The sequence below is a fragment of the Miscanthus floridulus genome, chromosome 1 (genome assembly GCF_019320115.1).
Source record: "Miscanthus floridulus cultivar M001 chromosome 1, ASM1932011v1, whole genome shotgun sequence".
NCBI lineage: Eukaryota > Viridiplantae > Streptophyta > Magnoliopsida > Poales > Poaceae > Miscanthus > Miscanthus floridulus.
In genome coordinates this window covers 134,263,955-134,336,043 of record NC_089580.1, presented here as the reverse complement: position 1 = coordinate 134,336,043, position 72,089 = coordinate 134,263,955, and the positions used below count along the sequence as shown (strand labels likewise).

At 46.8% G+C, this 72,089-nt stretch overlaps 1 protein-coding gene and 1 pseudogene across 13 annotated transcripts; both read left to right on the top strand.

Annotated features, from left to right (window-relative positions):
• The first annotated feature begins 31,702 nt into the window (after positions 1-31,702).
• LOC136463669 (uncharacterized) lies at positions 31,703-32,407 on the top strand (annotated as a pseudogene).
• Positions 32,408-40,195: 7,788 nt separating this feature from the next.
• LOC136541804 (uncharacterized) lies at positions 40,196-64,266 on the top strand. Of its 13 annotated transcripts, none has more exons than XM_066533931.1 (20): positions 40,197-40,395; positions 40,670-40,711; positions 41,693-41,755; positions 43,761-43,823; positions 44,824-44,917; positions 44,995-45,103; positions 45,187-45,225; positions 46,120-46,203; positions 46,320-46,381; positions 46,894-46,996; positions 47,461-47,610; positions 48,379-48,447; positions 48,534-48,590; positions 48,969-49,229; positions 52,568-52,642; positions 53,038-53,139; positions 53,584-53,654; positions 54,059-54,262; positions 54,927-55,020; positions 63,690-64,266. In XM_066533931.1, exons 1-20 carry the CDS (start codon positions 40,296-40,298, stop codon positions 63,978-63,980), a joined length of 2,133 nt encoding a protein of 710 aa, XP_066390028.1. In that variant the 5' UTR covers positions 40,197-40,295; the 3' UTR covers positions 63,981-64,266. The 13 variants fall into 13 exon arrangements, with proteins under 13 accessions (XP_066390042.1, XP_066390028.1, XP_066390012.1 ...); XM_066533915.1 differs by having other exon boundaries at positions 40,634-40,711; XM_066533909.1 differs by having other exon boundaries at positions 40,631-40,711.
• Positions 64,267-72,089: the final 7,823 nt, after the last annotated feature.

Below are 72,089 nucleotides of genomic sequence, written 5' to 3'. Positions count from 1 at the left end.
CCCTGTCCACGACCTCGCCGTGCCCGAAGCCTTCTGTGCCACGACCGGCAACGGCCGCACGACCACGCCACCACCGCACCAGAGGCCGGGACGCCAGAGCACACCGCGACGCCGCCACGGGGAGCCACCTCGCCAACAGCCGAAGCCACCACGAGAATGCCTTCTGCCACGCACTGACCACGGCCTCGTCAAACACCATGCCAGTGCACTGCCTGCACCAAGCCCTTCCGGCACCACGCCTTCTGCTGCCGTCGAGCCCTCTGGTGAGGACCTCAGCCTCAAAGCCTCACTTTTTGTGCGCTACCTGGCTGCCTGCCTGTGCGGCCTTCAAGCCGCGTCCACGGTCATGGGAGCACGCACCGTGGACACCACGCGCACGCAGACACCGGTCCCAAGAAGACCATGGTGCGGCCTTTCATGGCCGCCCGTCATCGTGACGACGCACCTGCACGAACCATCACACGATGCCCTGGCACTAACGACGTCCTGGCCATGCACAGGCCCAAGCTTCCACCTTTCAGCCATATTGACGCCGCCACTGCTGATCATGAACTATCGCACGTGCCTCAGCCCGACACCTGCACACACACATGCACGACGCAGCATGGCGCGCCGCGTGCCCGTGTTGCTCGCGCCAGCCATCGCCTTGCCGACCACCCAAGCCCTAGTCGTCCGTCGTCTAGCCGAATGGCCACGCCGTGGTTACCGACAGACTCGTTCGGTATCGCACCGAACACATAGCGGTCGCCCCTCTGCCCTTGCCTTCAGGGGACATAGAAGCCCAAGGTGCTGGCTTTCGAAGCCGCTTGTTGTCCTTCACCTTACACAGGCACGCCGCCACGGTCGCTTGCGTCGGCACGATCACGGACACCTGCACACGCCACCGCACGGCCCTGTGTAGCCGAGGAACCACATTGAGCTCTCAGCCTAGCACGCCGTCCTGCACCTTCTGTGACCTTTGCCCAGCTTTGCTCCTCACCGATGCCTTGGGCGGCTGCAACCTGCCCTCTCTGTTCTGGTTACCCAAGCCAAGCTGTAGCCTTGCCACTGGCCTTGGCATTCGCAGCTCCTAGCTGCCGTCTCGATGCCACTGCACCACACTGAGCACGCGTTGTCTCCATGCCCCGCCGTAGCTCGATCCTCGCGGCACGCACGCACGCACAGCATGATGGCCATCTTGGCCTTGCTGCCGCCGCCCGAGCACACTTTGTGCATCCAAAGCTGAAGCCTTGGATGGTACACGGGCCACCACAAGCACGCCGACGTGCTCAGGCACAAGCATCGAACAGCGCACGCTGCCGACAGCCACCCTGTGTCATGGACTGGCACATGGAGGCCCTGTCCTTGCCCTTCCTGTCTCTAGACCAAGAGGCCGGCCTTGGCCCAGATTGGCTGCGCAGATGGAGCCTGCGACCATGCCCAATCCGCCCTTCAGGCCTTTCCTTTCAGGCCCGAGTCCCATCCGATGGTGAACAAGCTCACGCAGCCCCTTCAGCAGCCTTTGCCTCGGCCTTTAGGCCCTATTAGATCCACCGCCCGCCTAGCCCATCAGAGCACTCGAGGCCCAGCCAAATCCCTAGGCGTTCCCCTTTTATCTATTTTCAGAAAACCTGTCCAACTTCCAAAATTCATATCAAATTCATCTTAGCTCCTAAAATTATGAAACCAGTTCCATAATTTTTCTAAAATCAAGCCCTACGTCATGGACCCATCCTTGAGTATTTCTGACCCCTCCAAATGGTAAGCCATCACAATGCTTGCGTTCACTCACGTTCGCGCAGCTCATAGACTAACTTTGTATTACCACCATTGTCGAGACCACCTGGCCTCGCTTGTCGAGACCACCATTGCCGAGACCACCTGGCCTCGCTGGCCGAGACCACCGTTGCCAAGACCACCATTGCCGAGACCACCGTTGTCAAGACCACCGTGCCGAGACCACTGTTGCTGAGACCACCGTTGCCAAGACCACCGTTGCCGAGACCACCAAGACCTCGTCTACCGCGAGCCGTACCCTCTGGACCATGAACCCTAGTCATATGTCTTACCAAGACCATGGAAAGCCCCATCTCGCATCTATCCGTATATGCATATCTACCTTATTGGGCCCTATTCTTACAACATATCTGTCCATGACTGTCTTACAGGATCTATCCATCACCCAGCTATGGAAGGTGCTACTCCACAGTCGTGACGAGTTGTTGCGTCTTTCGGTCGTGTTTGGTTCTTATCGCTGGTTGTTGGTGTTGTTGCCTATGTGCCGAGCCCTCGAGCCGGCTGAGGGATCATACCTCGTTCGGACGTTACGGTCGTGGGATCCGTCTCGCCATGACCGTGATGCCGAGTGTAACTCGACCCCTCGCTTTTTAGTTGACTTCATAATACCACGAGTGTTAGCTCCTGTCTTTGGCCCTAGAACGTGGTCGTGATGGATTCAATATCGATGGCGATATCGATGCGGATATTACCCGCACATTTTGAGCCCTTCGTGACCAAATTAAGTGGGAGATAACCTGGGAGCAAACAATCGTGGAACGATGGATACCCACTCATTGGCATAGCTTGTGGCCACGAGTTCACCTCGCCATGACCATGGAGCTACGCCTCTCTTTCGCTTTTGTTTGCTTCTTCGTGCACAAGCCCTTGTATGCTTGTACCCTGCTCGACCATCGCGTTTCTTTGATTCTCGCGGTGACCACCGCACCGCTATGAATCAGAGAGATGACTTAGTGCCAGTGCACCCAGGTCGGGTACCCTATGAGTGGCTTATGCACTTGGTGTTCTTGAGTGTCACTCCTTCCGATGCCCCGTCTTTGTCGTGGCGTGTGTGTTAGAAGAAGTGGACCTTGCCCTTGGTTGTTCTTGCTCTTATTGCCCCGATAGCCCGCTCTATTCGATCCTGTCTTGCCCGTGACGATTGGATCAAAGACCGGACTATTCCCTTTTGTTAGCAAAGCAATGGTCTATGTCGTACCTCGGACCCGTGCGTGTTGACCCGATCGACCGTCTAAAACCATCTTTCCCGAAGATGTGTCTGAGAACATGACATGGATATGCCTAGCTAACCCCCTCATCTTTTGCCGTGTTGAGCGACTCTCCTCTCGGCTCCCGATGTTATTGTGTCGTGTGGATCGAGGGGAACCATTGATGTCTAATCTCTTTGCGCCACCGCTTCCTACCATAGCGGGCGAGCCGAAGTACGTTGGAGCCAAGTCACAATAGTGTTATTCGTTCTTGTCTGCTTCTTGTATCCAATGGTGACCTGCGGGATAAGGCTATAAGAGCTGAACCCCGTCGTTCTTCTTTCTTGGGGCCCGACTTCCAATCCTTGTCAAGTCAATGACACCGGATCAAAAGATCGTGAGCCGTGGTGTTTGCTCTGGATAAGCTCTGGCTTAAACCGTTTATCGTAAAGCCATACCGGCTTGGCCATGACTTAAGCTTGTGCTTAGCAAACCACCACTTGTGATTCTTTGGCCTGGGGAAATCGGACAACCGCCGAGAGGGCTAAGCCGTGTATCTCTTATTGCCTCGTTGGTGTTATTGGATTTTCCTATGTCTTGTCGTCTTTTCGAGTGTTGAGTGCTCTCTTGCCTTGCGTGTCACTTCGTGAAGTAGCTGACGATCGGACCAAGAGAACGTGGACGACGACAAGGACTGCGGAATGGAGTCAATGCAGGAGGAGGTGACCCCGCTAATGGAACACCAACGAATGGAGAATTGTACCACTACTACCTCTACATCGCAGGTGTCATGCAGCACCCTCTTTTAGAGAATCCTATTAGACATTGCATAATATCTAGAACTGCTAGTGCTTTATAATTATTCCTTTGATAGTACTTTGATGCATGCTACTACCTGAGCCATTATTACCCTGATGCAACCCGATCTACTACGTCACCCTACTTTGCGCATTCGCTCACTTATACATGCTGACTTGCCTGCTTGCTTGCATATTACACCACAATACATATTATTAACTCCACTTCGCATTATATCGGGGATGTGATGCTGGTGGTGAACCCCCTGGGAATGGTTTGGCTATGGGTGCCGGACTTGGTGGTGTGTGAGCATGCTGCGTGTGTCTTGGGTGCGTGGAGAGTGAGGGTTGTGTCGACCGAGCTGGAATAACGACGAGCCTGGGGCGAGTCTTGCCATGTGGTGCTACCTGGGCACTTGGATATGGAATACCTGTGGCGGGTAAATGGTAATTGGAGGTGGCCTTGGGTGTAAACCTCAGAGAGGTGGAGCCTAGGGTAGAGGTGCTGTGGTGGCACGTAAAATGGAAACCCTGATGAAGACATTCTGGTTTGGTCATCCCTAAGGACTTACTAGTACTCAGACTCACCGGGAATCCTTTACATCCCACTCGCCCTATATGGTGCGGGACGGTCGGACTACTTGGTAGAGCGATGCCACTACTGCTAGGCGAACGTGTGCAAGGAGGTACGGGGCGCGCGGTTTCCCCCACACCCTTCCGAGACTTCAGGAGGCCTTGTAGACCCGGCTCTTGACATCTAGAGGGCCCCAGCTCTATCTATGACTCACAGTATCAGCCATCTGAAAGGTCCTAATATGGCTAGAGGGGGGTGAATAGCCTATTTAAAAATCTACAAATCAACTAGAGCAATTTGATTAGTATGACAAATAGCGTAAGCAAACTTGCTCTAGCTCTACAAGGGTTGCAAGCCACCTATTCAACAATTCTAGTTGTAATGATAACTTAGGCACACAAACTTGCTATGTAATTACTCACTAAGAGCTCTCAACCTTGCTACTCTAAAGAGCTCAACTAGATGAATATAAATAATAAAGTAAGCTCTCAATTCTAATTACACTAAAGAGCTTGTGTCAACTAGTTTGCAAGAATGTAAATAAGTGAGTAACATGATTATACCAACATGTAGGGGATGAACCAATCACAAGATGAATATATAGCCAATTACCGGGAGAATGCCAAAGACAAGAGACAATCGATTTTCTCCCGAGGTTCACGTGTTTGCCAACACACTACGTCCCCATTGTGTCGACCAACACTTGGTGGTTCGGCGGCTAAGAGGTGTTTCACAAACCTCGTCTACACGATTGGACACCACAAGAACCGACCCACAAGTGAGGTAACTCAATGACACGAGCAATTTACTAGAGTTGCCTTTCGGCGCTCCGCCGGGGAAGGTACAACTCCCCTCACAATCATCGGAGATGGCCACGAACAATCACCAACTCGTGCCGATCCTCCACCGCTGCTCCAACCATCTAGGTGGTGGCAACCACCAAGAGAAACAAGCGAAATCCACAGCGCAACACGAATACCAAGTGCCTCTAGATGCAATCACTCAAGCAATATACTTGGATTCTCTCCCAATCTCACAAAGATGATGAATCAATGATGGAGATGAGTGGGAGGACTTTGGCTAAGCTCACAAGGTTGCTATGTTAATGAAAATGTGCAAGAGTACTCCCTTGAGCCGGCCATGGGGCTATAAATAGAGCCCCAATCAAATAGAGCCGTTATACCCCTTCACTGGGCAAAACGCGCTCTGACCGGACGCTCCGATCATACTGACCGAACGCTAGCCCTCAGCGTCTGGTCGCCCGATGGACGCCGTGCGTCACCAGCTTCAAATGTTGTTCATCAGATTTCAACGGCTACGAAGCTGACCGGACGCTCCGGTAAAACTGACCGGACACTGAAGCCCCAGCGTCCGGTCGTTTCCAATAAGCTCCTCGAGGCATATTTTTTTGACCAGACGCGTCCGGTCTACCTTGATCGGACACAGACCAGCGTCCGGTGCAATACCCTAGCCACTGTGCCGTCTAACAGCTCGACCAGACGTAGCCTTTCAGCGTCTGGTCGCTGAGTGACCCAGCGTTCGGTCAGTAGACCGACGCCAGCATCATTTTGACCAACTCTATTTCAACTCTAACTTCTTCACCCTTGCTCAAATGTGCCAACCACCAAGAATTTTGCATCCGGCGCAATAGAAAATAGGCATTTCATTTTCTCGAAAGCGCCGACACCACCAAGTGTATCACCTTGTGCACAAGTGTTAGCATGTTTTCACAAACATTTTCAAGGGTGTTAGCACTCCACTAGATCCTAAATGCATATGCAATGAGTTAGAGCATCTAGTGGCACTTTGATAACCGCATTCTGATACGAGTTTCACTCCTCTTAATAGTACAGCTATCTATCCTAAATGTGATCACACTCACTAAGTGTCTTGATCACTAAAACAAAATGGCTCCTACATTTTATACCTTTGCCTTGAGCCTTTTGTTTTTCTCTTTCTTCTTTTCCAAGTTTAAGCATTTGACCATCACCATTGTCATGATCTTTGCCATTGCTTCATTACTTGGAGTAGTGCTACCTATCTCATAATCATCTTTATAAACTAGGTTAGCACTTAGGGTTTCATCAATTAACCAAAACCAAACTAGAGCTTTCACATAGCCCATTGTAGATTCCAGCCGAGAAGATTAAGGAATTGTGACAGCAACCATGTTACTTGCTAAATTGTGCCTATATCTACTCCAAAACTGGAGGCATTCATCTATTCATTCAAATACTACATATAGTGAGGTTAGCCATGTTATACGCTGCTTACTAAAAGGGGGTTACACCTTCTCTCGCAGGCGTTGGTCAATACGGGATCCTACCAAGCCAGATAAATTATGGCCGATAGGCGCTTTGGATGCTGTCATAGTCGAGGCAATGGCCCGCTTGCTTTGCTACCCGATACCTGTCTGCTCAAAACCGAAATGAATAGCCAACTGGGATGTTCTAGGGCTAAGAGGTAGGGTGGCATCGTTCTAGGCTAGCAAGCGACCGGAATCTGCCTAGACGGGGCACCGTCAAGGATGGCTATCTTGTGGGTATGTGAAACCTCTGCAGAGTGTTTGGTTGATCGATCGATACATATGCCGACTTGTCGGCTATGGACCTTTCCTGGGTTTCGCTTAAACTAGATAGGAGATGAGTCCTTCTTTTCTCCCTCCAGGGTTGGGGTATTTTCCGGTCGTGAGCCTTGGGGGCTGCGGGTTGTTGAGACAAGGCCAAGAGGGAGTTGGCCTGTCGACCTGAGTGTGTGAGATGAGATGTGGTGTGGTGGTATGGAGATGGTTTGGGATGGATGGTTGGTGGATGGATATGGATGGTGTGGTGGTGAATGTGTTAAAAATTGGATATTATTATTATATTACTAATGTTATTTACTTCTCATGCGCTAAGGATGCAAACCACAGCTAAATATTAGGATCGCCAGATCCCTTGTTTATCTTTTCCACTAAAGCTCATCGGTGCTGACCATGGCCTGCACACATCTGGCGGTGTGCAGATTTCCTGCTTCTCAGAGATGCTGACTTTAGAAGGATTAGAAGGTCTCGTGCCTACGCTCAAGTTTGGTTCGGAGATAGAATCTACGCTGCACTACGCCAACTCTGATGATGCCCGTGAAGGAGGAGTCTTCACTCGATAGTCTTCCGCTAGATTAACTCTGTAATAGGTGTGTTTCCCAGAGATGTAATATCTTGTATTCTTGTAATCTTACGATGTATGACTGTGACATCGACTGAAATATGATAATATGATGGAATCAGTTCTTGGTTTCATCATATTATAATTCATTCTGTGGAATTTTCCCTTCGCGGAAAAATTGAGGATGTTTCACATATCATGGCAACATGCATGTGCATGTCACATTAATGTCTAGATCACATCCCGACATATCCATATGACATGGCAAGCACTGCCACAAAGTTATGTAATATTGTTTAGAGCCCCGCCCCCTCCCCAGTTAGTGCTCAACTATGAAATCAACTAGCTGCAACAACCCAAAGTTATGTGTGTTAACAACCTTGGTTGTATTGGCAAAGTTCTACCTTGCCACTACGACTTTGAACCACCATGTGGCAAGCTAAAAACGATTGAACTCTAACAAGTTTATGTTCTCTGTTGTTTGGCCTACAAATCACAACAACGAATATACATGTTAACAAATCTAGACACCGCTGTTATTTCACACTAAAGCTCTTCCATGGTGGTTGTCGTGGAGGTCCTGGAGCAGCCCGCGCCCGCGAACCATAGTTATTAGGAGACATCGAACCGGTGAGGACATTGATTCGTTGGTTCATTGGTACAATCGTTAAAACCCACCAGTTGATCACTAGTTCGATAGTTTTTGACCGGATGAATTAAACCGCCCACAAATCAGTACTACAAACTGAGCTATCACCTCCCCATTATCACCATCGCCTATTACATAACCAGCGATGGAATTGTTTCACCGACGGTTAGAGGGATGGCAGGGCCTAGAGTGGAATCCAACCGCCGGAGAAAACATCTATCACCAAGGAGGAAGTTGCGAATGCTGACTGTGGAAAGAAGTAGACATACATGAAGGAAGAGGGGTAGGTGAGGAAAGAGAAATAAAAAAGAGCTAACAATTAGCTCAGGATCCAAACGATATGGATTAACAACTAGTTGGTTATTTTTTAGCCATAACTAACTATTAGTTTTAGTCCCTCCAAACAGGCTCTTAGTTCTCACTAGCTAAAAAATATCTAAAATTAGTTCTAGCACATTAAAACAGGAGTAGGTGGGCTGTTTTTTAGCTAAGTTTTTAACCAGTTGTTAGCCAACTATAACTAATTTAGGGTAATATTTAGTTTCAATTAGTAACTAGCCACGCGTATCAAACAGACCCTAGGTCACTAAAATTTGGCTAGTCAGCTATGTACGCTGAGACCTAAGACGTTTACCTTTATTTCATGACATTTATGTTCGATCGATGTGTGTGTGTTTTTTTTCTCTATTTGTCATTACTTTTTGTATATTGGTGGATTCGCACTCCAGGATATGCTCGTACAGTCGTACGCCCTCCCAATACTAATAAGACCGATAATCTCCAGGATAATCGCCCATCCAAAAAAAAATGTGTCAAGACGTGAAAACAAGAGCTGGCGCGCCTGCCGGTTCTCTAACCAAATAAGATACGAAACATTTCACTTTCTCCCTTATCCAAGCTGCAAATTACTTTTATGCATTCTATAAAGCTGGAGTACTAACCACGCAATAGAGACAGAATTAGAAAACAAAGCCCCTGTAAATAAGTACATCAGCGGACTCAAACTTAGCTGAAAAATACTGTTATCGCTGATTTGATGTGAAAGAAAAATATTGTCTAACTGGTTTGATAAACAGTAAATTAAGAGGCCGATAAGACCAGAGAACGCAGCCTAATGGACTCGACTTTTGACAGTGGCCGGGAACTAACTTCAAGAAAAAAAATAGTACTACTAGTAGTAAGAAAAGTTCCGATTTTTGCGCAACTTGTACGATTACTGCCAAAAGCGGGGAGCATGAACCTAGAAGAATGTGGTTTGGATTGGATATGGCATATGCTCTGTCGATTGTCGTAATCCTCAGCTCAGTATAGTTATTCCCAAGCTAAACTCGGTCAACTTAACCCTGAAATCTATCGCTATGAATTATATCTAGATCTACGTTGTTTCGTATCCAGATGTATAACAAAATCTATATCTAAAAAAATCAAAACAATTTATAATTTAATATAGAGGAAGTAACATTTATATCTGCCCCGCCTAAACATATTCATCAATAAATGGAGGATTTATAAACCCATATTTTAAAATTGTTTACTGGCCAATCCTTTTCAAGGATCTATAGTTGTTTTCATATTGATAGTCTCAATGAACAGTTTCCACGTCATCCAGGTCCGGTAAAGCCTACGATCGCCGCAGCTGCTGATTCAGCATTGGTTGTTATCTGTGACAAAAACGTCGCCAGCAGGGAGATGAATCAAAAGATTACCACATTGACGACAAAGATAGACACTAATTATTTTTAATAGAATCTGTGTTTGGTGCTTAAAGAAATGATTTGTTACACTATTGTCTTGTAGGGAGAAATGAGAAAAGTAACTGTTTACAAGCTACCAATTTGCTCAATAATGATTTAGTACACGGCGGCGCTATGGAAAGAAAAAAGTTAGACAAAACTGATGTAATCTTATTATTTTTTATTTGTTTTTTTAAAAACTATTATCTCAACATATCATTTATATTGATGGTTCTATATAATATGGTAATTATGTTCATCTTTTTTTTATCTGTCTTGTATCAACAAGCAACACAATGATATGTAGAAATTATATTCATGTTTTATCATAGACACATAAAAGCTTTTAACAATATGCAGACAGTTAAACAGGTCTGTTTAGTCATCTGGATATGAGGTAAAACACTTAGAGGCAGCTAGCTTGTACGTGCCCTAAGGCCTTGCTCAGTTGTACAGGAGTGTGTGTATATATAGGGGTTGGATGGAATGACAGGAAATACTCCCTCCATCCACAAAAAGTGTAATTCTCAATTTTCGAGGAGTCAAATAATTTAAACTTTAACTACATTTATAGAAAAAATACTAACATTCATGATATAAAATAAGTACAATTAGCTTAATTATAGAATATATTTTCATAATAAATTTATTTGAAGACATAAATGCTAATATTATTTACTATAAACTTGGTCAAACTTAACTAAACTAGTTTAATTGGCGCGGATCCCATAATTACATTGTTTCATGGACAGAGGGAGTACACTTCTATTGTCTGCCAATCGGGGGGTGTTTGGTTCGTAGAAGAAAGTGGTCATCATCGTCTTACTCTTTAGTTTTTTTGTTTGATTTATGAAATAGAATTAGTTGATGCATCGTCATCCTATTCCTCACAAGCTGATTAATATTATTACGAGGAATAGGGTTATTTTACTAAATTTATGGAATGAACTCAGGTTGAAATCACCCCATCTAAAATGGAGTGATGCATCGTGACTTCATTTCTCAAATTCAGTAGAATGATCTCAATAATCCTCATACTAGCGCTAATTATAGCATGTGAGGAGTGAGGTGGTGATAGACCATCTCATTCTATTCCATAAATCGAACAAAAATATAGAGAGTGAGACGACGATGGACCATTTTATTTCGCAAACCAAACACATCCTCTATGTCTCGGTGCACGGCAGTACTAATTCACATCATAACACGTGAAATTATTCTTGCAGCACTGGCTCTAATTTCACGGGGGGATTTGAGACCGGGTCGGTGTTGATATTCAGCTTGTTCGCTTGTTAATTTCAGTCAGGACTTATCAACCAGCTAATAGTATTTTTCTCTCATAATAAATTAACACTAGTTGAACTTATCAATCTAGAAATCAACCAACGAATAGGCTAATTGATAGTAGACGCCATCGATCCGTACTACTACTAGGTGGCATTGATGGGTTTGATGGATAATGCGGCGGGACGACGCTACGGTACCTGCCGGCCGCATAAGGTGGCGGTGAGCGGCGATGGGGAGGTGTGGGTGCGGCAGGTGTCCACGCCGTTGGCATGGCAGGGGATCGGACCGCGCGGCCGGCCGGGTGGAATGAAGGAGAGGATTCATGGAGAAAGACGGCGTACGCTGTTGTGTCCGTGCGTCGAACCTGGACTGGCTGCCGCGGCGCTGCGACCGTTCAGGATGGCGGATATGGCCATGGCTGCTGCACGGACCTGGACTGGATGTGGTATGATGACACTGAAGCAGATCGAAGCGATCAGGTTGAGATTTTCCGCAAGCAAGCTTGTCACTGGCCAGCCGTCGTGCATAGAGCATCATCTGCATGCCTTGCACGTCATTGGGCTATCGTCTTTGCGCTGTCCGCCAAGCGTGCCCCCGCTATACACCCGAGTGGACACGTACGACGGACACGCGTGCAGACTGACTGCTACTACACTACAACACAGCAGGCAGTAGTAGAGCAGTAGGGTGGAGCTTACCGATCATCTTGATCCTTTGCACAGGCAGTCAGGCACTGTTGTCGGACAAAGGATTTTTCTCCGGTTCTAGCCGTGGTTCGGTTGGTGAGCTCTTCCCGGAGTGGAGGCCATCGGTCACGGTTTGAGGCTGCTCGAGCGCGTGATTTTTTCACCGGGAACAATAGTTCCCTATATAAATTTAGATATGCCACAGTAGTCAGGATGATGTGCCCTTCATGTACGAAGCTTGAAAGACTTCGGATACCTCTCAGCCACGTGCAAGCCTCTTCGTCAAGAAGTAGGTCTAACTTGCGTACTAGGGTATATATATGAGTTTGTGTACATGTGGTGGTATAAGTTAGTGCGTAAGTTAAGATACTATCTTTTATACTTAAAGAGTTGAGACATGCAAAAAAAAAAAATTCTCTGCAGGAAATGCGTCCAGCACTCCAGCACGTCCGACCGAGACACCGAAACGAGACCATACCAACCATCCAGTCAACTCCCATATCAACTGCTACAGTGCACCCGTGATTCGACTTTAGGCTACTCCCTCCGTCGGGGGCGAAGTCAGTAATTGAAGATAAAAGGGGCATCTCCAATTGAGAGGGCTAGATGTTCACAAATGTCTATTGGTATTCGGTAAGTAAGAAGTTCAAGCATTTTGGCTAAAATTTTAAAGGGAAAATGGTGTTCTTGCCCCTTACACAGATGTGCAATTGTGATTTTGTCCTCGTTTTTCTAACTTTGTGATTTTGCCCTTAACTGTTCATAAGTCAACGCGATTTTGCCCCTGGTCAACGCGATTTTGCCCCTGTTTTTTCCGTTGACCAGGGGCGAAATCGCGTTGACTTGTGAACAGTTAAGGGCAAAATCACAAAATTAGAAAAACGAGGGCAAAATCATAATTGCACATCAAAGTAGGGGCAAGAACACAAGAGCCCCAATTTTAAATACTATAACATTTCTTAACTATTTTGGCACAGAGGGCTAAGTTTATACTCCCTCCTGGATGTATCAAAAAAAAAAGTTAAATGCAATTTATAATTTAGAACGGAGGAAGTAGTAAATAGTATTAACATCTATGTCTCTAATTAAATTTACTATAAAAATATATTAGTGTCGTATGTGTTTATTATTTGTTTTATACTAGTGTATGTATGTATGTATGTATGGATTTAGAAGTGCTGGCTTGGTACTCTCATGAGCGAACCACCACAAAAAAAAAAAAAAAAAAGATATAACGTATGTAAATTTGGTCGCAAACCAGATTTGGCATGAAGATGACTTCAAAATGGAAAGGTGATAACTATAAAGATCTTAGATCTTATTGAGAGCCACAATTTTTCATAAAAAGTTTCTCATTCTGACTTTTTTTTAAGCTTGTCTCGTTCTGACTTAGTATAAAACAGTAGGAATTTTCAGAGTACATCTATAAATTTATTGATAAAATCTAAATCACTGTTTACGTAAACAGTATCCGTGTGAGTGGGCTGGCCAGCACCAGCCCAGCCTGCCAGCGAGCCGAACAGGCGGATAGTACAGACGCTAAAAAACCCCTCCGCTTACTACCTATCTTATCTGTTCTGAACACGGAAAAGCTCGCAGTCACACAAGGTGTCAATGTAGTGACATTGATCAACGCACCACAAAGGATTCTGATTGAAATCCTTGTCTAAATCAGCAACACGATAAGATGATACTCCAGCATTCTGTTGACAATTCTTTATCTCACCTTTTAATCGTGGCTGTTACTTCAGATTTTCAGAAGATAACCTACCTGATCTCGACGAGTCAGTCTAGTATTGCCACTGAATCATGCCTGATTGCTTAGAACGAACGGTTTCATTTCACCCACAACCGCAGGTGTCTTTTGAGGGGTCACATTCGTGGCTCGTCTTGACCCTAATCTTGTGTCGTTTCAGTGTCCATTCAGAAAACCACCTTTCTGTTTTTCATCTCTGTCGGTGCGAAAAATGATCAACAAGTAAATATTTTTAGTTTTACCGTGCGTTGTGATCGGATATGGCATAGCACTCAATGACACATGATTTATATTGCTTCAGGCAATGTGCCGTACGTCTAGTTTCAGTCGGTCGGTGACTTTATTCCTAAGCCCAGGTGCTCGAAGTTTGCTGTGGGTTATAAACGAGTAGGAATAAGAAGGTGGGTGTTAAAGGCCCGGTCGAACTCTGAACCGAAGGGCCGAGAGTGACGGGGGCTCTAACGTGCGCTATGTATTGGAGCGTATGCTCTGTGTAGCTTTAGAGTTCTAGAGCTATTGAGCTATTCGAGTTCTCAGGTCCTCGAGTGTTCGAATCGTCCAGCTTCTCTTTTTTGAGGAGAGCCAGAGAACCAGAGTCAGAATAATCAGATCTCTTTTTAGGAGAGAGTCCATCCCCTTTTATAGTCGAAGGGGATATGCTCTTACAAGTCAGAGAAAGAGAGATAATGTATACGTGTGCTACCTAGTCTTGTTGCCCATGCTGTCAGGTACGAGACGGTCGTCGGCGTCCACAATACTGTTTATGTCCAAGAGCATTTGGCAGGCTCTACCGTGTTCATCTGATATGGCAAATGTCGGCGTCTACAATACTGTTTGGGTTCTGACACGCCTGGAAGGTTGCATAGTGCCTATCTGGCATGGCCTGGTGGCACCGTCCTGCAGGTGTGCAGGGTATTGCAGGGTACGGTCCTCGGTATTACGGTTTGACTTGAGCGTCTTACCTTATCTGCTCCGCCTGATCCCTGTGCCCTCACCGAGCGGACGTCTCCGGTCGGTCGTTCCCAGTCGGACCCGACCGTGTCAGTCGGAGAAGAGCTGCAAACAAAGGTCTGGCATATCCCCGGTCGGAAAAAGAGGTCGGAGTTGGACTATGTCCCCACCTTGGCCAGACCTTCCGATCGGGGACCGGATCGTTCTCTCGGCCTGTCATTAGGTATCTGGGCCGGGCCGGAAGGCGCGCGTTGTCGCTACGCCGTCTGCTGAACCAAGTTTTCGCTGAGAAGCGGGTTCATTGGGGACCCCGGGTTTATGAACCCGACAATCTCCAACCCCGAAAGCGTGGAATGCTCCAATATACTTATCAGTTGCAGATTGAATTACATGGTCTACTGGGCAGCTTGCAGATTAAATTACATGCTCCAATATACCGTTAAAGTGACTAATAATAAGTTAAGGTACTCGTACTGTCGAGAAGAGAAACACACTTTGGTCTTGTTTGCTGTTTGGTTCGGCTTGTGTCAATAGTGCGGTGCAGTACAGCATCCGCTGTGGGAGAACTGTGGTACTAAAAATCAGGACCCTAGTTCAAATCCCATGGTGCGTGGCTCGAGGCGGTGAAAAAATCGCAGCGGTCGGGTTTGGTGTGATTGTAGTGTTGTACCACCAAGAATTCGCTTTTAGGCGGTTCTAAACATGCCCTTTGATCACTTGATAGCTTTCTACAGTTTGGATGACTGCTAGTTGTATAGCCATGGAAAACTAGACTTTCATGAAACACGTACAACATACAACACATAGCACATAGAGGTAATTAATGTGTTCACAATAAAGATCAACTTAACACAAATGACTAGTACAAGATACATGTTGTTTTCATCTAGGTTATACCTGACAACTAGCTAAATGGTGCCCTAAAGCTCCGTACAATCAACCGCGCAAGTAGATCAACTAGTAGGATAGAGAATAATCCTTGTACAGTTGTGCCTAAATGGATCTGATCAGCTAGCAGCAATGCTTTGCGACCTCGCACATAGTTCTGGATCGGCCATGTTAATGTGCTTCGGGCTCCCTCATAGCCTTACGTTTTGGACGTCGATAATCAAATCTATCAACAGTTGTCTCCCATGTGTCCATACTTCTTACATTTTATTTATATATATTCGTATTTCCTATAGTTCAGGCGCCAGAACAGTTTTGTCCTTGTCTTTCTATAAAAAAAATTATATTTTATCTATTGTGATTTGTTCTAATAGATTTGAACCGATAGATAGAAATCTAATGAATGATTGTTAGCTGTCGCCTAAACAGATGCTATATTTCAGACACCTCAAATATAGCATATCCCATATATATTTACATAGCATCCTCGGCAAACTAAGCCAAGCTGCCATAGGGTCGCCCGGTACTACGCGGCGGCATAATACGCTGCACGGGTTCCTGACGCGTATCGTTTAGCTTCTTTGGTCCTGACTCGACGTGATCTGGTGCGTGGTTGCTAGGGTACAAAACAAAGATTTGACGTGTCCACGGTGGGTTGGCACCACGTGGCGCTAGGGCTTGGTCCTCGTGTTAATTTATTCCATGAATGAACTATGTGTTTGAGTTGCTTCTTATGGTTCCCGTGCACCAAATCTACATCTATATATCTATATCTATATCTATATCTATATCTATATCTATATCTATATCTATATTTATACCTAATAATAAAGAGACAAAAAATTTTGTCATCCTAAATTTTCGTCCAACTCGGATTCTGGTTTCTATACTCTCTATAAGTCACGCACGTGCCCTCCCAATCCCATGTTAGTTGCGGTTCCGTCCCCACGTTGAAAACTCCACCGCAAACTCCTTGCCTAACCGTACAAATCTCCAACTTAAATAAAAAACAAATTCTAAGGGTCGAACAATGGAACAAAAATGATATGATAAATTCTCAACTTTATAGCTCCATCCAATCCCAAACAGGAGCATTGAGGCGAGGAAAGAGGCATCGTCGCCAGTGCTAGCGTCCGAGGTCGCCGAGAAGGAGGCGGTGGTAAAGGAGCTTGGTGATGCAGGTTGGCGACCTTGGCCAAAGCAGACTCGAGAGCGAGCAGCAGCGTGTGGAGGGCCGCGTCGGCAGTGGCGAAGGGCAGGCGGAGCAGTGATGAGAATTGCGGCGAATTAGGGTTCAGCGACGTGGAGAGGAGGTCGAGTGTCGCCTTTGCTGCGCATATATGTCGGCGCGCCCACGTACGTTCCTATCTGGGCACCCCGAGAAGGAAGGAGAAGGAGAAACAAGAGACGATGGAGAGATCGACGGCAGCGGTTGACAGCTACATGTTGCCGAGGCGACCGCCGAAGAGCTGCTTGGCAGAGTTGATGTCATACAGGCAGCGGGAGTTGGGCATCCCGCATGTGCGCGTCCGTCCTTCCAGCGACGTTGTCGGGCCGTGATGATTGCAGCGCCGCATCCACGATGACGAAGCGGATGGAGATGCGGAGCGACGGCATCCTCCACAGCCAGCGCTTGATGCTATTGGTGCTGCGCTCAACGTCCTCCGCGTCCCTGAGCAGCCTTCCAGCATACGTGGATGACATGGCAACCAGCCATCCCTGAGCCGCCTCCCACCGTGCGCGGACAGCACGACCACCATGTCGCTGGCGACCTCCTCTGCCTCCCTCATGGCCAGCGACGGAGAGCGCCTCCTGACCTCATCACGGCGCCTCGCCCCGAATCACATAGAACCAGACAGAGAGCGCATCGCAGCCTCGTCGGCGTCGCCACTGCACATACCAACTTTTAGGGAAGTGGAGAGAGGAGAATTCGGATGGAGAGATACAGATGAGAGAGAGGTCGTAGGGCCGCAGGGGATGGATGGATGCACGCAGAGTTGAGGAGAAGATAAAGTTCGTCACGTATTTTTGTATTTGGATATATAATTAATATTAAAGTATTGTGTGTTGCTTTTATCAAACCAGGATTCCAGTCATGCATATGCATGCGGGCATGTGACCAACATGCATGGCAATTAATCAGCCAATGCATGATCCACACAAGGACACTATCTAATGTAAACATTAACTTATATTATATTGTCCATGTTATGGTCATAAAATAATTAATTGTAGCTTAAAAATTTATAGAAAAAGATAATAAACAAACATAAATAAATACGTAGAATTTTCACCATCATGTTTTCACGAACATTTGATGGTTTTTTTCTCCCGTTGCAAAGCCTTGGCATATTTGCTAGTCAAAATAATTTGAACGAATTCAAATTCCATTTTCAACCATATAAATGAAACCTAGGAAGGAAATAGAAAGGGAATTGGATTGGAAAGGATAAAAGACCAAAAGGCTGAATTCCCCGTGTGGGGCCTCTCTCTCTCTCTCCAGCGTGCATGCCGGCCGCGTAGCGGCCTGTTACCACGCGGAAGCGCACGCCCCTTCCACACCGCGGATCGCCGAGTCCCACAGGCCACAGGCCCACAGCCGACCTCACTGGCCCTCTCCTTCCCTTTTTCCCATTTTCCCTTTCTTTCCCACGCGGGCACACGACTCGCCGGCAAAATTTCCGCCCATTGCCGACCAATAATCCTCGCAATCAGCCGTACGTACCTACCTCCTCGGCTCCTCCCTAACGCCCTTTGTGATGTCCGCTGCGTGGCCAAAAACCTCCGTAACCTGGCCAGCCAGGCGCACCTGTGCGCGTACAAAAGCTTGCCGATGACGCCGGCGTTGTCCCGCGCCTCCGTCGTCGTCAGGGCTCATGCATGGGCTGCAACGTCGGGGGCACGACCGCCAAAGCTAGCACCGGCAGCATGTGGCGCACCCGCTGCCCTAGCAGTTGCCACATATCACAGCCTTCCACACGTGCCTCCCAGACCTCGTCCAACGCATCCGTCGCCATCTAGAGTCCTAACGGCATATATATGCCGAGAGCCCGAGACCTCCTCCCATGAAAATGAAATGCGTTCGCTGCCACGCACTGCGACCGAGTGGCACAACACCCTCTCCGTCTTCCCCGCTCTGCTCTGGAGTCTGGACGACGAGAAGCCGGCGTACGTACGTCCTCCTTCCGCGTCGTCGGCGCCACGCGCGACGACATCAGCATTATTGCAGCTCAGCATAGCACGTCCTCGCTTCGTCACTCCATATGCATCAGCACTCACCTCGGCATCTTCTCTCGTTCTCTCTCACACTCCCACACACGCCCCAGTCCCCACGGTGAGTGCCACGACCATCACGCTCACGGCTCACCCCGATCGAGCCCACCCGTACGTGTCTTCTTCCTCCAGGCTGCCCTCGCCCGTGTCCGTGCGCCAGTCCGGTGGTGCCACAGCACTGCCACGCCACGCCACACATGGCCATGACTGCGCCTCCATGGTGCCCCCACCCGACGAATACGCACACGGGGGGCTTCGCCAAGCGGAAGTCGCCTCGCTCGCTACAACGTGACGATAAAGGCGACGCCTCCTCCACCAGGGCACGCCACGTCTTCATGTTTCTTCCTGCTTCATTCATGTGTCCGCCCGGCACGCCACTAAAACAATTTCTCTCGGTGGTTGCCATTTTTCGGCGGTTCGTAATCTATAGGCGTCACTAAAAATAAAACTGTGGATCCAGATCATGAACCGTCAGTGTAAATTCATTTTTACTTGTCGTTTTTGTAAGTTTACCGCAAGTAAAAATACATGATTTTTACTGGCGTGGCGGTAGGCTTAAGAAAGCAGCCAGTAAAAATATATTTATAGTAGCGGTTTTTATAACCTAGGGTCACTACAAATAATTTGAAATAGACGCCGAATATAATAAATTAAGTACTACAATTTAAATTTTTCAAACGACCCGGATAGAGAAATGACCAAAATAAAAGTTGTAGATCTCATAAAGTTATAGAACTTTGTTGTTTACAACTTTTCCATTTGAAATCATTTGATGTTTCAAAACACTGTTTGAAATTCAATTTTTAAATAGTTGAAGAACTCTGATCTCTCTTTTTAATCTCTGGCTAAAACTTATAACTAGTCTTTCTCCTTCATATTAACTTTAAATTACTTGATTTTTTTCTAAAATAAAATTTTGTAAAATCATACTCTATCCATTTATTGTGTTCTTACATCTACTATTTCGGTCATCTTTTCTTTTTAACATTTCAAATTTGAGTTTCAAGAATGACAACTTCAAACAATATTTTCAAACATCAAATGATTTCTGGTGAAGAAGTCATTAACATAAAAGTTGTAGAACTCATCAAGATCTATCACTTTTATTTTGGTCATTTCTTTCATCCGACAAAGTGGTAGTAAACATTATTCACAAATGACATATCTCTGGTATAGTTTCGTAAACTATGCGAGAGATTTATGAATTTGTGAACAATGTATACTATTACATTATCAGATGAAGAAATAATCAAAATAAAAGTTGTAGACCTTAATGAGTTCTATAACTTTGATGTTGATGACTTTTGCGGCTCAAATCATTTGCGGTTAAAAAATCTTGTTTGAAGTTATCATTTTTTGAAATTCAAAATTTGAATTGTCCAAACCAAGTCACATGAAAAGATGACCAAAACAAAAGTTGTAGATCTCGATGAGTTCTAGAACTTTTTAGTTGATAACTTTTTTATTTGAAATCATTTTGTCAAGGAAAACTACGTTTAAATTTCTCAAATTTGAAATTTGAATTTTTTAAACGATCTCAGATGGAGAAAAAAACGAAAGTTGTAGAATTCGAAAAGTTATGCAATTTTGTAGTTGACAACTTTTTCATTTAAAATCATCTTATCAAGGAAAACTATGTTTGAATTTCTCAAATTTAAAATTTGAATTTTTCAAACGTCCTCGGATAGAGAAACAATCAAAATAAAAGTTGTAGATCTTGAAAAGTTATGCAACTTTGTAGTTGATAACTTTTTAATTTGAAATCATCTAGTTGAGGATAATTACGTCTAAATTTCTCACATTTGAAATTCAAATTTTGTAAACGATCTCAGAAAAACAAACAACAAAAAATAAAAGTTGTAGATCTCGAAAAGTTATACAACTTTGTAGTTGATAACTTTTTGCTTTGAATTCATTTAGGGTCTCAAACAATCAATTTAAATTTTGTTGAGCATAATATGAGGAGAAAAAATCCATTATAAATACAAGTGAGTGTGAGCTACAGTGGTTAGGGAATTATCGCGCAAGGGCGAGGTCGCTGGTTCGAATCTCGCCGGTCGCGAAGCGCGTGAAAAATGCTACGACTTGCGACTTCGATGGGGTGAGGGACGGCTGACCGGTGGCGGCCTCTCCGGATTAAAAAAATATAGTTTTTGAGCCCAATTTGTAATTTTTGAAAATCATTTTTAGTGACGGTAGCCTTAAGAAAATAGCCTGTAAAAATGTATTTATAGTGGTGATTTCTTAAGAAAACAACTAGTGTAAATTATTTGTAGTGGCAGTTCTCTAGAAGACGTCCGTGAAGTTCATGATTTTCACTGGCCTTTGGCACTGGCGGTGGATAAAAACGCCAATAAAAATAGGTTTAGAACCGCCAGTACTAATGTTCTGCATACTAGTGATTTTTATATAATGTCTATAAAATTCTTGTGTTCTAGAGGGCTCTACAAGGTAGAGATATCTAAATGTACAGTGAAATTATATATTAGTATTAAGCGATTTTTACTAGCCTTTGACACTCATGGTGGATAAAAACACCAGTAAAAATAGGTTTAGAACCACAAGTACTAATGTTATGTGTACTAGTGATTTTTATATAATGTCTATAAAATTCTTGTGTTTCAAATGGCTCTAAAAGGTAAAATATCTATATGTACAGTGAAATTATATATCTCCTACAACTAAAAAGAACAAAGTGTAGATATTTTTTGGTTCGACATTTGTTTTGTTTCGTCCGCCTGCCCACGCCTGCGATCCCACGACATCTCCCGCATGCTGCTTGATTGAATATTGCCTGCCATGTGATAGAGGAATCACGGTAAAATATGAAGTGGAAAATTATTGTGCTATCCATATACACATTGCATATTTGCATGCACCAACATACATGACAACGAGAAAAAGGAAAGAGAATTAGCATAGAAGAAAAGAGAATTAAAACAAAAGGAATCTCTTTGCATTTATGAGAACCTTGTTAAATCTGTCTACATTTAATTACTTCTCTTTGTATTTGCAAAAGGGACAGTTTTTTCCTCCTTTCATTTGGTTTCACGCTCACGTGTTCCATCGTCCTAGCATGTTGTTTCTTGCTGAAATTGTCCTTGGGTCTGTTCATTTTGAATCCTTTCCTCATATCCCTGTTCCCCAATCCATGGTCCACCACGACAGTAGACACCAGACATCATTTCGTGTGTGAACCATAGTTGATGTCATCTGTCTTTCATGGCTCAGCCTCTCAATCCTAATAGAAGGTCCCTATCTCTCTCTGATTGGAGATCCGGCCTGCCAGAGGATCTCCTCGAGTCCATCGGGCAGCGTCTCGCGTCAGGCCACGACGCGACATCCTTCCGATCTGCTTGCTCCCCATGGCGCACCGCCGTCCCGTTCGCGACCTTCAGGCCGCTCCTGCTGCTCCCATTCGACCTCGACTCGGACCGTGTCGGCTTCTACTGTGTCCCAGAGAAGGTCTTGTCCAAAACGCTGCTCGACGCCGCAGCAAGGTGGCGTGTGGCTCCTCGTGTGGGTGGCTGGCGCTCATGGACAAGGCGGCGTCCGTGACGCTGCTGAATCCATTCGCCGGTGCCGGTGCCCGTGCCCCCCGCGTTGAGCTCCCGCTAGCAGGCGAACACGTCGCGGCGGTGTCCTCATCGAAACGCGTGACTAGGGTCCACGGCCGATGGGTCCTCCATCCCACCAACGGCTACGGAGATGCGGATGCCACAGACAGAGTCATCAAGCTAGAAGACATGAGGGACGTGTTCTTCCGTGAGATCATGCTCTCGACGCCGCCGGCCGTGAGTGCGTGGCCATGGCCATGCTTGGGTGCTCCATGGAGGTCGTGTTCTGCCGGGTTGGAGTCGACAGCGCATGGACGCTGCTCGACACTGCCAAGACAAGTTATTGGCGATCGACTGCACTGGAGAAATCTCCGTCTGCAGCAGCAACGCCGCCGGCGCTACTCCAACCGCGACACTGCTGCCATCGCTGTCGCCACCTGTGGGGCTCTGCCACCGCAGCTACCTAGAATCAAACGGTGAGCTGCATATTGTGGGTGCCATTGTGAGCATGTTCCACGAGACACAGAGCTTCACCTACAGCAGCGCGATATACAAGTGCAACCTCCACGACCATACGCCGGAGTGGTTTAGGGTGAGAAACATCGATGATCAGACATTGTTCGTGTCTAAATATTTCAATGAAAACTTCAGTGGAAAAAGTGTATCCAAGTATAAGGAGAATAAAATCTACATGTCTGAGCCATTGTATGGGGATCTATACAACTTGGTCCATCGATTGGAGATCGTTGATATTGCTACCGGCGCATCTGAAGTAAAGCCTGTCCAGGAAAAGATGCAGGGTTCTGAGGCTCTAGGTTGGATTCGACCCAATCTCTGGAAGAATTATTGCAAGACATCAATCATCTCATAGCTTCGGACAATATCGCAAAGCTACTAAAACTGTAACCGTGCCCTCACCTCAAACATTGTCCAGATAAATGGATTACAATGAAAAAAATGGATATCGGAGATTTCTTCCTGCCAATATAAAACATTATCTTAGCAGCATCACGGAAAGGTCTATAAAGTAGAGTTTGTGAGCATGCGACGCCGCGCACTCCGTGACTGCGTTAAATTCATAAACTTTGCTTTTTGATTAAATTTCACTTTAACGTTGGTATTTAATTTTTATAGTATTGTTATCTTATCGTGCGATCCGTGTATTTTTAGTATAAATTATTAGTTATCACGTAGTAACACACGAACACACTACCTAGTTAGTATTAACTTCTAAAAGAGTAACGCATTTTTTTAACTCTAAGAGAGTAACGCATTGCCTAATCATAGGCCGTGATCTTCTGCTTGTAAAAATGGCAATTGGTACACGCATGGCATCGTGCCTGCCATCATCATACCTACATCTACATATAGTGGTGGATTGGTGATCGCAGGACCGCAGTGCAATGCAACTTTGGGCCTGATTGAGGACCGCGCGGTGCGGTATGCGTACGTACCGCGGCCCTCCCACCGTGGTGCCGAGAATGCTGGTCTAGTTCATTTTTGCGGTGCCCATGCCGTAGGGATTTTTTTATTTTAATATTTTTTAAACTATTTCTAAATTGGACACCGTTTATTTTTTATTTTCAAATCTAACATTTTTGACCGCGTCTATTACCCTGGCGCGACCAAACCACCCTGTCGCGCCATGCATGGCGGCACGGCGGAGGTGATGACATGGCGGTCAGCCGGCCCTATGACCGGCTCTGCCACGTAAGTGATCAGCGGGCCTGGTCGCTGCCATGGGGGAGGCCCAGCCGCGCCGCCATGCATGGCGTATCGGCTTCATTTACTACCTCTGTCCCTAAAAGAATACAATTATGGGTTGCGTGCCAATTAAAGTGTTTCACGTTTGACCAAGTTTCTACTAAATAGTATTCACATTTATGGCTCCAAATCAATTTATTATGAAAATACATTTCGTAATTGATCTAATGGTATTAATTTGATATTATAAATATTTATGCTCTTTAATCTATAATTGGTCAAACTTGATATACTGAAACATGGCACTATTCCAGAATTGTATTTTTTTAGGGACGAAGGGAGTAACTTGGGAGCCGATGGGCCATTTTTTTTATTGCCTTAACCTTCAAATATAAGTTGTAGCATCTGAACTTACAAACAAACTCCACACCCACTCACTCCACACGTACGCACTCATACCACAAGTAAGCTAGATCTACAACTTATATCTAAGTCTACAAGATACACGACTGAGAGATATGACAGTTATAGGCATCCGAAAACTATCTAAAGGGAGTTAAATCCCGGAGAGCACCAGTCTTTGAACGCTGGTGGGCAGGCAGGAGGCTGCACACCGCAAGCCGTTGCCATCCGAGCTCAAGCTCGGTCTCGGGAGCCCATGGGCCATGGGGACAGGACATACATGCAACGCCATCTGGCCTTCCTCTATCTCGTGGTGCCTCGCGCGGCGCCACTTGGCTGCGTGCGTGCTTGGGTCCTGTCTGCATGGCTGCATGCGCCTCTGGTCTGCATGCACGCGCTGACGCAAGCAGTGGCCACGCACTCGTCACCGTGTCTGTTCCTTTGCTATTGCATGCGCGCACGCACAAGGAGACATGGCCGGCTACGTACCTCAACGATGAGTCATGCATGCATGGCTCAACTTGTTTTGTTTTCCAGCGATGCCTTGCACACGAAACTCGACACCTATAGCAAATAACTATAACAGTACTTGCTTGCTACCCGTAATGCATGCATGCATGCAAACTAGCTGGCGGTCAAAGTGGTCAAGAAACCTTGCGAGACTTGCCATGCATGAATCGGCCCAACCATAAACACAACGTCACCACACCAAAAAAAAGGCGGAAAAAAATTCGGTGAGAACCATCCCTATCAGACGTGGTGAGGACTGTGCAGCTGACATGTGGTCCGTGAGACATCTAATTTACCATGCTTGTGTTTAAAATGATACTATGGCCCATTTATTAGCTGTACAGTCCTCAGCACGTCGTGGCCAGGATGGTTCTCACCGAATTTTTTTCTACACCATGACAAACTAAAGTAGAAACCGCAGCGGAGGAAAAGGGAGTCACCGTAAGAGGACACACGCCACACAGCTGTTTTCGGCGCTATTACGTGTAAAACAACCCCTAGAGACTAGAGTAGATATATACCATGTCAATCCTGATATACGGTAGTACTTAATCTAATGATCGATGAAAATCCTTTTAATTAGGAAGCTGACAATGAACCACACCAACCATCATGTACAACATATCATCAGTTGTCACCAAAACACCAGAAATGTCACGTCGTCATTCCAAAACGCCAAAGGTCTCAGAAATGTCGCATCGGCGCATCAGTCGCCCAAGCCATGGTTCCTTCCTCCGTGCAAGTAATGCTTGCCGCCTCCGCCGGCCGCTGTTGCTCGATCGAGAAGCATCTCAGGCACCCATCGTCCATCGGACGCATTCGGCGGAGCTGTCACTCCTCTGGTAGCGAGAGGGAGAGCCAGTGCAGGCGTTGCATCGACCATTCACGCGCGGCGCGGCGGCCAGCAACGTGTCGGCGCCGTCGGCTCCACGTAGCCGCCGCACGACCGCCCACGCAGCTAGCCGTCCGATGATTGGCCGGCCGGCGTCTTGTTGCCTCTACTTAACCCCGGGGCCGGCTGAGCACCTGGCATTAGCAAGGAGTCCACCGCCAGTGAGGTCGTCATGGAACGACGGCTCCGTGCAATCGCGCCCAAGCCCTTGCTGCCGCCACCGCCGATGATGATGCCCATGGGCGCCACGGCGAGCAGCGTGCTGTGGCGAGCGCACAAGCGCGGCCGTGAAGACCATCTCCTTTTCTCGCCTCCGGTGTCGAAGAGGGAGAGGGAGGCGACGTCTGTTGGCCCACAGGATCACCGGCTTAGGTGAGTGAACCACTCACCAGTCTTACCGAGCACCCGCTAGTGTTGCCGAGCACCCACTAGCCGTGCCGCCCACCAAAAAGCGTTGTCCGTCCCCACGCACTATGGCTAGAGCTTGAAGAAGAAAGGAGAATAGAGCATACACACATACTACAAGACACCAGCGTTGGCCGAAACCCTGTATGGGAGATGACAAATCTAAACTCTCTTTACTGAGTTGCCATGGTAGTCGATCTATTTATACAACTCTATCCATATAATCCCAGTACAGTTGTCCTGCTGCAACAGTGACTAGATAACATACAGGGCTGACTCTGTGACGGCTTCTGCATGTGGCTACAGTGTTGTAGGTGAGCCGTGCGGCGCCTGCACCTAGGAGGCCTTTTCGGCACCGCCTTCCCTTGCTTTGTTCATACAAGGAAAGCAGTAGTTTATTCTAACAATTCTTCCCCTAAATTTACTGCTATCCCTTGTACCCCCTCCATGCCGATCATCTCCTTCAGCTCCGTGAGTCGAAGACGTCCGAGCGGCTTGATGAGGACGTCCGAGCGGCTTGATAAGGACGTCCGCGAGTTGCCGACCAGTTTCAACAAACTCGATGATGATCTGCCCTCCATCGACACAGTCCCTGAGGAAGTGGAACTTTACATCGATGTGTTTGTTCCGGTCGTGCAGAACCGGATTCTTCACGAGGGCGATGGTGGGCTGGTTGTCCACCATTAGTGCTGATGGGTGAGCTTTCATGCCGGTCAGCTCACCCAGCAGCCGGCGCAGCCACACAACTTGGCACGCTGCTGTGGCCGCCGCTACGTACTCTACCTCGCACGTAGATAGCGCCACCACCTTCTGTTTCAGCGACAACCATGAAATTGGAGCCGACCCGAGGAAGACGAGCATGTCAGAGGTGCTCCGTCGTCTGTCGATGTCCCCCGCCATGTTTACATCGCTGAACACAGTGAGCTGCCTACTCCCGCTGGTCTTTGGGAAGATGATCTCATGATCCACCGTCCCCTTGACGTACCATAGTAGCCGCTTCATCGTAGCCCAGTGATCCTCTCTGGGATCCTCCATGAAGTGACTGATGTAGCCCACGGCGAACGCAATGTCCAGCCTCGTGTGGACTAGGTAGCGCAGACCGTCGACGATACTCTGGTAGAGTGTTGCATCCACCTTCGTCGCGGTGCTAGCCTTCGTTAGCTTCAGCCGCTCCTCCATTGCAGTCACGCATGGCTTGCACTCAGCCATGCCACTCTGCTCCAACAGCTTGGAGACATACGCGCTCTGACTGAGCGTGAGTTTCTCTTTCCCCTATGTCACCTCGATGCCGAGGTAGTAGGACAGTGCGCCGAGATCGCTCATTCGAAAATGAGCCGCCATCTCGTGCTTGAAGCTGTTGATATCCTCCGTGCGCGCGCCAGTGGCGATCAAGTCATCCACATACACACCGACGATGAGCTCCTCCTTCCCCCGTCGCCGCGTGTAGAGCGCGTGCTCTATTGCGCACCTCTGAAACCCAAACTCGTCTAGTGTGGCGTCAAGCTTGGCGTTCCATGCTCATGGGGCCTGTCGCAGCCTGTAGAGCGCCTTGCGCAGTCAGAGCACCCTGTGCTCCTCTCCCTTGATGACGAAACCTGGAGGTTGCCTGACGAAGATCATCTCTGCCAGTTTAACGTTGAGCAAGGCTGATTTAACGTCCAAGTGATGGACACGCCAGTCCTTTGCTGCTGCCAAGGCTAGTAGCAAACGGACCGACTCTATGCGCGCTACTGGTGCAAAGACCTCCTCAAAGTCTATGCCCTCGCGCTGAACAAAGCCTCATGTGACGAGGCGCGCCTTGTGCTTGACAATGGCGTCGAGCTCGTCCCGTTTGACCTTGTACACCCACTTTAGGCTGATCGGACGGCATCCTAGAGGTGGATCGATGAGCTGCCAAGTCTTGTTTTCCTCGATCGCCTTCATCTTCTCCAGCATCGTTCGTTGCCAGTTTCCATTACGCTCAGCTAGCGCGAACATGGGTGGTTCCTCTGCACTGACAAGTAGCAGCTCTGCGTCATTGAGCAGCCGACCAGCCAGTCTTGAGGGTTCTATGTCGCTGACAATGTCGTCCAGCCTATGGAACCACACCTCCTCACCTTCATGGAAGGCATCCACGAACTCAGTGATGTCACTTGGAGGTGATGCGAACTCGATCGGCGTCGATGGGTTCCGCTGAAGTGCTCGACATAGCACCTTGATTGCTTGGCACCCTGGTTGCAGTGCTCGGCACTACTTCTGGACTTCTTGTCATAACTCCTGCAGTGCTCGGCACGATTGTAGGAGTGCTCAGCCTCAGTCTTGGAGTGATCGGCACCATTACAAGACCTCTTGGCTCCACCATGGGAGTGCTCGGCACCCGTCCTGGAGTGGTCACCACCACTGCAGAACCTTCCGGCACCACTCCTGGCATGCTCGGCATCCCTCCAGGAGTGCTTGACACTCTTCTCGGAGTGCTTGGCTCTATCACTGGAGTGCTTGGCACCCCTTCTGGAGTGCTCGGCACCTCTTCCCCAGTGTCTCCACCACCGTGGATGACTAGGTGCTCGACGACGAAGGTGCTGGTGAAGCCACCAGCTTCCCCCGTGCTCAGGCTGCTTTAGTCCCAAGCTGCCTTCTCGTCGAACATGATGTCACGCGAGACAAGCACCTTGTCTCCGCGTGGGTCGTAGAGCCGGTATGCCTTGGTACCCTCCACGTAGCCTAGGAACACCATCGGTGTGCTCCTGTCCTCTAGCTTAGTAAGGTTTAGCTTCGTCTTCCTGACATGGCCGATGCAGCCGAATGTCCGGAGGAAGGACATGCTCGGCCTGCACCCATACCAAGCTTCGAACGACGTCTTGCCCGTCAGGGCCTTGGTCAGAGAGTGGTTGAGGATGAACACTGCTGTGGTCACTGCCTCACCCCAGAACCTTGCTAGTATGCCTTTGGCCTTCATCATGGATCGGGCCATGCCAACCACCGTCTGGTTCCGTCGCTCCACCACGCCATTCTGTTGTGGCGAGTACGACGCGGTGTGGTGTCGCACCACACCCTGATCCACATAGTACGTAGCGAACTCCATCGAAGTGAATTCATCACCACTATCAGTCCTCAGCACATGGAGCTTCTTGCCACTCTCGGCCTCCGCACGCATCTTGAACTTCTTGATCGCCGCCACCGCTTTGTCCTTGCTCGTCAGGAGTTATAGCCGCATGTAGCGACTGCAATTATCCATGAACAGGAGGAAGTACCACCGACCACCATTTGTAGCAGGCATGATCGGACCACAGAGGTCACCGTGGAGAGCTCGAGAGCGTCCTTCGCATGATACTTGGCCGCCTTTGGGAATGGTAGCCTACTCTACTTCCTAGCCAGGCAGCTGTCACATAGCTCGCCTTCGTGCTTGATGTGGGGTAGCCCTCGGACCATCTTTTCTAGCCGACCAAGCGCGTCGAAGCTGAGATGTCTAAACCGGGCATGCCACATCCATGGTTCCTCAGAGTGCCTTGCCACCAGGCACATCGGCTGCTCTACCTTCAGGTCGAGCAGGTACAACTAGTTCAGGGACCTTTTCACCTTGGCAAGAAGTCGCTGCTCTCGGTCCTTGATTCTAAGGACTCCGTCCTTGATCAGTACCTCGCTACCACGCTCATCCAGCTGACCAATACTTATGATGCTGGAACGCAGCTGCGGGATGTAATATACATCCATTAGCGCGTGATGCTCCCTGTTCTGGCACCTGAAGATGATGGTGCCATGCCCTTGGATTGCCACCCTTAAGCCATCACCAAACTTTATCGTACCGGTAACATCGTCGTCGAGCTCAGAGAAGGATGCTTTGGAGCCCATCATGTGGTTGTTGACACTAGAGTCCAGATACCACCGTTGCTCCTGGTCGATGCCCACACATCCGAGGTGGACTTGGGTGCATGGTTCATCGAGGCTGGCGGTCTTCAGGGCCTTCCCAGGTCCTTCCACTATCGTCGTCTCTTCCCTCTCCTAGGCCTCAATGTCGTGTAGTACACAGAACATTGCCATTAGGATAGTGGCTTCATCCTCATCATCAGCTTGCGCCAGATGAGCCTCAGCCTTCTTCTCTTGCTTGCGATTTGGACACTCCTATGCCCAATGGCCCATCTTCCCATAGTGCCAACAGGTGTTGGGGTCGACCTGCTTCTTCTCCGAAGAAGCCTTGCCGCAGTGCTTTCCATCGCCACCACGGCTGGAGGAGGCTGCCTTCCCAGAGTTCCTCTGAACAGTCCACTCCTCTTCCATCAGCAGCAGTTTGCCGATGTCCTTCATTGCTATCGCCTACTCCAAGCACTCGTCCACCACCCGTAGATGGCCTATCACATCCTCAATGGTGAGGGTGGACAAGTCCAGCATCGTCTCTATGGAGAGAACGATCTGGATATACTTTGCCGGCACGAAGTGAAGGTACTTGGAGACCGCCTCTTCTTCATCGATAGTGATGCCATGGCTCTTTAGCTTGCTGATGAGCATCTGCAGGCGGAGAGAGAAGTTCTCCACCATTTCACCATCCTTGAACTTGAGGTTGGTGTACTCCTATTTAGAAGCTGGGTCGTCGCCTTCTTTGCGCGGTCGAAACCGATGCGCATCATCACAATAGCCTCCCATGCCTCCTTAGCCAAGCTCTTCGCCCCCAATGGCTCCCTGTACTCCATCGGTACAGCAGCGAGGATAGCCTCCAACATTGACATGTCATCCTCCTCATTGTCAGTGCCCTTGTCAAGAACATTCTAGAGCCGTCGGGCTCTGAGCTTAACCTTCATGGTCACCGACCACTCTCCATAGTTGGTGTGAGTCAGCATCGGCCAACTAGTGTCGCTGACCTTCCGCATCATGCGAACAACGACCTCCGGTCATGGCTGGGTAGCCACAGCAGTCCCACTGCTGTCGCCCATCTCTAAACAGCTCATCATCGCCAGCAGTTAGTCCGGCGACGGCGCTTGTATGACTTTGATACCACTTGTTGGCCCACAGGATCACCGGCTCAAGTGAGTGAACCACTCACCAGTCTTGTCGAGCACCCACTAGTGTTGCCGAGCACCCACTAGCCATGCTGACCATGAACAAGTGTTGTCCGTCCCCACGCACTATGGCTAGAGCTTAAAGAAGAAGGGAGAATAGAGCATACACACATAGTACAAGACACCAACGTTGGTTGAAGCCCTATATAGGAGATAGCAAATCTAAACTCTCTTTACTGAGTTGCCATGGTAGTTTATTTATACAACTCTATCCATCTAGTCCTAGTACAGCTGCCCTGCTACAACAGTGACTAGATAACATACAGGGCTAACTCTGCGCCAGCCTCTGCATGTGGCTACAGTGCTGCAGGTGAGCCATGCGGCGCCTGCACCTGCAACGGCTACAATGTCATAGCAGGGAGCCTTTTCAACGATGCCTTCCCTTGCTATGTTCACACAAGGAAAGCAGTAGTTTATTCTAACAACATCATCGTCCTACCCTTACCCTTACCCTCCGCCTCCACTCTTGCTAGCCGTCGGCGCCGACGTGGGATGATGGTATATGCCTATGCCCTAGGGTCTTCTTGCAGGATGCGAAGAGCAGCTCTGGAGACTCACTTGTGGCGGGGTCTCTAGCGGCGGTGGCTGCTTCGCCGTAGCCACCGGCGCCATCATCGAATGTGACAACGCGGGTGGTCCCGATGGAGCGTGACCTGATCTCAAAGCTGCAGTTCCCTAAGGTCATCAAGCCTTGCCCCGCTCACCCCCTCTGGACCACCATCTGCATTGACTCCAGCAACATCACCGTCGGCGGCGGCGTCGTGTACCCGGACATGGTGTAGGTGTCCAACAAGATGGTGAGGGAGGTGGAGACCGAGCTGGAGCTCCCGAGCGCTTTTTCGGCCATCGTGTTAGGCCACCACAACAACCGTGTACCTGGTGAACGACGCATACAAAGCTATGGTGGGGCAGCCGGTGTGCCCATGGCTCGACTCCCTACTAGCGCTGACGCGTTAGGAGGATCAATGGTGTAGTGGTACTAGATGCGTGCATGTTTGGCCCTGCTCCACGCCTATCGAATGCCGGATCAAACGCCTTCCCATGCACCGCAAGGATCACGTGGGAGCATGGTGGCGGCAGCAGCAACGCCATCGCCTCCCTCATCGTGTTGTGCACCGTTGAGCACCTGATCGGCAGATCCGGTGACTATCGCTTCATCTGGAGGTTTGACTCCAGTAGAGCGTCCATCATCTACTGCATCATGTGACAAACCATGCTTTGTTTCTATCGCATGGGTTGTTGGTCGATTGAAGATGCAAAATAGATGTGTAGATGATGGATCATTAGTTTGCCTCTAGCACCAAAGTTGATTAATTTGGATGTCACTGAAATTAATAATGTGTCCATGCATGTATAGGATATAGGATTTTCTCATGCATGGTGTTGACTGATTCTCAAGAGTATTACAAGATGCAAGGAAGGTTTTAAACTATTAATGTGTTTGTGCAACTGGTTTTTGGTGGGGTTGGGACAGGGAATACAAATTGTCAAACCTTGTGCTATGCTTATCCCAGCGACGTCATCTTCTTCCACAAACGTTATGTAGGTTGTGACATGTACCAATCGATAGTTATGGGTATAAGAGAAGAGCAGGGAAAAAGTCCTACTATAGAATCAATTTGTAATACAAGAACGACAAAATATGGATTAAGGCATGCCTTCTTTAATTTATAATATATCAAGTACTACTATAGCAACATAGTCGTCGATGCGGTGCCTGGCGGTGGTGGCAGTGGCAATGTTCAAGAAAACAACAAGAGAGGCGGAGTTCGAACTAGAGCTCCCAAGCGCCGCTTCTGCCCATTGTGTCAGGCCACCACAACCATGTCCACCTAGCGCATGACACGTATATGGTTATAAGTCGGGCAACCAGTATGCCCATGGCTCCCTACCGAGCATCGACGCGTCAAGAGGGGGGATTAATGGCATAGTGGTGCTAGATGGGCGGGCGGTCAACCTTGCATTGTGCCTAGTGAGTGCTAGATCATGCACCTTCCTATGAACCTCGAGGGTCTCATGGGAGCACAGTGGCAGCCACACAATTGCCTCCCTCACCATGTCATACGTCGTTGAGCACCTGACCGGCAAATCCGGTGACTATCACTTCATCTAGAAGTTTGACTCTAGCAGATCATCAATCATCTACTGAATAGCTAGCATGACAAGTTGAACCATTCATTTACATCCATGCTTCCACCACAAGGGTTGTTATATATGGTATGTGCCAGTCAATTGAAGATGCACAGTAGATGTGTAGGCAAGGGATCATTAGTATGCCTTTGACACCAGAGTTGATTAATTTGGATATCATCAAAATTAATAATGTGTACATGCATGTCTAGGATTGGATCTTCTCTTGCATGGTGTTGACTGATTTAGGAGTATTATCAAGTTGCAATGAAGCTTTTAAACTTTCAATATGTTTGTGCAACTGATTTTTGGCGGGGGTGGGATGCGGGATGCAAATTGCCAAACCTTGTGCTATGCGTATACTAGTGACATCATCTTCTCTAGCAAGGCACATGTAGGTTGTGACATGCACCTACAGATAGTTGGGGGTATAACCCCATAATAAAAAATACTAGGGAAAATTCCTACTATAGGATCCATTTGTGATACACGAACGACAAAATATGGATTAAGACCCACCTTCTTTTATTTATAGTATATATGTGCCAATCAAGTTCTAGTAAGATCATCATCAGTGACAGTGCATACTCGGTGGCTATGGTGGTGGCAGTGTCCAAGAGACTGCGAGGGAGGTAGATACTAAACTAGAGCTCCTAGGCTCGCTTCTGGCCATTGTGTCGGGCAACCACAACCGTGTCTACCGAGCGAATGATTCATATAAGGCTATGGTGGGGCAACCAGTGTGCCCATGGCTCGACTCCCTACCTAGCACCAATGCATCAAGGAGGATCAATCGTAAAGTGGTGTTGTCCCATGTCATGCCTAGTGAATGCCAGATTAGGCACCTTCCCATCCACCTACGGATCTCAAGGGAGAATGGCGGCGATAGTGCAATCGCCTCATTATGGCATGCACCATTGAGTGCTTGACCAACAAATCTGGTGACTATCACTTCATCTGGAGGTTTGACTATAGTAGAGCATCCATCATCTATTGCATCACGTGAAAAACTAGAGTAGTTATTTACATCCATGCTTCCATCACATGGGTTGTTATATATAGTATTTGCCGGTCGATTGAGGTTGCACAGTAGATGTGTAGGGAGGTGACGAGAGTCAAAACATAGGGGTATGTTAAGTCCCCAGGAGAGAAGTTCCCGACTGATGGATCCCCCGAGCGATCTTGTCGGGGGCTCGGGTACACTCACACGCTCCCTCTAGAAGGAGTTAGACAGCCTAAGCATGCCCATGCCCACTACTCAGGGCTCAGGGGCTCGCTAGGGCCTAGGCTCCCAAGCGATGGCAACCCGAGCCTGACTCCAACCCAGCACTGACCCAATCCAGTGCTCGGGCGGGAAATCAACGTCCCGAGCGATGAGCAACCTGTCAAGCATCCAAAGCCCTAGTGATATGGAGATTCCACGATGCCATCCTACTCAACGGGCATGAGGCGCTATCCGCCAGTTCCTCGACAGGGTCACGCAATCAGCCTGACACAACAGGACAAGTGACTTCACCAACTCTAGGGGCATAGGGCTCCAAGGCCCACTCGCTAGACCCCGAGTCAGGGCTCTTTCGTAGCCAAGGAGGAGCCCTTGAGAAGGTTCATCGGGTGGAGGCCGGACCACAACAGACAACCCTGATGGTCAAGTGTCAGGCTGCATCAGCAACGTCAGGCGGCGCCTATAGCTCCTCTGACTCCCCCTACACGACGAAGCCGAGGTCCATCCATGCCACGACAGCACCCTCCTACACCTGATGCACGAAGACCATAGACTAAACCCCCCAAACCGACATGTACCCGACCTTCCTTAGAATATAAGGGGAGGGTTGGCTCCCATAGAGGGAAGGAGGGCGATAGATTAGACATTGAGAGGCCAATTGGATAGGAGAACCATCGGCTAGAGAGCAACCGAGAGGAACAACAGTGAGTTCCTCCTCCGGCAACCTAGCAAGAGAGAGGGTCGGTCCCTTACTCGCTGGTGCAGTGGCTATGGTGGTGGCATTGTCCAAGAGACTGCAAGAGAGGTAGAGACTGAACTAGAGCTTCCAAGCTCGCTTCTGGCCATCGTGTCGGGCAACCACAACTATGTCTACCTGGCAAATGATTCATATAAGCATATGGTGGGGCAACTAGTGTGCCCATGGCTCGACTCCCCTGCCCAGCGCTGATGCATCAAGGAGGATCAATCGTAAAGTGGTGCTGGATGTGCAGGCGTTCAACCACACGTCGTGCTTAGTGAATGCCAGATCAGGCACCTTCCCATCCACCTGAGGATCTCATGGGAGAATGGCGGCAATAGCGCAATCGCCTCCCTCATTGTGACGTGCACCATTGAGTACTTGATTAGTAAATCCAGTGACTATCACTTCATCCGAAGATTTTACTACAGTAGAGCATCCATCATCTATTGCATCATGTGACAAACTAGACTATTATTTACATCCATGCTTCCATCACATGGTTTCTTATATATGGTATATGCCGATCGATTGAAGTTGCACTATAGATGTGTAGGGAGGGATCATTAGTCTGCCTCTAGCGCCAGAGTTGATTAATTTGGATGCCATCAAAATTATTAATGTGTGCATGCATGTATAGGTATGATTTTCTCATGCATGATGTTGACTGATTCAAGAGTATCATTACAAGTTGTAAGGAAGGCTTTAATGAACTTTAAATATGTTTGCGCAACTGATTTTTGGTGGGGATAGGACTATTATATATGGATACAAATTGTCAAACCTTGTGCTATGCTTGTGCCAATGATGTCATCTTCTTCCACAAGACATATGTAGGTTGTGACATGCGCCAACGGATAGTCATGGGTATAATAAAGGACTAGTAAAAAGTCCTATTATAAGATCAATTTGTGGTACACAAACGACAAAATATGGATTAAGGCCCTCCTTCTTTAATTTACAATATGTATGCCAACAAGTACTACTAGCAACATCGTCGTCGGTGGCAGTGTGTGCCCGGTAGGGGTGGTAGTGGCTGTCTAAGAAGACGATGAGGGATGTGGTGATCAAACTAGAGCAAGTAGACACTTCCTTCCATCGTGTCGATCCACCATGATTGTACTAGTGAATGACACATATAAGCTACGGTGGGGCAACTAGTGTGCCCATGGTTTGACTCCCTTCCAGGTGTCGGCGCATCAAGGAGGATCAATGGCATAGTGGTGTTGGATGTGTAGGTTTTGGCCCTGGCACCTTCCCATGCAATGCAAGGATCTCATGGGAACATGGTCACGGTGGCACAATCGCCTCCCTCACCATGTTGTGCACCATTGAGCACCTAACCTGCAAATCTAGTGACTATTGCTTCATCTAGACGTTCAACTCCAATAGAGCATCCATCATCTACTGCATTGCGTGACGTTCATCTAAATGTTCGACTCCAACAGAGCATCCATCATCTACTGCATCACGTGACAAACTGGACCAGTTAATGATGCTTCCATCCTATGGTTGTTATGCATAGTAATATGCCACTCGATTGAAGCTTTGCATAGTAGATGTGTAGGCAAGGGATCATTATTAGTTTGCTAGTGGCGGACGAGTTGATTAATTTGGATGCCACCGAAATTAATAGTTTGTTGACCATAATTGATATAACGCCCACAAAAAAAACCTTATATGATTAGGAGGAATAGTAAGAATTTGATACTGTTATGACCGGTAAGGTCTATAGGCGTAGACAACAGGCTAGGAGTCCAGCTTAGCCGGCCAGTTGGTTAGGAGTCCGGCCTAGCCGGCCTGTTGGTTATCTAGTCCTAGAATCTAGGATGTTTATCTCTTAGAGTTTGTTATTTGATTAAATTAGGTTTGAGTCGGTTGGAGATCTCTTTGTATAAGTACTAAACAATTATAATAGAAGTGGGAGCCTGAGATTGAGTTTATATCACCTTGGGCCCTCGGGTGTTACTGTTCACGGTCTCTCCGCTGTCGCCGATTCTCCAGCCGTCTTCAGCCAGCCGCCGAGCATGGCACCTCCAGTCCATCGTCGGGGTTTCAAGCCCAGGGCCCCTGTCTTCCACTCCTACACTCTCTAGTCCCTAAGCCACAACAATTTGGTTTCAGAGACCATGGCTTCCTCGGGTGCTCCTGCCACCGCCGCTGCATCGTCGGCCGCTCCTGTCGCCGCAACGAGCACCCCTCCATCGCCTCCCACACCGCCTACTCTTGAGGACTCCCTGGCCGCCTTGGCAGCCATGCAGTGGCAGATGGAAGACATTTTCCAAGGCATGCAGCGGCAGATGGCGAAGATGTCCCTGCGCTTGGCGACTGTCGAGGGCCAGCCGGGCCCTTCGATGACACCACGTCTGCCATACTCCACCCTGCCGCTACTACAATATGGCATGCTAGGGTATGGGGGTTTTCCAGCGTCACAGCCGGTCATCTCGGAGATCCTGTCCTCGCCGTCAATGCCAGGGTCCACGTCGCCACGCCTGGAGACCGCACCTCCTCGCGTCACCTCGCAGCCAGCTACAACGGGGCTGCCCATTCAGTCGATCCCTTTTCCGGCATCTCCATCACCGGTACCGTCGCTGTCCTCCATCATGCACGGGCCGATCTACTCTTCTGCTATGATGGTGCATGAACTGTGCCATCAACCTAAGGAACATGGAGACAACCAGGGCATTCCTAGGTTCCATAAGTTGTCCTTCCCCACTTACGATGGCAAAGAAGACCCGCTCGGATGGCTCAACCGTTGTGAGTCCTTCTTCCGCGGCTAGCTGACACGTGAGGCGAACAAGGTTTGGCTCGCCTCCTTCCACATGACGGGATCCGCACAGCAATGGTACTATGTGTTGGAACAAGACTCTGGCCGGCCGTCCTGGTCCAGCTTTCATCTGCTCTGCCACCAATGCTTCGGACTGGCGCTGTCCACCAACCAGCTTGCTGATCTCGCCTGCCTACCGTTCGGTTCCTCCGTTGATGCATACATGGACGCCTTCCAGTCACGCTTGGCGCACGCGGGCCATCTGGCGCCGCTTCAACAAGCCCAGCTGTTCACCGGAGGACTCTCGGAGTACATCAGGGTCGACGTGGAGCTCCATGACCCTCAGGATTTACACCATGCCATGCGCTTAGCTTGGGCTTATGAGCGTCGTCAGGCGTCAGCAGCCCTCGCGCTCCCAGCACCACCAAGCCACCATTCTCGGCGCATTCCGGCTACACAGATCGCATTACCGGCCACAGGGGTCTCCCCGCCATCATCACCAGCCTCGGTGTTCCCCCTAGGCCGGTCTTTCAAATGGCTCACACCAGCAGAGATGGCAGACCGCCACAAGTTGGGCTTGTGTTATAACTGTGACGAACCATATGTGCAGGGACACAAGTGTCAGCGGCTGTTTTACCTTGAAGTCACAGATTATCTTGTGGAGGGGCCAGAGTCCGATGACGATGAACAGACGTCAGCAACCGGCACAGACAAACCCACCATATCATTATCAGCCATTGCAGGCATCAGGACTGAGGATACTATGCAGGTTTATATCCAGGTGGGCAACGTACAGTGTGTGGCGTTGCTGGATTCAGGCTCTATTCACACATTCATCAGTGGCAGCGTCGCACGACGCGTTGGCAACCACTTTGAACCATGCCCAGGTGCCAGAGTCACGGTCGCAAATGGTGACCGCGTAGCCTGCCGGGGGCTCGCGCGCGACGTCGGCATACGAATTGCCGAAGAAGTCTTCTTAGTCGACTGCTATACCATCCCATTGGACCGCTGGGACATGGTGCTTGGGGTCAACTTCTTGCGCACCCTTGGACCGATATTGTGGGACTTTGATGACTTGTGCATGGCGTTCACCATGGCAGGTCGGCGCGTGTTCTGGCGCGATATCGACTCCACCCGAGATGACGTGCAGTCCACTCGCCGCCTCCATGCTCTTCACGACGCGGGCCGTACCACCGGAACAACATTGCTTGACAAGCTACTCACCTCCTTTGAAGATGTGTTCACCACGCCCGAAGGCTTGCCCCCTGCTCGCGCCTGTGATCACCGCATCCACCTAGTGCCCAATGCGGTACCAGTGCCTGTGAGGCCTTACCGCTACCCACAATTACAGAAAGATGAACTGGAATCCCAATGTGCTGCTATGCTGCAAATGGGGATGATCCGTCCAAGTACTTCAGCTTTCTCTGCTTCTGTTTTGTTGGTCAAGAAACATGACGGCTCTTGGAGGTTCTGTGTCGATTACCGTGCCTTGAACAAACTCACTGTTAAAGACAAATTCCCAATTCCGGTGGTCGAAGAACTACTAGATGAGCTCCATGGGGCACAGTTTCTCTCCAAATTGGACTTGCGTTCAGGGTACCACCAAATTCATATGCATACTGATGACATTGAGAAGACGGCCTTTTGGACTCACGAGGGTCACTTCGAGTTCTTAGTCATGCCCTTCGGGCTGTCTAATGCACCGGCAACATTCCAAAGCCTCATAAACACAGTGCTTCGGCCGTTTCTGCGTAAGTTTGTACTTGTGTTTTTCGACGATATCTTGATCTATAGTCCATCTTGGTCCACACATCTGCAGCACCTCAACGCAGTCTTCACTGCCCTACGTGATCATCAGCTGCGGTTAAAAAGATCTAAATGCGACTTTGCTACGACGTCGGTTCATTATTTGGGACATGTAATATCTGCGGATGGGGTTGCAATGGATCAGGACAAGGTTGCGGCGGTCGCTACCTTCTCAAAAATCACATGGGAAAATATGACATAATATGCCTTGAATATCCCATTTAAAAACCTAAGACGAGAGAAAAAAAAGGAAGATTAGTTGTGTGATTACACATGCCGTCAAGGCCATGAGGGTCAAGTTGAACTCAAAAAAAAAAAAAAAAGGTAGAGAGGTGTGTACGAGAGAATTGGACCGCGTCCATGCAATTTTCTTACTCCCGTTGTCCCCCGCGCTGGGTCTTGGTGCTCTCCCGTGAGGCCGTGACCCTCGCATGCTCTCTGTCTCTAGCGGCGACGACTCGCCGCCGCCGCCATACGCCAGCCCCCCAGGTCGCCATTTCCGGGCCCTTGCCGACGACGAGCACTCACTAGGTACGTCCACCCCATCTCTTCCGTTCCTGCTGTTCGAAACCGAGCACCCAAACCCTAGCTTAAGCCATTTGTATTCCGATCTGATCTGATCCAATTACATGTGTAGTATACATGTATTATGTCTACAAACTTTTTTTTTTTGCAAAAAATTGATTGGATATACATGTGTACACCCGTCCTTTTTTTTTTTGATAACATACACCCGTGTCCTTTACTGGGTCTCTGCCCCTGCAAGCAGTGCCTCGGGTGGGCTCTGAAATGGACGAAGCTGCAGATTCCTCCGAACTGCTTCGTCGCGTCGAGGAGCTCCAGCGCGGTAATCTCCAGCCTTCGGTGTTATTATTTGTCTGTTCTAGCTTCCCTTTGTGCTATGGTGTTATCAGTTCTTCGTTCTTACCTCGTGGTGGGTGTTTGTCCTAAGACTGGACCACTCTGTCTCATGTGATCAATCCAAAATTCTTTCCAAGTAGAACGCACTGTTGATCACAGGTTTTACCGGAGGACATTGTGGGTAGCTGCCAACTAAATTTATTCCATCAGTGAAAAGGAATTGCATTTCCATAGTGCAGAAAGTTGGCTGTACCAAAGCAGTAGTGCAGATGGGCACATGAAAGGTTATCATGCTAAATATCAAAATTATTGAGGACTTTGTGTGCCACCTTGCTGCATGTAGGTTAAGGACATTTATTGTGTGTTTGTTGCTTATTATGGTTGGGGAGCTCTGTTTGTATGTGATAACTGAAAGCATAAGTTGGAGTTGGACTACAAAATAAATGATGCAAATATTGAGGCTTAGCAAAATCCATGTCAGGATATTATTTAAGATCTTATTCGGCATGACTCTTGCATGCAACTATTTATAACTTTGATTCCTGAATGAGTGTTAACGTTTGTGGTTTAGACTCAATTTCTCCCTCCCACAATTTAAATAGTCATTATAGAAGGATTACTGCAAATATATTCCCATGTCACATATCACCATGAGGTACTTCGTTAGTTCCCTGCCTTAAATTCTGCTTCTGCTGTTGCCTTTTGTCAGGGAACAAAAATTGTTGAGCGAATTGAACTAGCAAATTTTCTTTATTTTCCAATGTTCCCTACTGTCCAACTGTTAGTTGCCTCTTGCATCACTTAACCTGACATATCTGATCCATTTTCCAGAAAAAAAATATTACATTGAATTTTTTTTGGGCAATGGCATGTGATTTCGTTTCTGTTTTGAGTACATTTATTTGATTGTGTTACACTTGCTACAATGAGACCCATGTAATTGAATTATCTTTATGATTCTAAACAGAAAAGGATGAAAAACAGAATTCTTTGGAAGTATTGTTACGACGGGTTGAAGGGCTACAATATGGTAATCCCAAATTCCACTTCAGATTAATGATTTTGATCAACCTTCTCTGAAATACTTCATCAATTAGAATATGTCTTGTTCAAGTAGCAAAAGGTAATTTGTTGACTGCAGGAAATATGAAGTTGTTTAAAGTGCAGGTTTACTTATATTTTCAACAGACTTTTGTCTATATGATGATTTGAACTGCTATAATACCTTACAACAATAGTTTTTTCTCGAACATACCTTATGATGGTTTAATTTAATACTTCCTGTGTTCCAAATATAGTTCACCTTTTTTTTGAATAAAATTATAGTTCGCTTTGGCTTTGTCCTAAGTCAAACTTCTTCAGCTTTGACCAGGTTCATAGAAAATGCATCGGCATTTAGAACATCAAATTAGTTCCATTAAATTTTCTATGAAATCTGTTTTGATGGAGCGTTTATTTGAATTTGTAGATGTTGATATATTTTTCATTTTTTCTTTAAACTTGGTCAAAGTTAGAGAAGTTTGACTTAAGACAAAGCTAAATGAACTATAATTTGGAATGGATGGAGTAGGATAGAACATGTTCTATGACTCCTTTTTCTTAAACCTAAGGTTCTTACTTCGGAGTCTTGGTCATAATGAATTTATGATTGCTCTTTGAAGTTCTTGGGGCTTAGCTAGTCATTTCTGTTCTATTTTTCATCTGCACTCTCTGGCCTTTTCCCTGTTAGAATAATATATGGTCTGAAGCTCCACTTTCCTAGTCATATGCTTCTAGTACCATTTCTCGTCAGGGTGGGCAATCGGTTTAAACCGATCATTTGGTTCGGTTTGTTCGGTGTTGAAAAACTTCGGTTTGCGCAAAACAACAACCGATCGGTGGACGTCAAAAACAGAAACCGACGTGTTCGGTTTTCGGTTTAATTGGCTCGGTGTTCGGTTTCCCCCGAACTTCAGCATATGTCCATGCCGCTCATCCGCTCCATCGACTCTTGCTCACGTCTCCCCAACAAGCCAAGAACCAATGAAAATTAATACCTGTGTGGGTGTCGCATGCCACCATCGCAGTTCAAAGTGGGTTGGTGCCTGATTTGATGACCAACAGTGCTCGCTGACCATCTTCGCTGCACTTGCATCTTGCCGCGCTGCCTCCCAGGGCACTCAACTCGCACTCGCCCCCTATGCCTGCGCCATCTGCTGCGCTGGCCGCCGGGGCTGCCATGCGCAGCCGCGCCGCCTAGCTCGCCACGCGCAGCCACGACGACAAGCTTGCCACTCGTCCGCACTCCACACTCGCTGCTCACACGCACGGCCGCGTCGCATGAGCGGATAGATCGAGATTTGAGACTCGAGAGAAGAACGAAGGAGAAAGAGATAAGGATGAAGGAAAAGGAAAGGAGAGAGGGATGGCAAGACAGGGACACGGTCACGGGAGTCCTTCCTTTTGGCTGCAGGTTCTGGGAGCTTCACGTGATGGGCCTTCTTGGGCCAGGACTGGTGCCATGCGATTGCGAGCGGCAGGGTGCGCTACAACAGAGTTCGGTTTGATCGGGTGTTCGGTTTTCGTCGCCTGCAAACCGACGCCGAAGCCGAACACCGAAACACTGGAAACATGAAACCGAAACCGAAACCGGAAGACCGAAAAACCGAAAGTTCGGTTCGGTTCGGCTCGGTTATGGGTTCTCGGTTAAAATATGCCCAGTCTGAATTTCTCGTCATGGGATCATGCCCTCAGAAGCCATTTTCTTCACAGGAACCAAATATTTTTCTACCGTACCTTCTCAGGATATGCTATAAATCTAAGTGCCCTTGCTAGTCTACTATGTTTGGCTTTGTGGGCTAGTTTGATTTTTTTAAGGAAGACTGGTAACTGGTTATGTTGTTGAATCAAATAATTGTGTAATGACCTCAACATGCTTCTATTTCTAATAAATTTGCTATTAAGTTTTTCAATAATTATGATATCAAAATGCTTTTGGTCATCAAAATGCTTTTGGTCATTCAAGAAAAATTGCCCCCCTTTTCTCTGTTCTGTAGAGATGGATGAAAAAGTAGATCTTGTTGAAGTGTTAACTCGTCGAGTTGAAGATCTCCAGCGAGGTAAGACTGACATCACATCTGTGCACTGTGCTACACAACACAAGATTGACATCTGTACTTACTCCCTCCGTCCAAAAATCGGCATCATTTGAGCCTATGGCACAGTGAGCAAGGAGCATCAAAGCACAGTGGCCATAAAGTAGGAACATGCGGCCGTGGAAACAAACTCACCATGCAGCGATCGCATCCACGACTGCAGTAGCGCATGCACGGCGTCAGGTTGGTCACGTGCTGCATACGAGGCGTCGTATTCATTAGGCAATGCATACGAGGCATTGCGCATGCGGAAGATCGAGAGAAAAAACGGGAGGACCACATAAAACGATCCCGATTTTTGGAGAACTCATTTTTGCTCAAACGATGAGTATTTCGCTAATCAATGCCATCATATACCATACTGCTTTTTTGCGATGTTTATTAATGCAGTTCTCTGTGGATCAACTCTTCATCCTGTAGATTAGTTTCAGTACTTTTTTTTTTGTTGAAGCAGTTCGATTGAGCTGCCTCATTTAATATATAGGAAGACCTAGTATAACTATGCAACCTATTTAATATGAAAAAAATGCAGATAGTCAACTGGAATTCCTTTGCTTCTATAAAACGAGAAATTATGCCCTCTGACATATCTAAGTACTCCTAGATGAGGTATTAGGAGCGCACACTGAGATTAATCACTTAACTTATTTTATTACTAAGAAATTCAAGAGTTACTTGGTTATGTATGCCAGTATGATGCAATTTCTGAAAAAGCCTGAAAGAGCTGCCCAAGTCCTTGGTTCATTCCATTATATTTATTTCCAAATTCCAACACGTATAAGTATGACGTTTTGAGAAAACTGCTGATCTTTTGGATGGCGTGTTCTCTCATTTTTCCTGGATGGACTCACATTTATTTCTGGAGGCAGTAGTTGTTTAAGAGCTTTTTTGTTTAATGATTTTATCATCGTATATGTATATGTTCTTGTGGCACAGGGTGTGCTGATAGATACTTTGTTTGCAGAGCGTGATGCGCTCAGAAAAGATATTGAGCAATTATGTATGCATCAAGCCGGGCCTGGTTATGTTTCTGTTGCAACTCGAATGCTTACTCAGAGGTGCTTCCATATCTAATTTAATCTTTTATTTTTATTCACTGTGCAAACAAAGCAATATTTTTGTTGTAACTATTCAGGACAACAGCTTTGGAACAGGATATTGAGAACCTCCAGAAAAAGTTAGGGGGTTGCTTAAGAGAGAATCAAAATTTGCAAGAGGAGCTTGCTGAAGCTTATCGAATTAAGGTGTGCTACTTCTTTCTCCCTACTGTTATTTATAGCAGCTTTATTTTCCTGTTTTCTCATTCTTTCATTTACTTAAATTTCAGAGCCAACTTGCTGAGTTACATGGTGCTGCACTATCAAAGGTTTCTTATTTTGACTTAAAATATGTGGCTATTTTATTTAATAAACTGTAGCTTTTAGCAGTAATGAACATTGCTAAGGGATGTGTGCTGATTTTGTTCTTCTCCTCTATCTTTATATATAGGCAAAGAGTAATAGGGTATGAACATGTGGTTATTAGATGAAATTTGGTTTAGTGAGTAGGTCATCCCAGCAGAATGTCATTTTCCATCCTGATCTTGGGCAGTACTCCTTACTGGACATTGCTTGCTGAGCACAAACTCAATTTCTTCATCGCTGATGAGGCAAGAAGCAGAAGCAACAAGTGATGCTCTGTATTAGATGTATTCAATGTAAAAAATGCAACTGTAATGAGTCTGGACTACTAGTGGATAGGATATGCTTATGCTTGAACCTGCCTGGGGTTGCAAGGCCTTAAAGGTGCAGCCAGGGCGATGGATTAGAAGTTAGAAGTGTTTGATTCAGGGAATGAAGCCAACTAAGAGTAAATACTGTTAGATAAAGAATTTGTGTAGGGGAGATATTTGTTAGAGCAGAAGGTAATGTGGAAATACGAAGAACGTAAATGAAATACTTGTCCTTGTCCAAAATCTACTGATTGGAAATTGAAGTCAAATTGCAAATTTCAGCAGTGTAGTCATGCTCACTCGTGCTTGGTCTTATTTTGTGAAGGAAACCTTTGAGGCATGTCTTCTCTACAAGTCGGCACAAGTGTGACATGAACTGTAGTGAAAAGATAGCAAAATCATCGTTTTCTTGTGTAGAAATTGATACTTTGTTGTGGAGTAGGCGAGTAGCAAACTAGCAATTAAAAAGGGTTATGCATTCTCTTGAGATTCCTTGCATGTATGTATATTCTTGTTATTGATATGGCCTTTCCTGTAATAACAATGCAGAACAAGGATCTAGAAAAGCAAGTAAGATTTTTCCAGATCAGTGTTGCTCAAGCATTTGCTGAACGGGACAGTTCATTAATGGAGGTTCTTTTTAGTTTACTTAATAAGTTAATTCTGTACCTAAATACAAATGCTGCGAGCATGACTTTGTTTTTCTGCTGGAATTTGGGAATCACATGTTGTTCTGTTTAATTTTCTAGTGTGAGAAAGCAAAAGAGCGGGAGGAAGCAGTGTCAAGAAAGTTTGCTGATTTTGAGGAAAGGTACGTTGCATAACTGTTACTTATTACTTATATATATGTGATTTGTTTCTTTAACTGTGACATGGACTAAAGGACCTTACATACTGTATTAGTGAACTTATAAGATGACAATGTTTTGATCTTTTATTTCAACGATGAGTTCTCTGGTGGATGAATGTACCAGTGAGGTTTTAGTGGCTATATAGGAGTACATATATCTTGATTTTATGGTCTTAATTGTTGGTACGCACAAACCACCTGAAACTCTATTGAAAAGAACATATAACGGGGTGTTTTGATTTTTTTTTTAAAACCGAAACATGATGTTTTATTTTCTGCCTACCCCAACTTGCTTGGGACTGAAATGCTATGTTGTTGTTGTTTTTATGAGCATTTAACTTTCAGAAAATGATGATGGAATTGTAACATGAATACATGATGTTTTTAAATTCCGTTCTTGTTTGTCTTGTACTTGCCACTTACAGTTCTTTTAGATAAGGGCACAAAATATCATGATGCTTACTGATTGGCAGGATGAGAGAATATCAATCAGCGATTGATGAACAGAAGCACTTTAATGATGACTTGCAGAGGGAATTGACAGAATTGAAGGCGCATACAGAATTGTCCTTGAAAGTAAGTAACTTTTGTTGATTGCCAATATGAATAGTTGGAATTTGCGTAATAAGAGGATGCCCGCACCCCAGGACGCCAAAACATTAATATTGATAATTTGGTATCTTTATGAAAACTGCTACATTTCTGTATCCACACTGTATGTGTTTGACATGTCTTGGTTGAACCTAGGATTCAAATAGTTCTTTCTTTTCTTCTTCCCAGCACTCTAGGTTGTGAACTGGTTGGACCTAGAAGGACTACTCTACTATGTGTCTATGCAATAGTGATCTTAATGAACTCCCAAGTATATAAGAATGTCCTTTTTTTGAAAATAAATAAGAATGTCCTTTACCTATGTATTTCATCTACATAGTTGTTTATTGTCTGTTATATATTCCTTACAGCCTGTTGTAATAATTTTCTGACTTGTACCTATTTTTGACCTTTTTCCAGTCAGAAGCTGATATTTGATTCTCTTTCAGGTTATTCTAAAATTCTATGACCTTCGTTGCAGAGACTCTGAATGTTCTTCAAGTGTTACTTTTGAAGAGAAGTGTTCAATCCTTCTAGATGATTCTGCTGACAATTGGAGTTTTTGCTCTGATGGCGGAACCTCAACTTTGAAGTACATTGTAAACCTTAAGCCCTTATCCATTATAAAGAATAATTCATATTTAGTTGTGTTATTTAGTTTCTTTCATTGGTCTTGCAAGATACAAATTATCTGTGGCACTAAACATCATCTGGGGCAGAGCCAGAAAATTATAGATATGGGGAACAAATGCTAAAAGATAAATTATTAGAAGGCAAAATCAACATTTTTCATTGAATTTCATGTGAATAAGAGGAATTCATCTATCATAAGGGGCTGCTTGCCCCTCCCTCCTTCCGCCCCTGAACATCTTAATGCTGTTGGCTTGTTGCTCAGTTTTATTCTGGGAACTAAAGGAATGCGGAAGATAGGAAATGATGAAACTTTGGTGGCATCTGTTTCAGGACTTATGCAGTTATGCTTTGATTCCCAGTTTCTCATGCAACATACTGCTCCATACATGGATGGAAAACATCCGTGTTATTGATGGAACTCATAAATTTAGTGCTAATCTCTTCATTTGTCCTATTCAGCTAAGTTATAGTTCATTGTGACTGTCATCATGTCATGTCCTATTTGAACTAATTGTGCCATGTACTTGAATAATACAATACAACATGACTTGCAGACCCTAATTTGTTCTCAAGAACTGCTTTAATGGTGCATTTAAAGTGTCCACGAGTTACTGTTTATTGAAAATTTTCCAGTTGATCTGGACCTAAACCAAAGTGCTTTGAATAATGGCATCTTGCTACTGATTGTTTTGCATCAGAGATTTTTCCTTCAATGTATTTGACATTTTTTGTAGGCATCTTTAGAAGAGGAGAAAGAGTCACTTAAAGCTAAAATATCAAAGCTGCAAAGCAACTTAAGGATGGTAAGATAAGCTTGGAAATGCTAAGTGAAGTTTGGGTATAACAAATCTTTTTGGTTTGTTGAAAACTACTGCTTTTGGTTGCGTAGGGCCTTGAGATTGAACAGCATTTGCAAAGAAATGCACGGATATTAGAGAAAAGACAGGTACAATTCTGAAGTTTTTTTTTTGAGCCTGGACTCCTAGTGTACAAGTTGTAGTATCTGTACTCTACACAACACACTCATACCACCACACACACGCACACCCCTAGAAGCTACAACCTATACACCTCAAACGTCCTTCTGGAGATCACCGAAGCCACACGAGCCTCGTAGACGACGGGCACGTCGTAGTCCCATTGTAGCATCACGCGAGTGTCCAGGATTTGCACGAAACAAATATGGGGAAAACCCCCATGCAACACCTGTTCGTCCCAACTGGGAATCGAACCTGGGTGGGCACGCTCCACAACCGGAGACGTTGCCACCGCGCCACAAGGTTCTTTCTCATGACCTCTTTAATTTGTATACTTTGGAGTGCAGGCACTGTATGATGGATTTCTGAGAAATGGATTTTCAGAACTTCAAAAGTTCTACACATATCAAAAGGCTGAAATTATGAAAATATTGGAAGAAGAATCATTGCAGTTGATCAAAGTTGTTGCAGAGATTCAGGATAAGCTAACTAAAATTTGCATCAACACTGAAGTTAATGAACACCCTGCCGATGAGATTCAATGTTGTGACAGCAGTTGTAAAGATGTGCATGTTACTACAGATATCAGTCCTAGCACATGTCCTAAGGTTTGTACACGTTTATGCTGAGCCTCTTCCTATGTTGTGACAGCAAACTTCTTTTCCCTCTACATTTATGCTGAGCCTCTTCCTATGTTTATTGGCTACAGAAACATATGCTTTGAGGATATTGACAAATTACTCCATAAATCATAATTGAATGCTCTTACTCCTGAACTTCAGCCTTTCGGCCACTAAGTTAGAATTCTGAATGTGACACTTCAAATGTGTTCGACATTCACAACCGCTAGAACATAGCATAAACTGGAGCAAATATATGGAAATAGCATGTCTTAGGATCATAAGAGCTAGCTCTGTAAGAAACTGACAAGTGACGACATTTTCTTTTAGGGCAAGCTTTCTAGTCAAATCAACAACAACAACAACAAAGCCTTTCTAGTCAAATCAAATTAACTGAAAACTGTGTTGACATTAAACACCTCTTTAGCAGTGGGATCTGTATGTCAAGCTGATAATTGATGGATGGATTAATGTGATGAATATTCAAATTTGATGGACCAAACACATGTTTCATGGCTTATGTTAAATATTTTATTTTTTTTGGACCTAATCGTGAAAGTAGCATAATCTGAATGTCCTTTACTGCAATTAGTGTTGAATCAACCAAGGTGGTATTCCAAAAGGCGGTATTAGGCGCTCGCCTAGGCATGTTTAAGCGCTGGGCGGAGGGGCACCACCTCGCCTAGGGGGGTAGGCGGAGGGATAGGCGACATGCCCCGGGAGGGAGCTGCACGGTCTCCTCTTGTCCTCCCTCGTCCACCTTTGGTCCTGCATCGTTGATGCACATCTGTTTGAAGGGGAGGGGAAGGGAGCAGAACTGGTGGCGGCGTGGGCAGCATGCGTGACTGCGCTGTGGCTCGTGGTGGTGTGGGGAGAGTGTTGCGACTGGCCTGCGGCCCCTTACTTTTCTAAAACTTCCTTATTATGATTCCCTTTACATGATTCCTTACATTCTGCTCCTTAGAAGTTCTATTTTCTCACAACATATTATTAGATATACTTTTATTTGTTATTTCTCTTCTCATAACCTCCTCTTTGGTACTGTAGCAACAACAATTACACACATGTTAGTGTTTAATTCATAGTTAGTCAACTACATTACATATACATAGTACAGACTGATATAAACGCCTAGGCACGCCTAAACTCTAGGCGGAGGGTCAGCGCCTAGCGTGTTTTGTAACCTTGGCACAAAGGCACATCATCAACAACAACAACAAAGCCTTTAAGTCCCAAACAAGTTGGAGTAGGCTAGAGTTGAAACCCAGCAGAAGCAATCAAGGTTCAGGCACGTGAATAGCTGTTTTCCAAGCATTCCTATCTAAGGCTAAGTCTTTGGGTATATTCCATCCTTTTAAGTCTCCTTTTATTATCTCTACCCAAGTCAACTTTGGTCTTCCTCTGCCCCTCTTCACGTTACTATCCTGGCTTAGGATTCCACTACGCACCGGTGCCTCTGGAGGTCTCCGTTGGACATGTCCAAACCATCTTAACCGGTGTTGGACAAACTTTTCTTCAATTGGTGCTACCCCTAATCTATCATGTATATTATCGTTCCGAACTCGATCCCTTCTTGTATGACCGCAAATCCAACGCAACATACGCATTTCCGCGACACTTATCTGTTGAACATGTCGTCTTTTCGTAGGCCAACATTCTGCACCATACAATATAGCAGGTCTAATCGCCGTCCTATAAAATTTGCCTTTTAGCTTCTGTGGTACCCTTTTGTCACATAGGACACCAGATGCTTTGCGCCACTTCATCCACCCTGCTTTGATTCTATGGCTAACATCTTCATCAATATCCCTGTCTCTTTGTAGCATTGATCCTAAATATCGAAATGTATCATTCCTAGGCACTACTTGACCTTCCAAACTAATATCTTTCTCCTCCCGAGTAGTAGTGCCGAAGTCACATCTCATATACTCAGCTTTAGTTCTACTGAGTCTAAAACCTTTGGACTCCAAAGTCTCCCGCCATAACTCCAGTTTCTGATTCACTCCTGCCCGACTTTCATCAACTAGCACTACATCGTCCGCGAAAAGCATGCACCAAGGGATGTCCCCTTGTATGTCCCTTGTGACCTCATCCATCACTAAGGCAAACAGATAAGAGCTCAAAGCTGACCCTTGATGTAGTCCTATCCTAATCGGGAAGTCATCCGTGTCTCCATCACTTGTTCGAACACTAGCCACAACATTGTTGTACATGTCCTTAATGAGCCCGACGTACTTCGTTGGGACTTTATGTTTGTCCAAAGCCCACCAAATAACATTCCTTGGTATTTTATCATAAGCCTTCTCCAAGTCAATAAAAACCATGTGTAGGTCCTTCTTCTTCTCCCTATACCGCTCCATAACTTGTTTTATTAAGAAAATGGCTTCCATGGTTGACCTTCCGGGCATGAAACCAAATTGGTTCATAGAGACTCGCGTTATTGCTCTCAAGCGATGCTCGATAACTCTCTCCCATAGCTTCATAGTATGGCTCATCAACTTAATTCCCCGGTAATTAGTACAACTTTGAATATCCCCTTTATTCTTGTAGATCAGTACCAATATACTTGTCCTGCACTCGTCAGGCATCTTGTTCGATCGAAAAATATGGTTGAACAGCTTGGTTAGCCATACTATAGCTATGTCCCTGAGGCATCTCCACACCTCGATTGGGATACCATTCGGTCCCATTGCCTTACCTCCTTTCATCCTTTTCAACGCCTCTCTGACCTCAGATTCTTGGATTCTCCGCACAAAGCGCCTATTGGTGTCATCAAAAGAGTCATCCAACTGAAAGGCTGTGTCCGTATTCTCACCATTGAACAATTTATCAAAATACTCTTGCCATCGATGTCGGATCTCATCCTCCTTCACCAAGAGATGCTCCCTTTCATCCTTAATGCACTTAACTTAGTTGAAGTCCCTTGTCTTTCTCTCACGAACCCTAGCTATCCTATAAATGTCCTTCTCTCCTTTCTTCGTACCCAAATGTTGGTAAAGATCCTCGTACGCTCTACCCTTTGCCACACTTACAGCATGTTATAAGCTCACTTAACATGATGGGCACATGAATGAAGTGATAGTGGATGAAGATGTGAACTTCTTAGCTCTTTGCTGGGGAATAATTCAGTAGTGTTTTGAGTGCCGAATTAAAAATGGAATTGCTTTTAGCTCTCCTACGTTTTCAAAAAAAAGGGAAATGCTTTTTCTATTCAGGGATCAGGGTTCTGATATTTACCTACAAATTTATTTACCTTCTTTTCTTTTCCTGAAGAAACACTTCTTCTGATAGATAATCACAGCTTATTGTGGTTGCATATGCTGCAGAGTGATTCTCCTGCTGATCTTAACTCCGTGTCGTTTGACGAATCTAAAGCACTTGCACAAGTCTTACAGGAGAAGGTACCACTTAACTCCAGTGTTTCTTTTTGTTTTTGATCCTCATGAATCAATTTCTGATAGCCCTACTTAACTTTCTTTTTCCCAATTTTGTTCGAAAGTTATAGTGAGATTTCTTTTTTGGGGTGGAAAAAGTTCAAATTACTACCTCCAAGTTTGGCCAGTGTCCAGATAACCCCATAAACTAACGTTTGGTTCGATTTACTCCCCCAACTATTTAAGTTGGTCTTGTTTACTCCTTAACAAGATTTGTCCTTTTTGTTTCTCCACGTACAAGTTGAGTTTTAATTTCAAAATTTGTGAGATGATAGCGAACAACATATTTTATGTTAAAAATACATTATGATTTTTTTTCACTGGAATTGAATAATCTCACATTACAATGGTGTCCGTTACAGATGGAAGCACTTATGCTCTTCTCACAGGAACAAGAAAGATACCTATTAGAAAAACAGAGAGACCTGATTGTTATTGAGGAACTCCAGAAGAACTTATCTCAAGTATTACCTCTACTCTTTCTACTTGTCATTACTTTTCAATTATAACGTACATATTTGAATGATATGACGAGTGTTCTAAATAGTGCAAGTATTTTGCAGTCTCATTTGGCATTGTCATGAAGTTGATACTTCATACCATTACTATTTTGTGCATTTTGCTCCTAGCTGTTGGAAAAGGAAAACTGAACCATATGATTCTTTTTGAAAATATGCACTAAATGACTAGAATTAGTTTTGGACTTGAATTTTTCTTGGGAAATTTGTCAATATATTGTGAACTTGACTATCTACACTGCTAACACTGGTGGTTTGCCAGTAGTATCATCCTTGATTGACAATAATTAGTCGTGTCCTACTCCTTATTTTTAGTTGTGAGTTTCTGTTGCACATCAGCATAGTGTTGGATGGGTGTGTCGCTTGACTAGCTTCATCTTTTTTGTACAGGTTAAAGATGAAAAGGTGAAGGTCCTGATGGAATTAGCAAAACTGAAAGAACAATATTTGCTATTGAAGGGGTAAGTATTTTCTTCAGTAAGTAATCATGATAAACCAATTTTGTTGTTAATGGAGTAATATTTTTAAGGGAATAAAGGGATAGGTTTTTCATTTTAAAAAAAGGGATAGGTTTTTGTAACATTGGTCACAGCATTATCACTATAACAAAGCTTGGTTTTTGTGAAGGGCCTCATAGAAAGCCACATACTAAACAGAACTGTAATAACCTTAACCATATTCAATTCCTTTGAGTTTGGTAATTGAGCATGTAAGGACCATTCCGGTGGCCAACTTGGTGTCTTGTACAGGCATAACACCTCCAATTCTTTGCATCAGAAGCAAACATGCAAATATTTAACATATTTTTTGTGGGGGTCCAAACTACACATGTTATTATTGTAATTATATTATCTTTTCTGCTCAGCAGCTCTTCTGTGAAGGAAGGTCATGATACTGGTGATTCATCTAAAGTCATTCCTGGGCATGACCAACAAGGGATGCTGAAGACTATGCTGAAGAGGACATCTTTAAGACACTGGATGAGAAAAGAAAGTAGTACTATTGGACATGGGAGCTCTGATGGAAATGATCATACAGTTTGCAAAGAGCATTCAGTGGATGTTGCAAGGTTTGTGACATAGATATATTGTTCTACTTGCACATTATTGCCTACATTTTGTTTTTGGTCTATAATTCACTAATAATGATTTCAAAATGCTACATTGGAGAATACTAAGTCACGCAGAACTGTCGCTTATTTAGACACCATCACAGATCTCCAAAGAATATTTTGTAATATGTTTTGCAAAATCTGATAAAGAATTCAGACGGCTGGCATTGTGTTAGTCAAAGTTAAAAAAAAATGATTGCATCTAGAGATGTTGCTTCGTATTCAGACAAGGATTCTAGACTTCTTTTTTTTACCCTAAATACCTGTTTGGAAGAGGGGGATTGCTGATTGCTCTTGAAACTTCGAGGAATCAATTCATTATTGATCCCAGTGTCCCCTAACTAAAAGTGTTTAGCTTTATTTTCCTGTTGCCTTTTCTCTCCTTCATGTTAAAAGCATCTGATTGAAATTATTGCTGTTAAAAATACAATGATTGGAATATGTAGATGCGTAGCAAAATTTTACGAGAAACTTGGTGGAATAAACATTGGCAAAAGAACTCTTTTTGGTTTTTTCCTGACTATTAAGATGTGATGGCATATTAAACTAGTAACACAAACTTCTCTTTTCAAGCACATGCATTTCCACATTAATTTTTCTGTTTCATGCTACTGCATTGCAGGTTAAGAGTTGAAAATGCTATGCTTCTTGAAGGTGTTGGTACTGTTGAGCGTCTCACTTCTTCAGTGCATAGACTGCATATTGTGCTTTTGAAGGTATGCTATTTGAACTGACAGATGCACTTCTTATCATGGGAAGAATTTTTTTTGAAAAGCAATGCATGAATGGTGCATAATATTTGCTAGATAAAAACTTAGCTACCTCACTGTACAATGGGCCTATCTGCTTCTGATTTTTGGAAGGGTGAGTGTCGTGTTGGAGTGGTATTATTCTATCCTTCTATTAACTGTGGTCTGTTAAGATTTAAGATGTGTTGACTGGAAATGAGAAATTGCATTTGGCTGAGAACAATCTGAACTGATTGTTTCCACATGCTAGGTGATTTTTAAGATACACTCACTGCACCCACCTACACACCCTCACACCACCCTCATTTCACTTTATCCTCCATTAGTGAAACTTGGTGTCATCATACAGTTTAGTAGTTTGCTGTCAAATCCAGTTGGTAGGTCATAAAGTTCACCAAAGTGTCTGCTCTACTTTCAAGTACCGAAAAAAGAGACGGGTTCCTACCCAACTCTTAGAAGAGATAGGTCATTGTGCCTTTACTGTCAGCTCAACTTAGGATGTGTTTGGTTTGAGGAATGTGACTGCAAAATTCACTCCTCACTTCTGTGTTTGGTTTATGGAATAGAATGGGTTGATCTCAATCCATCATCTCATCTCTCACAAGCTAACAATTAGTATAAGAATGAGGATGGAATTATTCCACCAAAATTCATGGGATGAATTATGACTCCACCTCATATAGGATGGGGTGGTTTCTCAAACCAAACACCCTCTTAAGTCTTAACCTCCCTTTCTTAGAGCCCACTTGTTCCTCTACAGAGACCATTTGCTCACTGTTGAAGTCATTGTGCCCAAGCTTCATGCTGAGCAATATTTGTCATGATGTGCACACTGGCTGGCAAAAGGAAGTCGATCTTGTCTTATGGACTGTGATGTGGGGGCGCCAATATGAACGGCGTCCCAGGGCTCGGGATGTGGCCAGAAGGGCCAGGGCGGCATCCAAGGAGGCACCAGTTGTAATCAGTAGCAATTAAGTATTATAGGGAAGAGATTAGAGTAATGAGAGAATGATTAATGGGGAGAGAAACGAGGAGACCAGAGCTGGGCGCCTAGGGGCTGGGCTGCTCTATATATACTTATGAGGAATCAATCAAGAAACAAGTTATCTCCTAATCTACCTCTGCTGCTCTTAATCTCACCCCCTTCACCATAGGGCGTCCAGGGAACCCTCCTGGCGCCATTACCCAATCAAGCTACGAACTCCAGAGTCGGGGACCTGCTGTCTTGGGCACCAATGCCCTTGACAACCTGGTATCGGCTTCCAGGCGTTCTTCCTCCGCTGCACCACCACCAGCCCACCCAGCCGCCGCCACTCCATCTGTTCCTACCTCACCTTCATCCTCCACCGCCTCCATATCATCACCCATGGCCGAGCCAACCACAACAGATTTGGCCAAATTCGTCCAAACCCTCACTGCCTCCATCAGTGACCTGCAAGGGCAGGTTGCCGCCCTTCAGCAGGAGTGACCAGCGGCGACGTCCTTCTCGGGCTCCAGGGGTTCGGGCCACGGTGACCACCATGTTGACCGCCTACCCATGTTCCAGAAGCTGGACTTTCCCAAGTTCGACGGCAAGTCCGATCCGCTGCCCTTCCTCAACCGCTGTGAGTCCTATTTTCACCAACAACGCATTTCACCAACAGCGCATTGCGGCAGAAGAACAAGTGTGGATGGCGTCATACAACCTGGAGGCTGGTGCCCAGATGTGGTACCTCCAGGTACAACAAGATGAGGGCACTCCATCCTGGCGGCGTTTCTCTGAACTGCTGAACCTCCGCTTCGGGCCGCCGATCCGGTCCAATCCGCTGGGCGAACTCATGGCGTGCAAGCGGCCGTCTCCGAGTATCAGGACCGGTTCGAGGCTCTGCTGCCCCGCGTCGGCACGCTGACGGAGGCTCAGCGCGTCTAGGCCTTCACAGCCGGACTCCAGCCACCACTCAGCCTCGACGTCGAGATTAACAACCCCCAGTCCCTCATCGTCGCCATGAGCCTTGCCCGCAAACTGGAGCAACGCGAGCAGTGTGTCGCGGCGACCTTACCTCCGCCCGCACTTCCATGAGCACCGACGCGCGACCTCCTTCCAGGGCCACCTCCTCAACTGGCGCTTCCGGCCCCTCCGGCCAAAGGCTGGGCCTTCCACGGTCTCAGTCGAGGGTCGTCAGGTAAAGCGTCTTTTGCAGACTAAGATGGAGGAGCGTCATCGCCTCGGCCTATGCTTCAACTGCAATGAAAAGTTTCGCTGGGGCCACAACCGCGTCTGCCAGCGCATCTTCCTCCTCGACTTGGCTGTAGATGATGAAGCCGACGACGTCTAGGACGGGGAGTTCGTGGCAGCAACTGAGGCGGCCAATCCGCACATCTCGTTGCTCGCCATGGATGGGGTCCGCACCAACGACACCATACAAGTGCGCATCCAGCTGGGCGGTGCCTCCCTCCTCGCGCTCATTGACTCCGTCTCAACTCACAACTTTGTCTCCGAAGAAGCCGCGGCCCGCACTTCACTCCAGCTCCTTCCCCGCAGCAACATGAAGGTGACGGTGGCCAACGGGGAGTGCGTGCCGTGCCCTGGCGTGTACCGCGCCACTGCCTTCTCCATCGACGGCGAGTCCTCCACCGACTTCTTTGCCTTGCCAATGGCCGGCTATGACGTCGTCCTCGGTACACATTGGCTGGCCTCCCTCGGGCCGATTCTCTGGGACTTCGACGCACTCACCATGTCGTTCTGGCACCGAGACCATCGCGTTTGCTGGCAGGGCGTCGCCAGGCCAGCCAGCCCCGCTCTGCGGGCATGCAGCGACGCCGACTTTCTTCCGGCCTTGCTGGACGAGTTCAGCTCCATCTTCGCCGAGCCCACCGGCATGCCGCACCACGATCCCGGGACCACTGCATCAACCTCGTCCCGGGGTCCTTGCCGGTGGCCGTCAGACCCTACCGCTACCCCGCCTCCCACAAGGATGAATTGGAGCGCCAGTGCTCCACCATGCTGGCACAGGGGCTGATCCAGCGCAGCAACTCGGCGTTCTCGTCCCCTATGTTGCTGGTCAAGAAGGCGGACGGTACGTGATGGTTCTGCGTCGACTACAGAGCCCTCAACACCATCACTGTAAAAGATGCTTACCCAATTCCGGTGGTGGATGAGCTCCTGGATGAGTTGCACGGTGCTCGCTACGTCACCAAGCTTGACCTGCGTTCCGGCTACCACCAAGTCCGCATGAACCCCGTTGATGTGGAGGAGACGGCGTTCCGGACTCACGATGGCCTCTATGAGTTCCTCGTGATGCCATTCGGGCTGTGCAACGCCCCGGCCACATTCCAGGCGCTGATGAAAGATGTGCTGCGCCCCTTCTTGCGCCGCTTCATCCTCGTCTTCTTCGACGACATCTTAATCTACAGCAGCTCGCTGGCGGAGCACCTGCGCCATGTTCGCGCGGTCCTCACCGTGCTCCACCAACATCGCCTCTTCGTCAAGCGCTCTAAGTGCGCGTTCAGCGTCGACTCCATCTCCTACCTGGGGCACGCCATCTCAGCCACCGGTGTGGCCATGGACCCCGACAAGGTCCAGGCGGTTGCCGATTGGCCTACACCACGATCGGCGCGCTCAGTCCGCTGGTTCCTGGGCTTAGCCGGGTACTACCGCAAGTTCGTCAAGGAGTTCGGCACGATCGCTGCACCCCTGACTGCTCTGCTCAAGGAGGGGTTTGCCTGGACTGAGGCAGCCAGCGCGACCTTCACTGCCCTTAAAACAGCGGTCACCACGGCGCCCATACTCGCGCTGCTTGACTTCGAGCAGCCCTTCATCGTGGAGTGCGACGCCTCCACCTATGGGTTTGGCGCTGTCCTCCTTCAAGGCCAGCACCCGGTGGCGTTCTTTAGCTGTCCAGTGGCGCCACGACACCAGTCCTTGGTGGCATATGAACGAGAACTCATCGGCCTCGTCCTCGCCATCCGCCATTGGAGGCCATACTTGTGGGGGCGACGTTTTCTGGTACGAACTGACCATTAGTCTTAAATTTTTATTGGATCAACACTTGGCCACCATTCCCCAGCAACATTGGGTGGGCAAGCTTCTCGGCTTCGATTTCTCCGTTGAGTACAAGGCGGGCAGCACCAATACGGTGGCTGACGCACTGTCCCGCCGCGACACCGAGGAGCTCGCGGTCCTGGCTATATCAGGGCCACGCTTTGACTTCATCGACCATCTACGCCAAGCCCATGACACTGATCACCCTCAAGGATAAGCTCACGGCCAGCCAGTGTTCGGCCCCGTGGTCACTCATTGATGGCCTGGTGGCGTTCCAGGGACGTTTCTACATCCTGGCCGCCTCAGCACTCCTCTCCGAGCTCCTGGCCACCGTCCATGATGATGGCCATGAAGGGGTCCAGCGGACCCTTCACCGTCTGCGTCGCGACTTCCACTCCCCCAACCTTCGCAAGGTGGTTCAGGACTACATCAAGGTGTGCACAACCTGCCAGCGCTACAAGTAACGATGCCGGTGGGGAAGCTTCGGGGTCACCCTTACCCATATCCGTTAATTATCCATCCTCGATTACCCATAAGGGTAATGTCCATCGGGTGTGGATTATCCAATGGGTAAGAGACTTTTGCTGGGATCGTTTCTTCTTTCTCCCGCCGACAGGTAACTCTCTCGTTTGCTAGCAGGAGCATCGCCCTCCGCTGGCACGGCTGTGACCACAGCCCCGGTTGGTGCTACAGCCTGTAGGCGCTCGTTCGCTCCCGTGCGCAGTCACCGCAGATTGGTTGGAGGGCATCGGCTGGTCGAGCTACACGGCTGCTGGGGCACGGGCGCCGGGGTGAAGTGGCCATGATCGCCATGAGTATGACGATGGAGCGAGCTTCTGCATGACTATGCTGCCGCCGCCCATGGCCGAGCATGTGGACAGCAGGCCGTACGTGCTTGGTGTACGCACCTCCTCCATGTGCGGTTGTGAAGTGGCCATGGACGACCTCTACAGTCACACGTCCCTCTCTCACCTTCCGCTTCTAGGCAGAGGCGATGAGCTCCGCTCAGCTCTGCAGCCGGAGCATATAGATTAAATGGATAATACCTCTATTACCCTACCCATACCCACAATCAAATGATAATCCATACCCTCCCCAAACAACATGGGTACGGGTTTGGGTATGGACACTGGTTATCCAGTGGCATCGTTAGCTACAAGTCTGAACACCTACACCCATCAGGCCTACTTCCGCTGCCCGTCCCGACCACGGTCTGGGGCGACATTGGAATGGACTTCATCGAAGTGCTGCCCCGTGTTGGCGGCAAATCTGTCATCCTCACGGTCGTTGATCGCTTCAGTAAGTACTGTCACTTCATTCCGCTGGCTCACCCCTACTCGGCGGAATCAGTGGCATAGGTCTTCTTCACCGACATCGTCCGCCTCCATGGGGTCCCTCAGTCCATTGTCTCGGACAGAGATCCGGTGTTCACTTCCATCTTTTGGAAGGAGTTGATGCGGCTCACTGGGACCAAGCTGCATACGACGACAGCTTTTCATCCCCAGTCCGACGGCCAGACGGAGGCCGCCAACAAAGCCATCGTCATGCACCTCCGCTGCCTCACTGGGGATCGTCCTCGCCAATGACTGTGCTGGCTGCCTTGGGCTGAATACAACTACAACACGGCGTTCCAGTCTGCGCTCAAGGACACGCCGTTCCGGGTGGTCTACAGCCGCGAGCCCCCCTCAATCCATTCCTATGAGCCCGGCGAAACCTGGGTGGTTGCGGTGGCCAAAAGCATGGCTGAACGCGACGAGCTCCTCGCGGACGCCCGCGCTCGCCTGGAGCAGGGTCAGGCGGTCTACAAGCGCTTCTACGACAAGCACCACCGCGACGTTCGCTACGCTGTTGGGGACTGGGTCTGGCTGTTCCTCCGCCATCGCGCCCCAACATCCCTGCACGTTGTCACCAAGGGGAAGCTCCAGCCCCGATTCTACGGGCCCTACCGTGTCACAACCATCATCAACGACGTCGCCTACCACCTCGTGCCCACGATGTGTTCCACGTCGGTCTGCTGAAGAAGTTTGTGGGGACGCCACCAGCAACACCACCAGCGCTGCCCCCCACCCACCACGGCGCGACGCAGCCGGTTCTGGAGCGTGCCACGCGCACTCGCTTGGCCAGGGGCGTGCGGCAGGTGCTGGTGCATTGGCAAGGCGAGCCCACAGCATCAGCCACCTGGGAAGACCTCGACAGCTTCATCGACCGCTATCCAAGCTTCCAGCTCAAGGACGAGCTGCTCGTCGAGGGAGGGAGAGATGTGATGTGGGGGCGCCAATATGAACGGCGTCCCAGGGCTCGGGATGTGGCTAGAAGGGCCAGGGCGGCATCCAAGGAGGCTCCAGCTGTAATCAGTAGCAATTAAGTATTATGGGGAAGAGATTAGAGTAATGAGAGAATGATTAATGGGGAGAGAAACGAGGAGACCAGAGCTGGGCGCCTAGGGGCTGGGCTGCTCTATATATACTTATGAGGAATCAATCAAGAAACAAGTTATCTCCTAATCTACCTCTGCTGCTCTTAATCTCACCCCCTTCACCATAGGGCGCCCAGGGAACCCTCCTGGCGCCATTACCCAATCAAGCTACGAACTCCGGAGTCGGGGACCTGCTGTCTTGGGCATCAACGCCCTTGACATGGACTGAACCACTGCAACTGCTGTTAGTGTGTCGCCAAAGCTGCTCCATCATCTGTCATTGGCACTATCTAGGAGACAACCACATGTGTTCCCGTCAAACTGAAGGGTACATTGGTCTAGTGTACTATTGTATGCAGAGATAAACTGAAGGGTACATTGGTCTAGCGTTCTTAATGGGTTACTGTGATTATTTTTCCCCTCTAGATGAAAGATGTGTTAATTGCTCAGATGATTGTATGCAGAGATAAAATGATGCACTTCAGGAATAATGCATTCATGCAAATGCAACATTCTTTCTAAGCCATTTAAGTTGATTTCCTAGTTAATGACATGCATGCACCAAATATATGTAGATTATTGAGATTGTTGCAATATGGAGATGCAAGTTAGCTGCAGATGACGTGCCCAATATTTTAGCAATTAGTAGATATGACACGGTCTCCCAAATTGCACTTTGACCATGTATTGATTTTATTTTATATTATTTATACTTATAAACTTATGATAATTAGATAGTAGATTTAATTACAAATCTAATCATATCAAGTTTATGTTATAACAATTAAAAATTGTTGTCAAATTATTGGTCAAAAATTTTGAAGTTTGAATCTTCATATGCGTGTACACTCGTCCATAGTTATTAAGGCGTCGCCTAGTCGTCGCCTAGGCGTCTGGGCGCTTTTCCAATCGAGGCGTCGTGCCCGCCGCGACCTCCCTGCATATGGCGTCGCCTCAGCGGAAAGGCGTCGCCAAGGCGTCCGACCGACGCCGCAAGAGCGAAAAGGCGGCTGCAGGCGCAGGGAGAAGTGCGCGGAGCGACGCGCGGGTGGACGAAAAAACGAGAGGCAGCTGTGTGCGTAGGTGAAATCGCGCGGGAGGACGAAAGAAGGTGCGCGCGCAGGGGAAATTGGGCGCCTATACTTTCCCCAGGGGCGCGCCCCACCCTGCAGCTCGTCAATTGAGAGAGGGGAGGGAAACAGAGGAGATTGGGGAAGAGAAGATGGCTGCGGAAGCACCTGGAACGCGCCCCGTCCCATCCAGCCGCTCTCGCCCCTTCTGCTCCGCCGATTCGCGGCACCTGCTACTGCTCCACGGCCTCCCGATCTCCGCTCCGTCAGCTGGTGCCTCCGACATCCAACCTCGCGTCCTCGCCCGTGGATCCGCGCCTCCGACGGTCGGACCTATGCCCCGTCGAGGACTGCCTGCTTCTGCTTCTACATGGGCTCTCCTTCATCTGCTTGCTTCCCTGCCAGCAGGCCAGGCCCAGCACCTTCAGTCCTTCACGTAGGCTCTTCTTTTTTCTGTTTTTCCTATTATGTCCTTCCTCTGTTCAAAAGTCTGGACTATATTGCCTCTTTGCTTATGCTTTGGATCTTGGACTTGGATATGGATATACTCCAGTCTCCTGTGATGTGTTATGCTGCTTGTGATTAGATAATTGGATACGGTATAAACTGCTCTGGCTATTGGTGCTGGCTGCTTGTGCATAGGCTCTAAAATTGGCAGCAAAAAGGTGTGTATCAATGTTTGTTTGCCCTGCCCTAATGTAGGTGAGGGTATGTGTATGGCGTCGCCTCGCCGTGCGCCTTATTCGCCTAGGCGTCTGGAAGGGGGTGGGTCGCCACGCCTCGCCTCGCCTCGCCTTACCGCCTTAATAGCTATGCACTCGTCTGATGTGTGTTGCCATACTGTTAGGGGTGTAATCTTAGTTGACACTAAATATTCTTCTGAAGGCAGTACAAAAACTTTGATCTATTGTAAAATGCTTTAAGCACTTTACAGGGCAGCATCACACCTTCCCATACATTTATCGGGTGGCAACCTCAATCCATATCTTAATTCAAACATTAACTTTATTAACTTTTGGATGGTATGGCACCGAGGCAGCCATTTGGCAGGATTTTTTTTGGGTTGCATTGCTAGCTTATCAAGTAATTTGTGATACATAACTAACTTTCTTAGTAACAAACTTATCAGGCTTATGATGATATCAAGTCAGCTGATTCTTTGGAGAGTACCTTTGAAGCGCTCAACAGTCTTATAACTGAAGCAAACCTTATGAAGACAGCTCTTAATGTGGTTCTTCCAGTAAGCTGGTCTGGGGATTCATCAGATGCAATTACATATGAAGCTCTGTGCGATCCATCTGATTCACCTAAATCAAAGTCTGGGAAAGTAGACCCACTCTCTTCTGCAGGCATGGAGATGGTGGAGCTACTAATATTGGCTGCTGAGATTCTCAAGGAGAGCTTTTTGGTGAAGAAATAAGGCCTCCATGTAAGAACGAGTCTGTCTCTCCTTGTTTGTTTAGAAGCATGCAATTTAATCCTTAAATTATTTTTTGGGTGTATATACTTAAACTGATTGCTAAAAGTGCACTACTAGACTAAGCCAAATGTGTACTGTAATTTAAGGTTCGCTGCTATTGCTGTGTCTTGTGCTGGTAGACTAAAGGGTTAAGAAACCATGTGTACAAAATTCAGTTTACGGACAAAGATCAAAATAGATGGATGTTTGATATGCATCCGAGGTCTTCGTTGTACAGATATCAATATTTTTTGAGAGAATATCACCATCATTTGATATGACAAACATAGATAGGTTGTGAATTGGGCGTAATTCAGTGGGTTGGTTTCTTGTGGAATTTGCATACTGTTTAGCCTCAATCAGGCATGGGTGATTGCATTTTTCCAGATTTATTTTAGAATTTAACGACATCTTCCAGCGGTAAGTGATATGTCTGTTGATGGAGATACCTATGATAATTTTATTATCTTGAGATTTGTTGTCTTAGTTTTTCAGAGGGTGTTCATAGGGATACATGTATATGTGTACGTTTAGAGACGAGTGTACATGCGTGTTTATGAGTGCTTACGCATATAGTGTAAAAAATGGAGCTGTTTTTTTAAGTTAATTTGATTGAGGAAATAATCACGTGGTTAGACCACTTATACGAACATATCATGTGAGCAACTGCCACCAAGAAATTCAATCATATGCACGTCATGGTTGATAAGGTACCGTCTAGAAGCTTTGACTTGTAAGGTAGACACGATAACAGGATGGACAACGAACGCAATAAATAACAGAATCTCTACTGCGTGACCCGTCACACGATTGAGACCCGTAGCCCTCGTGCTCGCCTCCTCCCCGTGTGCTTCTCCTCCCTCCCCTCCGACGGTGGCAGCGCCAGTGAGGTAAGCCGCCGCCGCCTCCACCTCCTCCCTCTTCCACGCCCATGCCCAACTGCGCCAACTGCGCCCGGGTCTTCTTCCCCAACTCTGGCCGACGGCTAGGGTTCTGGCGGCCGCACCCTACCCTTCTTCCCCAAATTCGGCGGGCTATAGAAGGGCCGACAGGGGGGAGGCAGGCCGGCCGGGCGGTGGGGAAGGAGGCCGGGCGATTTAGGGGGCCTGGTGGTGGTTGCGGTGGCCGGGCCAAGGTGGGGCCGGGGCGCCATGGCCGGAGCTCGGAGCTCGGTGTCACCGGCGAGCATGGCCATGGCGGAGCTCTGGCGAACCCTAGCGCTCGTGGCAGGGCGGGGGCGAGAGGAGCAGGAACAGCGGCAAGGGTGGGGTTGAGGACGAGGGGCACGGCGGCGGAGAAGGGGCGCGTGCGACAATTGCCTTCAATAAATAACACGGTCATCAAGTCCTAGATTGGTGCTATACGACGAGCAGAATCGCCGAGGGAACAAGTTTTCTTCAAGTAAAAAGAAAACGCAGAACCGCAGATTATATTACTGCGCTCGAAACCTCCACATATATTTTGGAGCTCAATATAATGCTTACAAACTTCTGTCCGACAAAAAAAATGCTTACAAACTTCTGTCTGACCAAAAAAATATATCAAATGGTATATGAAGTAGTTCTTTAATCTTCACCGGCAGCCATAAGTATGTCACCGTCCTATAAAGCCAATCTTAGCGAGAGTTTCATTCGTATATTTAATGAGGTAATACATCAGAGAGATTATTTCCATTAAGATAGAATCCTGTGCACACAGTTATCAATAAAATAGAAAGAGTAAAATGCACTATGAGTCCTTAAACTTTTCATGAATTCTCAGTTAAGTCCTCGAACGAAAAAGTAATCATCTAGATCCTCAATCTATTGTTAATTTTTACTTCAATCTTTGAACTAACAAAGTGACCATTTAGGTCCTCAATCCACTGTTGTGCACTTGTGCTCGTCCAAAACCTTCAACACCACCACCAACTGCATACATGGCCGTGCTGATTAAAGTTGAAAAAAAATTCTCCCTCTCAATCTTTCTGCCCATGTAGTCCCCTTTCTTTTGCAGTCCACCTCTCTTTGTTCATTCCACGGCTCCACAGTGCAGACGTAGCCACAAGGCCGGCGGGCAGTGTAGGCGAGCACAAGGGCGCAACCACGAGGTGGGCACAACCACGCATGCATATAGAGGTGATGTGGTGATCTAAATGGTCACTTGTTTAGTTGGAGGACCTAGGTGAGAATTTACAGTAGATTGATGACCTAGATGATTAATTTTTTAGTTTGAGGACCCAAGTGAGAATTCATTAAAAGTCTAAGGACCCATGGTGCATTTTACTCAATTGGAAACATAATGAAACTCCACTAGAAATGTTTTGTTTCATTCCCACACGTTGGAATCTGTTTTTTTGCGGGGAAAAAGAAATTTATTAATACTTAAGTAGCATCCTTAGAAAGTGACATAACCCACTCTTGAAAGCAAGCGAAAAAACACTGACACTTTCTAGACCTAATGGCAAACTGTGCCAACTCATGCGCCATATTATTCTGATTTCTACTTATTTTAACCCGTCTCCAACCTACTTAGCTGTCTTCCGACATCCCGCTCCTCAATGACTTGCCACAGCACAGAGCCATCACAGTCTTTAGCTTGGAGCTTGGTGACCACCGTTTGACAGTCAAACTCGAGGATCATTGAATTATTAGTCCACCTAAGCGCCAGGTGGACTCCCTCCAAACACGCTCTGGCTTCAGCTTCTTCTGCATCCCTGCATGGAATATAACACGCCAAGCAGTTAGTTTCGGAGAACCTGCTCAATCTATGATCACCACTCCCACTGCAGCTTCTCCCGATAGATGGTTAAAGGCTGCATCAACGTTAATTTTGAGAGTACCCAGTGGCGGTGGCTTCCAACGTTTAGTTCCCTGATCCGCTGACTGCTTTGGATTAATAAAAGCTGCTGGCGCTAGACCGCGCTTCCCCTTCGAATCCACACAGTCCCCCTGTTGCCGGATATTCAACAGTGAATGCATGTATCGGGTTAGAAAAACAACAGAGCTGGCGATGAAGGGAGCAGCACCCTCGTGTATCACCTTGTTCCCCATGTTCCAAGTGTACCAGAAAAGCATAAATAAATTTGCCAATACCTCTAGGGAGTTGTACACCAACATAAGCAGCCAGTCCAGTCCAGACATGGCTAGTTCCTGCTCCGACGGCAAGGCCCAGTGATCTCTCGTGGCCTGACGAAGGGCCTGAAGGGTCGAGATGACGACTAGAGGGAGGGGTGAATAGTCCTTTTTAAAACTTAATCACGTTGGCTAACCGAAATAAGTGCGGAATTAAAACTATCGGTCTAGACTACACCCCTCTATCTATGTTCTCTAGCACCTTCCAAAGATACTAATCAAGCAACAAAGGTGCCGGGCTAGCTAGAGCTCACCTAACCAATTCTAGGAGCAAGGTTACACAAACCTATGCCACTAGTACTTTAAGCAACAAGGGAGCTCCTACACTTGCTAGTAAGCAAAAGCACAAAGCTAACTAAGCTCACTAGCAATGCTCAATAACAAGGCAACCAATGCCTAATTAGAGAGTGCAAAAACATAGCTACACAAACTAAGCAATATGACTAACAAGGTTACTAAAACCAAATTAGCCACGCAAGGGAGCTACTTCTATGCTACACAAGCAAGAAGGTAATTAGCAAGCTACACAAGCTATCTAATTACAAGAGCAACTACACAAGCTTAATATGTATAAAAGTAATTGCAAGCTTGTGTAATGGGGATGCAAACCAACGGGAAGAACAAGGTTGACACGATGATTTTCCTCCCGAGGTTCACGTGTTTGCCAACACGCTAGTCCCCGTTGTGTCGACCGCTCACTTGGTGGTTCGGCGGCTAATTAGCATCACCCGCTAAACCCGCACGTCGGGCGCCGCAAGAACCTACCCCTTGAGTGAGGGTAGCTCAATGACACGCTTTACTAGAATTGCTCTTCGCGGCTCCCGCAGGGCGAGCACAATGCCCCTCACAAGCACTTCTCCAGAGCGCCGCACAAACTTCTTGCGCGCTTCGACGGAGACCACCACCAAGCCGTCTAGGAGGTGGCAACTCCAAGAGTAACAAGCACCACCGGCTTGCAACTCGATCACCTAGTGCTACTCGATGCAACCTCACGATACAATCGCACTAGAATCGCTCACTCACATAATCGAATGATCACTATCAAGTATATATGTGATGGAGGGCTCCCAAGCACTCACAAGCATGGACACTAAGTCCCCTTTGGTGCTCAGCATCAGCCATGGCCGAAGGCCACTTCTATTTATAGCCCCAAGGGCCAAACTAGCTGTTACCCCTTCACTGGGCAAAAATCGGGCCGACCGGACGCTCCGGTCATGTTGACCGGACGCTGGACCTCAACGTCCGGTCGCCCGCAGACGGCCACGTGTCCTGATTCCAACGGTCACTTGACCTGACCGGACGCAGCAGCTTCAACTGACCGGACGCTGAACCCCCAGCGTCCGGTCGTTTCCAGTAAGGTATCGACCTTGATCGGACGCGTCCGGTCACACTTGATCGGACGCAGCCCAGCGTCCGGTCACACTCCAGCTTCTGCGTCACCGTACGTCAGCCTGACCGGACGCAGCCTGCCAGCGTCCGGTGCTTTCAGACCCAGCGTCCGGTCAGTTGACCGACGCCAGCGTCTTCGCGATCAACTCGTTTTCACTTCTAACTTCTTCAGCCTTGCTCCAATGTGCCAACCACAAGAACTTGCATCCGACACAATAAAAAATAGGCATTCCATTTTCCCGAAAGCGCCGAATCCCGCCAAACCCAGCCCACCCCTGCAAACACCACCTCCTTTGTAAATGTGCCAACACCACCAAGTGTACACCACCATGTGTATGTGTGTTAGCATTTTCACAATCATTTCCCAAAGGATGTTAGCCACTCAACTTGCCATGCCACTCGATCCTAGCGATAATGCAAAGTTAGATCACTCGAGTGACACTAGATGACCGATATGCAAATAAGTTTGCCCCTCTTGATAGTACGGCCATCTATCATAAACCCGGTCATAAACTTCTCTACACACCTATGACCGGTGAAATGAAATGCCCTAGGTTATACCTTTGCCTTGCGCATTCTATTCCATCTCCTTCAATGTTGATGCAACACATGCACCAACATGATCAACAATGATATGATCCATTTCATATCATCACATGATCATATTATTTCATCGATCTTGACTTTACTTGCTCTTCACCGTTGCTTTCGCCAATCGGTGCCAAGTCTTGCTCAAGCTTCACCGCCACGTGGTCCATCACTCCAAAGCCTTCGACTTGCCCTTCACGCTTGCAACCGGTCCATCAAGCCAAGTCTTGTCTTGATCTTCTCCACCTTGATCACATGACTCAATGTCATGTCTCATGTGCATTTAAGCTCCTTCATCATCACATATGTGAGCTTTGCAACATTTCCAAGCCATTTTCACCTCCATGGCATATGTTGCTCATACACATGTACCTGTGGACTAATCACCTGTGTATCTCACATAAACACAATTAGTCCACCTAAGTTGTCACTCAATTACCAAAACCAAACAAGTACCTTTCAATCTCCTCCTTTTTGGTAATTGATGACAACTCTACAAAGATATATAAATTAAGCTCTTTTGGATTCATGTTGCTTGCCCAAGCAATTTTACCATGTGTAAATGATTTTGGACAAGTACCACAAACCCAAAATGGTAGTATTAGCTCCCCCTACATATGTGCTAAAGTATTTAATTTGAAGCTTGCACATATGCATAGATTGAAATTGTGGGAGAGTAAATACTACAAAATGATGATAAGGTGTATAGAATAAACCTTTGAAGCGTGTACCAATCGGAGTTACACCTTTAAGTTCATCCTTAGCACCATGGTTAGCTAGATATCACTTGATAATAAAACACTAGATACCTTGTGAGATCAACATTAAAAGCAAGGTACTAGCATTACTTGAAAAGCATACCAAGTGTCTAGCTATCATCCTATGCATGCTAGTTATCAAATCATCATCCAAGTTCTACAATTAGCATACACCACACAAGCATGCATATTGAATTTAAAAGCTTATGCAATGCAAGCAAGCACATGATTATGCACATATCAAATGCAATCAATCAAAGTTCATGAGCTTGCTCCCCCTACTTGTGTGCTTCTCTCATCCAAGAATTTTGATCCATCTCTTTTCTTCAATGTTGCTCCCTCTTTGTCTATGTCCAACCTCTATTTCTCCTCTATTTCTTTTGTATCTCATCTCTCCCATTGTACAATCTCTCCCCCATTCAATCAAGCTTTTATATCTTTGTACAATCTCTCTCCCTTTGTCATCAATTTCCATAAAAGGTGTGCTTCTCATTGATGCAAAGGTATGCATTTTGGGGTAGATGGTTGAGGCTTGAATCTTGTATTTTTGATGGACATCACTTGATTGTTGGAATGACACCACTTGTAACTTATACCACTTGTATCTTGTGTAGGGCTTCTTGAGATACCACATGTAGGATCTTTGATCTTGATACCAATTTGTGTGACACCTCCCCCTATGTGATAGCATGGGTCATCCATTTGATACACTTGAACTCTTGTAGTTGAGGGATGCATTCTTCATTTGATGATCACTTAAAGTTAAGGATCACTTGTGGAACCATCGTCTACTATGTATAGATACCACTTGTAGGAAGTGAATACTATTTGAAAGAATCTTCTAGTATGGAACCATGTGTTTGATTTATCAATAAAGACCATTTCTTGAACATTTGCTATCTTCATGAGTACCACTTATAGGATATCACTTGTGACTTATACCACTTGAAACATACAAACTATATATCCATTTGCATTGTTGTCTTGTGCTTGTACTCTTATTACTATCATGAGCTTCTATGATTGACTTGAACTAAATTGATTTACCTAAGCTTTCAAGTTCGGTTTGAACCAATGACAAGCTTCTTCACACCTCTTGCAAGGGTTATCTTGCCAATGTTGTACTTGTCACTTGTTAGCAATCCAAATTAAGTCAAGTACTTGGGTTTGCTAGCTCATGAACAAATTCATATACTAACCACTAGATCAAGTAATCATTCAAACAATAGTGGTAGGCTATGAATTTAAACATTTCATTTGTTATGCATGATCCTATGAAGCATGTACTATATGCACTAACCACATACTAGTAAGGGATGAAGTGATCATGCACATTACAATGATACCTTTGCTATGTTGGAGTAGAGGATAGTCACATAGATTCCAATTCATTACTCCAATAGCAATGTGAAGTCCAATTATAAGCTTGGTGAAGACCAATAGATATCGTTTTGAATTCCATTCTTCGGCCATATGAAATGAATACCACTTATGATCAAGTGCACTTTCTTGTTGTGGTTGACTTGCTTTATCTTTTGATCTTTGCTTGCATGAGAGCATCAATTTGAGAATACCACTTGAAATATCATGACTAGCTCTCTTCTGGGTGTTGCTTGTTTTTTTTGATCAACCCTTTTGATTTCTTCAACTAAGCATCTTAAATGTTCCTCGGATCACCACTTCCATGTTAGCCTTCCAAGTACCACACTTGGTTTACCTACTCATAGGCGGTAAGCCCCTACACTAGGGAGAAGTGACCTCTCTTCAAGAACTATTCTTGATACTCACTTGAAATAACTTGATTGATTGATCCAAGTGATGGACTTAACTTGATGAGTAACCTTGATTCCTTCTTTAAGTCCTTTTCTTTCTTCTTGTTTAAGTTCTTTTCTTTCTACTAAATGATTTCCAATAGTCACTAGAACTTAAACTTCAACTTCATCTTGAGTTTGATCTTGATCTTCATCTTGAGTACCAAAAGTGTGCAAAATACACTTCTCAGTCAAATGGCCTTGTACTCATATCTTGTCATGCTTCTAGATCATTTCAAAACCAAACTTAGGTACCTCAAACACTTGTAAACATGTTTCCAACTTGAGGACCCTTCAATCAAAGTGACTCTAGATCCATCCAACATTTGTCACTTTTCTGACAGATTTTGTACCCTTCAAAGAAATAAGCATATATCCCAAAGTACAAATCCAAATACCACGAAATTTGGT

Coding starts and splice junctions, on each gene's coding strand:
- LOC136541804 (XM_066533909.1), top strand. CDS start 40,296: ATGCTCTCTGTCTCTAGCGGCGACGACTCGCCGCCGCCGCCATACGCC. Junction 40,712..41,692: donor CGTCGAGGAGCTCCAGCGCG/GTAATCTCCAGC, acceptor GATTCTAAACAG/AAAAGGATGAAAAACAGAAT. Junction 53,140..53,583: donor TCCAGAAGAACTTATCTCAA/GTATTACCTCTA, acceptor TTTTTTGTACAG/GTTAAAGATGAAAAGGTGAA.